At 40.8% G+C, this 72,089-nt stretch overlaps 1 protein-coding gene and 1 pseudogene across 1 annotated transcript; one reads left to right on the top strand and one right to left on the bottom strand.

Moving 5' to 3' along the window:
- Positions 1 to 32,645: 32,645 nt before the first annotated feature.
- Positions 32,646 to 64,933, bottom strand: ERCC4 (ERCC excision repair 4, endonuclease catalytic subunit). The gene is made up of 11 exons (XM_007986199.3): positions 64,705 to 64,933; positions 62,875 to 63,055; positions 58,331 to 58,526; positions 56,847 to 57,054; positions 54,201 to 54,381; positions 53,085 to 53,213; positions 51,087 to 51,197; positions 49,637 to 50,234; positions 47,511 to 47,603; positions 40,098 to 40,210; positions 32,646 to 37,347 (listed from the first exon to the last, which is right to left on the bottom strand). The coding sequence occupies exons 1-11, from the start codon at positions 64,909 to 64,911 to the stop codon at positions 36,614 to 36,616; spliced, it is 2,751 nt and encodes a 916-aa protein (XP_007984390.3). The 5' UTR covers positions 64,912 to 64,933; the 3' UTR covers positions 32,646 to 36,613.
- On the top strand, positions 62,369 to 62,866 carry LOC119621206 (small ribosomal subunit protein eS26 pseudogene; annotated as a pseudogene).
- Positions 64,934 to 72,089: the final 7,156 nt, after the last annotated feature.

Below are 72,089 nucleotides of genomic sequence, written 5' to 3'. Positions count from 1 at the left end.
TTAAATTCCTGCTAATAAAATATGGACCAAAGTAAGACAATAAAATCTGCTGCACAGGATGTAGAAAAATCCGACTAGACAACAAGTCATGGAAAAAACTGATAAAAGAACTCCCTGCTAGTTTGATGAGACATACTGGCTCAGATGATTTGGGGGGTGAGGGCTGGGTCGGTAAATTCTGCCAAACATTAAGAAGCGATTTCTATAGGATTTAATTGGTTCCAGAGTATCAAAAAATTTTAAAGTGTCTCAGTTAATTTTACAAAATGAAGTCAACTCCAATAACCAAATACTGATGGTTGGGGTCGGGGAGAGGGAGAGAAAGAGAAGAACATGAGCAATAGTCACGTTATTTAGGGATAGTGCACTGTGTTGAGTAGTGTCCCCACAAAACGCATGTCCACCCAGAACCTCAGAACGTGACCTTATTTGGAAATATTGTCTTTGCAGATGTCATTATTAAGATGAGATTATACTGAGTTAGGGTAGGTCCTCAATCCAATGACTGGTATCCTTATAAGAAAAGGAGGTTGGGCGCCGTGGCTCATGCCTGTAATCGCAGCATTTTGGGAGGCTGAGGCAGGCAGATCACGAGGTCAGGAGTTGGAGACCAGCCCGGCCACTATGGTGAAACCCTGTCTCTACTAAAGAATACAAAATTAGCCGGGCGTGGTGGTGCGCACCTGTAGTCCTAGTCCCAGCTACTCAAGAGGCTGAGGTAGGAGAATTGCTTGAACCGGGAGGCAGAGGTTGCAGTGAGCTGAGATCGTGCCACTACACTCCAGCCTGGGCAGCAGAGTGAGACTCTGTCTCAAAAAAAAAAAAAAGAAAGAAAAGAAATGAAAAGAAATGAAAAGAAAAGAAAAGAAAAGAAAAAAGGAAGGAAGGAAGGAAGGAAGGAAGGAAGGAAGGAAGGAAGGAAGGAAGAAAGAGAAAGAAAGAAAAAAAGAAAGAGAAAGAAAGAAAAGGGCCAAGTGCTATGGCTCATGCCAGTAATAAAGCACTTTGGGAGACCCAGGCAGGAGGATCACCTGAGCCCAGGAGTTCAAGACCAACCTGGGCAACATAGTGAGACCCCCACTTCTACAAAAAATAATTAGCCAGTTGTGGTGGTGTGCACCTGTAGTCCTAGTTACTGGGGAGGCTGAGGCAGGAGGATTGCTCGGGCCTCAGAGTTTGAGATTGCACTGAGATATGATTGCACCACAGCATTCCAGCCTGGGTGACAGAATGAGACTCTGTCTCTAAAAAGAACATTTTTATAAAGAAATAATAGGAGAGGACACACAGAGATTCACACAAAGAAGGACATGTGAAGACGGAAGCAAAGACCGGAATGATGCAGCCACAAGTCAAAGGACGCCAAGGATTGCAAGGACCCACCACGAACTAGGAAGAGGCAGGGAAGTATGCTGGCCTACAGCCTAGACCTTGATTTCACAGTCTGGCCTCCAGAACTGTGACAGAATACATTTCTGTTGTTTTAAGCCAACCAGCTCGTGGTACGTTGTTATGGCAGGCCTAGGAAACTAAGGGAGATAGAGATGCAAGTATTTTTCTATCACTTTGGTGATTTCAATCACTTTGTAAAGGAAGAGAATACATGGGCTGTATCTACCATCTGGGAAACGAATATAAAAGTTTCAATATTGCTTCCTATTGTGGGTCTCGCACAGATGGTCTCATGCCCACCTAGAGGATTTACGTGGTAATAGGTTTTCCCCAAGCCTTTTGTAGGCTTCGGGGAAGAGTATAAATGGGGGCCCATATACAGTATGGCCAAAGTCTTTCAAAGCTATAAGTAAGCTGACAACTGTTCTTCTTCTTGTTTTTTTTTTTTTTTTTTTTTTTTTTGAGACAGAATCTCACTCTGTTGCCCAGGCTGGAGTGCAATGGTGCAATCTCGGCTCACAGCAACCTCCGCCTCCCAGGTTCAAACGATTCTCCTGCCTCAGCCTCCCGAGTAGCTGGGATTACAGGCACCCGCCACCATGCCCAGCTAATTTTTGTATTTTTAGTAGATTTAGGGTTTCACCATGTTGGCCAGGCTGGTCACGAACTCCTGACCTCATGATCCATCCACCTTGGCCTCCCAAAGTGCTGGGATTACAGGCATGAGCCACTGTGCCTGGCCAACTGTTCTTATCTCTACCTGGCAAACATACCTTCATAACCATGTGGCAAGCCACATTTGAATTTAGAATTCTCCCAGGCTCCTCAGAGTTCTAAGCTATTATCTGGTAACACAAAGAGAGTTGAATGCCTTTTCCCTATAGCTCCCATTTCCATCCTGCATCAGGACAGGCTTTGTGAGAATAGGTATGGGCACTCCAGCCCAATGTCCACGCTTTGTCCACACCCCATGCAATCAGTCATCTTTTGTCACTCCTCAGGCTTAGGAGTACACTGACCAGCAGTGTGGTCTACTTTTGGGAGGATGGACCCAGAAAACAGGCCCTGAAAGCAGGATAAGACCATTTAGGTAGAGGATTCTAGGGTCTTGGGTATCTAGAATATGGTCTAGAAGGCAGGGGCACAGGGTCACGGCACCCAGGACTCCATAATTTCCACCTAAATGGGCCTGAACCTACTTGCAAGTTCTGTCTCCTTGGCCCTGCAGATTCCTCACCTGCTGGGGACGATCATGGCCAAAGGAGGAAACGAGGAGACGATTAAAGCAAAGGCAGAAGCTGCCCTGGCCTGGTCTACAGGGCTGCTGCTTAGCAGGTTGTCACATTACAAAAGAGATCCACCTTATGGCTGGGTGCGGTAGCTCATGCCTGTAATCCCAGCACTTTGGGAGGCTGAGGCAGGTAGATCACCTGAGGTCAGGAGTTCAAGACCAGTCTGGCCAACATGGTGAAACCCTGTCTCTATTAAAAATATAAAAATTAGCCTAGTGTGGTGGTGCGTGCCTGTAATCCCAGCTACTCGGGAGGCTGAGGCAGGAAAATCACTTGAATCCAGGAGGTGGAGGTTGCAGTGAGCTGAGATTGAGCCACTGCACTCCAGCCTGGGTGACAAAGCAAGATCCATCTCAAAAGAGATCCACCTCTACAGCACACTGAACACTGAAGATGATGGATTAATAACTTTGTGGGGACATCAGAGAATGGAACCACATTACAAACCTGAGCAGAAACTAGTAGACATCCCTGTCCCTTCCTCCAAGTTCCTTCCGCATCTTTCCTCAGTCTCTTCAAAAAACCCAATATTTATTTATTTATTGAGAATTATCCAGTTTTAACCATTGCCCCTAGCAAAAGAGAAGCCAAATAAGCATCCATTGATCTACAAGTATGTCTGGGTAAATCTGGTGAAATTTTATGACCTCTCTCTTCCGTCTAAGCAGCATGTCACATATTTTGCCACAAAAAGTAGAGGTCAAGGGTGGTCACGAGATAAAGAGGCGATAGATCAGTTTTGACTTAAAAAATATTTTTCTCCTATTTTGTAACCCTTAAATAAAACATTAAGAAAATTGATATGTTGTCAAACTCTTCAACAGCAAAAAAAAAAAAAAAAAAAAAAAAAAGAGAAGAAAATAGAATACAACTCTACATTTAAAAGAATAATATAATTTGACTAAGTATAGTTTAACTCCCCAAATCATACATGCAAGGATGGTTCAATATTAGAAAATTTATGAATTTATAACATTCAGAAGTCAAAGAAGAAAATCATATCAGCTAATAGAATTTAAAGTTCTCCCTTCATACAATGCTTCTGTTAAATTGGAGAGAGACAGAAGCTTACTATTGAAAAATATATTTATCTCAAATCAAGAGCCTACAAAATAGCTAATTGGGCAAAGAATGGAGGCATTTTGACTAAAACAGGATAAGGCAAGATGCCTAGTATTGCAACCCAATACATACTTAAATTCTGGAACCTCTAGCCAACGTGGAGGATACTGTGAGCCTAAGTTGAATATGACCATCAGGTATCCCATATTTGACTTGCCTGATATTTAAAAAACTCAAATTTATTTCCAACATTTAAAATACCTGTATATTTGACATTTTAAAATACCTGATCTTTGGTATATCTTTTTTTTTTAAAAAATCTGACCATCTGTTAATACTAGGCCTGTTTCCTAAAGGGCAGAAATTGGCTGGGACTGAGCAGAAGCACCGACCCCTAAGACAATGCCTAGGATCTCAGTAAAGGCCTTGCTTGGTTCAAGTTACTCATTTATATTGCTTGACTGGGCCTCTTGAACCCATGCTATAAGACAAGAAATAGAAAAAGAGGTATAAATATTGACCACAGGACAATATTATCATTATTATTTTTGCACGAAGTAGATCGTCTCCCTACACTACTGAAAAGAATCAGCTGAAAAACTATTACCAAGAATAAAAGTTCTATAAGATGGGAAGTTATAAAATCCATAAAAGTTCATATAGTTAGAATGGCCAGGGCTGGGGGAGGGAAGAAAGTTCAGTCACAATTTGCAGCAATAATAAATACCTTTGAATTAACTTGGCAGGACGTGTGGGACCTATATGAATCAAACTACAATATGTTACTGAAGGAAATGAAAGAAGACTTCCACAAATGGTAATACACATTTTCTTAATATTGTAAGGATTCCCCTTATTGTCAAAGTAAAATGAATGTAATGTAATTCCAATAAAAATCTAAACATCATTTTCTTTGGAAGCTTGACCAAAAGAATCTTATATGTTCAACTGGAAGAATAAATAATTGAGGATAGTCAATTAGCCAGTAAAAATGTCAGAGGACACAGTAATAGAGAGACATCTGTCCAACAAATTATTGAAATTCATTACGACATGATAGGGGCCAGGCACAGTGGCTCATGCCTGTAACCCCAGCACATTGGGAGGCCGAGGTGGGTGGATCACTTGAGGTCAGGAGTTTGAGACCAGCCTGGCCAACAGGGTGAGACCCTGTCTCTACTAAAAATACAAAAATTAGCCAGGCGTGGTGGCTTGTGCCTGTAACCCCAGCTACTCACTCGGGAGGCTGAGGCAGGAAAATCACTTGAACCCAGGAGGTGGAGGTTGCAGTGAGCTGAGATCGTGCCACTGCACTCTAGCCTCCAGACAGAGCGAGACTCTGCCTCAAAAACAAACAAACAAACAAACAAAAAAGACAGGAACAGAATGAAAAGCACAGAAACATATCTAAATGTAACATAAAATACAGTACAAGACAGAGGTGCGAATTAAAATCAGAAGGTAAATAAAATACTTTTCAACAAATGGTGCTGGATAACTAGCTCACCATTTTGAAAAAGGTTAGATACATACCACACATCACATATTGATATGAGTTTTCAGTGGAATAGAGATTTAAATGCAAAAAACAAAACAAGAATAAGAATACCAGAAGAAAATGTGGGTGTATTTTATATATTCTCAAATACACTCCATCTGATTTTTTAAATACCAAAAGATTTAACAACATATACATTTTTTAAAATCTGAAAGGCAAAAGCATAGAAAAAAAGACAATTAGAAAAAGGTTTACAACATTTATGTTGCAACTTACTACTCTCAGTGGATATAATTCTCAAAAATAAATGAGTGGCCGGGCACGGTGGCTCATGCCTGTAATCCCAGCACTTTGAGAGGCCGAGATGGGTGACTCCAAGAGGTCAGGAGTATGAGACCAGCCTGGCCAACATGGTGAAACCCCGTCCTACTAAAAATACAAAGATTAGCTGGGCACGGTGGCGCACGCCTGTAGTCCCAGCTACTCAGGAGGCGGAGGCATGATAATCTCTTCCCGGGAGGCGGAGATTGCAGTGAGCCAAGACTGGGACACTGCACTCCAGCCTGGGCAACAGAGCAAGATTAAGTCTCAAAAAACAAAAAATAAAAATAAAAATAAAAATGAGAGGAAGAACATTTGATAGATAAAAGGGGCAATTTGCACACACTTACCCTTCCCCTCCAACACACAAACGAATGGCCAAGCAACATATGAAAAATATAATCTCAATAGTAATTGAAGAAATACAGGCAAGAGTGGAGGCTCATGCCTGTAATCCCAGCACTTGGAGAGGCCAAGGTGGAAGGATGGCTTGAGGCCAGGAGCTTGAGACCATTCTGGGCAACACAGTGGGACCCCATCTGTACAAAAAATGTAAAAAATAGCTGGGCGTGGTGGCACGCACTTGTAGCCCAGCTACTCAGGGGGCTGAGATGGGAGGATCGCTTGAGCTCAGGAGGTTGAGGCTGCAGTGAGCTATGATCACGTCACTTCACTCCAGCCTGGGTGACAGAACAAGACCTTGCCTCCAAAATAATTAATAACAATTTAAAAAAGAATGACAAATCAAAATAGTGAAATGGCACTTGAATTTAGCATATTGATGATAAAAGGCACAGTGACACTTTCCAAGTGAAGGTGTAGAAAAGTGGGGTCTCATATCCTGCTAATGTGAACCCAAGTTGATAAAACCTTTCCAAAGAGCAATTTGGCTGTATATACCAAAAACTTAAAACATGGTCTCATCTTTAGGAACTCCCACTTGTTAAAATTTACCCTGAGAAAATGATCATGGATGTGCACAAAGGTTTAGTGGGAAAGATGACCATTTCATCATTGCTTCTTTTGAGGAACAATCAGAAACACCATAAGGGTCAGAAATGTAGCGATGGTTTCATAAAATCCACGGCCGATATGAGTGTATGGGAGCACTGGCCAGCATCCACTCTGATTGGTGGCTGTGATGCACATTTGACACAGACTTTAGACGTCACTCACACAGTGAAATACTCTGTACCACTCAAAAATGATGACGCAGAACATTTATGACATTGACAAATTGTGTACAATGTTAGGCAAAAAACCTATACGTGGCATATATATAAGAAGATTTCATTTTAAATAAAATATAATATCCATGCAAGTAAAGACAGAAAAATATCTAGGAGGCCAGGTGTGGTGGTTCATGCCTGGAATCCCATCACTTTGGGAGGCCTAGGCAAGACAGATTGCTTGAGGCCAGGAGTTTGAGACCAGCCTGGGCAATATGGTGAAACTCCCGTCTCTACTAAAAATACAAAAATTAGCCGGGTGTGGTGGCACAGGCCTGTAATCCCAGCTACTTGGGAGGCTGAGGCACAAGGATCGTTTGAACCTGAAAGGTGGAGGTTGCAGTGAGCTGAGATTGCTCCTCTGCACTCCAGTCTGGGTAACAGAGTGAGATTCTGTCTCAAAAAAAAAAAAAAAAAAAAAGAAAAGAAAAGGAAAGGGAAGGAAAAAAGTCTGGGATACACATTGAAGTGCTAGAAATAGCTCTAGCTGATAAAATTATCTCTATATATTTTTTGCCTACCCAGATTTTTAAATAATTGCACAAAATTCAAACTATACAAACTATAATTTCTTTTTTATTTTTTTTGAGATGGAGTCTCACTCTGTTGCCCAGGCTGGAGTGCAGTGGTGCGATCTTAGTTCACTGCAAGCTTTGTCCCTGGGTTCAAGCCATTCTCCTGCCTCAGCCTCCCGAGTAGCTGGGAATACAGGTGCCCACCACCACACCCAGCTAATTTTTTGTATTTTTAGTAGAGACGGGGTTTCACCATGTTAGCCAGGATGGTCTCGATATCCTGACCTCATGATCTGCCCACCTTGGCCTCCCAAAGTGCTGGGATTACAGGTGTGAGCCACCGCACCCGGCCCAAACTATAATTTCTTTAACAGAAGTTCTTTTTTTTTTTTTTTTTTTTAGGGTAATGGTAAATAGTATTCCTGGATCAAGAAAGGTAGTGTCTGAATCATCTCCATGTCTAGGGTCAGGGACATTGGACAGTCGCATGCTACTGGTGGTCATATAGTTGATTGCAGGCTTTCTGGAGAATCAGTAATGTCTGAAGATTCTGGCATATTAATATGTACAGAAAAAAGTCTGAATGATGGGATTATGGTTTTTCTTTTCTTTTCTATGTTCTTCTCCATAGTCCAAATTTGATGAGTTCATGTTATGTTTATACTTAGGAAAAAACTCACAATACAACTAATCAGTGTGCGTGTGCGTGTGTGTGTGTGAGACGTGTGTGTGTATGTGAATATATTTACTTATTTATTTATTTATTTATTTTGAGATGGAATCTCGCTCTGTCACCCAGGCTGGAGTGCAGTAGTGCAATCTCGGCTCACTGCAACCTCCATCTCCTGGGTTCAAGCGATTCTCCTGCCTCAGCCTCCTGAGTAGCTGGGATTAGAGGTGTCCACCACCACACCTGGCTAACTTCTGCATTTTTAGTAGAGATGTGGCTTCACTGCGTTGCCCAGGCTGATCTCAAACTACTAGGCTCAAGCGATCCACCCACCTCGGCCTCCGAAAGTGCTGGGATTACAGGTGTGAGCCACTGCACTTGGCCCTAATCAGTATTATAAAAGCCTGCTATGGCTATAATTCCCACCAGGACCTGGGTCCTGCTGAACCTCTGTATTCTCTTTCCTCTCTGGGTTGTTTGGCCCCATTCCTGGGATTCTGTTGTTTCCTCCTTCCCACGTCTACTTTCACAGTTCCTTCTGCCAGGAGAGGATTCTTTTCTTTGAGCTCTGGATTAATCTGACAGAAACTAATTTGTTGAAAGCCAATTTATCGAATTAGTTTTCCAGAATGAATCATTGGCCAAAATGTATCCAGTTTGCCTATTCTCTAAAGCCAAATGTTTTAATAGCTTTCACTAGAAAGTTTAACAACTTTACAGGAAAGGTTGAGTTTTGGTTATTGGTCAAAAGAATATATTTTTAGCCTTTCTCATAGAAAATTTTTGATTTACATTAACTTTTTTTCCTCCAACATATTTACAATTTTTAGACATACTGAAAAATTATACAGCAAATGCCCGCATACTCATTACCTACATTGTAAAATGGTTCACACTGATTTTTAAAAATAATTGCTAATTTTTGTTTTTGTTTTTTTCTTTGAGACAGAGTCTTACTCTGTCACCCACACTGGAGTGCAGTGGCACGATCTCGGCTTGCTGCAACCTCCACCCCCCAGGTTCAAGCGATTTTCTCTTGCCTCAGCCTCCCGAGTAACTGGGATTTCAGGCACGTGCCACCACGCCCAGCTAATTTTCTTGTGTTTTTAGTAGAGACAGGATTTTGCCATGTTGACCAGGCTGGTCTCGATCTCCTGGTCTCAAGGAATCCACCTGCCTCGGCCTCCAAAGTGCTGGGATTACAGGCGTGAGCCACCACTCCCAGATAGTAATTGCTAATTTAATGTTCTGATCATGATCTTCGTTCATTCTTTTGGTGTTTATGCAATTTAAGAGGCTTTTAAGTTGGTTTTATTGATTGCTTCTTTTAAAATTCCTATTTATGGTTAATGCATGTCAGATATAAAGTACTAATAATATGATTCATTATAATAATTCATTCTGGTGAAATTAATTTTCTCTCACTCATGTATTCCAAATTATCCTTGTTAGAAACCAGAATTTCAGCATTTTTCAGGAAAGGATTATTTCAGTTAGTCCTGATATTTTTAGTATGGTTTTAAATTTACAATTTTGGATTTCTTTGGGACATTTTGCATTAAAATTTAACATGTTTAACACTGAATTCCAACTAAATTCAATTTTAAATTTGATGCATTTAAATTTAAGCCTGATATGTCATTAAAGGAATTGGCAAAAGATTATTATAAATGTTTATAGTTTGAAGGATAGAAAAAGACATTCAAAAGTATCAAAAAAGAATTTAGAAGAAACTGAAGAAAATCTGACACGAAAGGCTAAAATTTTGCTTGGTAAATACAGCACTTCATATGAAAAAAACCCCTTCATTTTAGGTTTATTCCTACTTTGTCACATTTTTAAAAGGATCATTTTATAAGATCTTTTTGCCAGGTGGCATTATCAATCGTATTTAGTTAGTAGCTAGGGAAGTATATCACAATCAGAAACCAACTTGAATATCCCACTGAAAGCTACTCAGTAACTTTGGCAAATTCAGTCTATGGGTCATTTGGCAAACTAGATTTCTGCACATTGATTTTCTGTGAGTTGATCAGGCAATGAATCCACCAAGAACTAAGTGCTCTACATAGATTATTTTATTTTGTTTTCCTAATAAACGTAGGTTCTCTGTACTACTATCCCCATTTTACAAATGAGAACATACATGCTTTGGTTGGGTGGGGAATTTAAGATACAAACTGGGCTGGGTGTGGGGGCTCATGCCTGTAATCCCAGCACTTCCGGAGGCCGAGGCACACAGATCACGAGGTCAGGAGTTCGAGACCAGCCTGGCCAACATAGTGAAACCCTGACCCTACTAAAACTACAAACATTTGCCGCGGTGGTGCGTGTTTGTAATCCCAGCTACTCGGGAGGCTGAGGCAGGATAATTGCTTAAAACTGGAGGTTGCAGTGAGCCCCAAGATCGCACCACTGTACTCCAGCCTGGATGAAAGAGCAAAACTCCGTCTCAAAAAACAAAAAGATACTAACTTAGGCTGTGTGAGCCCAGAGCTTGTACTCTTAACCTCAGAGCTAACTCGCTAGCTCCCCACCAGCTCTATGGCTCTCTGCTGTTGATGACAGTATAAACTGTTACATCAGGCATCGCTTCCTCCAGGGAGCCTCCCCTGACTTCCAAGACTAGGTTAGATAGTCCCCTCTCTGTTCTCAGTGAACTCTGATCATGATATGTCCATGTTGCTTTGAAAGCATCAGTATGTTCCCCATAGTAATGAGGGCAGGACCATTAAATGTGTCATCTTGGGTAGCCCTGGCACCTAGCATAAGATTCTGGTGCAGAGGAGTTCTGATCAGTGAGGTTGTGCCAGACGCCACGGGATCACAGAGCTTATGCACTCTTGCATACTCAGACAGAGAACATCAGCCCTTTTCTCTCATGTTCCCGTAGCTTCGGTGTGGGGTCTGGACTGCTGGCTTTGGCAGACATACCCAGACAGTGATTTAACCAGTTGTGTGAGGCGTCTGTTCCCTGTGCCCCCGCCACCCCCAACTTGGTTTCTGAAAATGGAAGGGTGGACTGGTTGTAGGCTGCTGTATTATTCAGTATCACTTTCAGGAAGGCAAACAAGAATAGAAGAGGACTGAGGAAAATGGCTTTCTCGGTTTTTCTTTCTCTTTTTCATCATCATATTTCTTCACCGTCCTTAAAACAATCTGTAATCCTATTTGTCTCCTTGTTCTCTCCCCTGATGAGAAGGTAACTCTAGGAAAGCAGAGATCTTGTCTGACTTATTCTGTACCATATTGTTAGGGTCTAACACAATACCTGGCACAAAGCTGGTTCTTGGTTAATATTTGTTGAATGAATAGGCTTTGGGTTCCTCAATGTTACCTCTAAAGCTTCTTCTAGCTCTAATATTGTGTAACCCTGGGAACTAACCCAAACATTCTGGTAACCTAACCCAAAGCATCTTATCAAGCTGCCCTACATATTAGGGAGAAAGTTATGAGGAGCAAATAAAAGTTGATTTAGTATCATTTGTTTGACATTACTACTATGATTGTAACTGCTTACATTTTTAATTTATGTATACTTTATATTTTCAGGATATTTTCTAATTTATTTAAATTTAAATAAATAAGCTCCAATCAAAAGTTATCTTTAAACAAGCAAAATATAGAAAGAAACAAAGGAAACATGAGGTTATAAGTTATGAAGAATATAGAAAGCTAGGATTGGAATCACAGATCCAAAAAGATTGGAAGTATTCTTGTACAAATCAGAAAACAGACAAGGGTGTTTACTATCATCTCATCTATCCAACATTGTATTGGAGGTTCTACAGTGTAATAAGACAAGAAAAATAAATTAGAGGCATAGGAATTGGAAGGGAAGAAATAAAATGGTCATAACTTTCAGTTAACAGGATAATCATACAGAAAAGCCAAAAGAAGTCACAGTTAAGGCATTAGAAATGAGATTTAACTAGGTTCCTGGGTGTGACATTAAAGTGAAAAATTCCATTGCTTTTACTACACCAACAGCAGAGTAGAAGATATAATTAAAGAGAATAATTTTTAATGGTACTAGAGAATATAAAATATCCTAGAATAAATCTAATAAAAGATATCTGTAATCCCTACATGGAAAATTAGAAAATTTTATTAAGAGATAGTAAAGAAGGTGAAATAAATGGAGAGAAATATGTTCATGGATAAATATTGGGAATAGGTCAGTTCTCCCTAGATTGAGCTTTAAAGATAATTGCAGTTAAAAATCCCAACAGAGATTTTATGGAGCTTGATTAGATAATTCTAAAATTTATTTTGAACAGTAAAGGGCCAAGAATTAGCAGGACACTTCTGAAGGGAAAGAGTAGAGACAGGTCCGGCCCTACCATGCATCAGAATTATTAATTAAGCTGTAGTAAGACAGTGTATTGGTGCAGAGAGAAATACATTCATCAAGAGAAGAGAATTAAGAGCATGAACAGACTGTATATAAAGTGGAAATTTTGTATATGATAGACATGGAAAAAGATAAAATTTTTAGATCTTCCATGACATCATAAATACATAAAATCAACTTTAAAAACACTTAGTATAAGATACAGTTAAATATTTGAGATATTATAGTAGAAAGGACTTATTAAACAATTTCTCAAAAGATATCTCAAACAAAAAAGATTAACTATAAAAGAGTGATACATTTGGCTATATTAAGAACTTTTGTTTATCAAAAGATACCTTAAAGAAAGTGAAAAGAAATAAACAAAGGATCAGTATTGAGAACATATTTAGTACTCCTTTTAATAAGAAAAGCACATCAGTTCTAGGAGCTGAGAAATAAAGGAAAAAAAAAAAGAAAAGCACAAACAACTGTAGAAAAATAGGCAAAAACCATAAACAGATACATCTCAGAAAAAGAAAGGAGACATGTGGTCAATCCAATAAAAGAGATGCTTGGCACTGAAGGTGAAAATGCAAATCAGGACTATAATGAGGTACTACATTATGCACAATTAATCAGCAAAAATTAAAAAGTCTGATAATATCAAGCGTTGGAGAGAATATGGTTCCATCAGTTCTCATAGACATTACTGACCTGAGTGTAAGGACAAGCACTTCAGAAAACAGTTTGGCCCTCTACCCTGAAGTTGAACATACATAAACCATCCAACCCAGCAATTTTCTTTCTAGGTACATACTTAAGAGAAATGTTTGCACACACTTGTATAAGTCATAAGACTAGATACAAGAATGTTGATAAAAGCACTGTTTTTAGAGTAATACCGAAAACTTGTGGTGGAGAGGAGGCAGAGGAAGATGGCCAAACAGAAACCTCCACCAATTCTCCTGCCCACAGGAACACCAAATTGAACAACTATCCACACAAAACAGCATCTTCATAAGAACCAAAAATCAGGTGAGCAATCACAGTACCTGGGTTTAACATTACATTAAGGAAAGAAGCACTGAAGAAGGTAGGAAAGACAGTCTTGAATTGCCAATGCCACCCTTCCTCCTTCCCCCAGCAGTGGCTGTGTGGCACAGAGAATCAGTGCACTTGGGGGTGGGACAGCACAGTGATTGTAGGACCTCGCATTGGAACCCAGTGCTGCCCTGTCACAGTGGAAAGCAACATGGGGGAGAAATCAGCCAGAGCCAATGGAGAGAGCATTTAGACCAGCGCTAGCCAGAGGGGAGTCATCCATCCCAGCAGTCAGAACCTAAATTCCAGCCAGCCTTGTCACCAGGGGCTACAGTGCTCTGGGGTCCTAAATAAACTTAAAAGGCAGTCTAGGCCACAAGGATTGCAATTTCTGCATAAGTCCTGGTGCTGTGCCAGGCTTGGAACCAGTGGACTTGAAGGGCACACGACTTAGTGAGACACCAGGTAGGGCAGCTAAGGGAGTGCTTGCACCAACCCTCCCCCAACCCCAGGCAGTGCAGCTGGCAGCTCTGGGAGAGACTCCTCCCTTTCACTTGAGGAGAGGAGAGACAAGAATAAAAAACAGGCTTTGTCTTGCAACTTGGATACTGGCTCAACTACAGTAGGCCTGCATTCCAGGTCCTAGTTCCTGAATGACATTTCTAAACACACCGTGGGCCAGAAAGGGGACCCAGTTCTATGAAGGGAGGGACCCAGACCTGGCAGGATTTATCACTTCTAGACCAAGGAGCCCTTGGGTTCTGAATAACCAGCAGTGGTAGCCAGGCAGTACTCACTGTGGGCCTTGGGTAAGACTCAGAGACATGATGGCCTCAGGTGTGACCCAGCACATTCCCAGCTGTTGTGGCTATGAGGAGAGACTCCTCCTGCTACAGAAAAGGAAAGGGAAGCATAAAGGGGACTTTGTCTTGCAGCTTAGGTACCAGCCTGGCCACAGTGGGGTGGAGAACCAGGTGGCCTTTTGGGGTCCCTGATTCCCGGTCTTGGCTCTTGGATGGCACTTCTGGACCTGCCCTGGGCCAGAGGGAAGCCCACTGTCCTGAAGGGTGAGTCCCAGGGTTGGCAACATTCACCACAAGCTGACTGGAGAACCCCTGGGCCTTGAGTGAATGCTGGTGGTAGCCAGGCAGGACCCATCATTGGCCTGGGGTGGTGGTGGCCATGGGGAGACACTCCTCTGCTTGAGGAAAGTAAAGAAAGAGTGGGAGAGACTTTGTTTCATGGCTTGGGTGCCAGCTCAGCTAAAGTAGAATAGAACACCAGGTAGATTCCTAAGGTTTCTGACTCCAGTCCTTGGTTCCTGGCATCTCTGGAGCTGCGTGGGGCTGCAGGGGAGCTCATTGCCCTGAAGGGAAGAACACCAGCCTGGCTGGCTTTGTCACCTGCTGACTGTAGAACCCTAGGGCCTTGAGTGAACATAGGTGGCAGCCAGGCAGTGGTTACCATGGGCCTTGGGTGAAACTGAGCAGTGAGCTGACTTCAGGCCTGACTCAGCACAGTCCCAGTGGCAGTGGACACAGAGGTGCTTGTGTCACTCCTCTCCTAGTTTCAGATAGCTCGACAGAGAGAGAGAGAGAGAGAGAGATTCCATTTGTTTGGAGAAAGTAAGAGAAAAGAATAAGAATCTATGCATGGTAATCCAGAGAATTCTGGATCTTATCCACGACCACCAAGGTGAAACCTCTATGAGTCTGCTAGCCACAATGTTACTGGGCTTGGAGTGCCCCCTAATGAAAATATGTCTACAGCAAACGAAAACTTAGATTACAACACCCAAGTCCCTTTGAATACCTGGAAAGCCTTCCCAAGAAGGACAGGTACAGACAAGCCCAGACTATAAAGGCAATAATAAATACCTAACTCTTTAATGTCCAGACACCAACAGACATCTACAAGCCTGAAGACCATCCAGGAAAACATAATCTCACCAAACAAACTAAATAAGGCACCAGGGACCAATCCTGAAGACATGGAGATATGTGACCTTTCAGAAAGAGAATTCAAAATAGCTATTTTGAGGAAACTCAGCGAAATTCAAGACAACACAGACAAGCAATTCAGAATTCTATCAGATAAATTTAACAGAGATTTAAATACTTTAAAAGAATCAAGCAGAAATTCTGGAACTGAAGAATACAATTGACATATTGAAGAATGCATTGGGTGTCTTAACATCAGAATTGATTGAGCAGAAGAAAGAATTAGTGAGCTTGAAGATAGGCTATTTGAAAATACACAGTCAGAGGAGACAATAGAAATAAGAATAAAAAACAATGAAGTACACCCACAGGATCTAGAAAACAGTTTCAAAAGGGCAAATCTGTTATTGGCCTTAAAGAAGAAGTAGAGAAAGATAATGGTAGAAAGTTTATCCAAAGGGATAATAACGTAGAGCTTCCCAAACCTGAAAGACATCAATATTCAATTACAAGAAGATAATAGGACAACAAGGAGATTTAACCCTAATAAAACTACCTCAAGACATTTAATAATCAAACCTCCAAAGGTCAAGGATAAAGAAAGGATCCTGGAAGCAGCAAGAGAAAAATGTCTGGCAGCAGACTTTTCCATGGAAACCTTACAGGCCAGGAGAGAATGGCATAACATATTTAAAGTGCTGAAGGGAAATAACTTTTATCCCAGGATAGGAAAATATCCTTCAAACATGAAAAAGAAATGCAGAGTTTCCCAGTCAAACAAAAGCTGAGGGATTTCATCAACACCAGACCTGTCCTACAAGAAATGCTAAAGGGAGTTCTTCAATCTGAAAGACAAGGACATTAATGAGCAATAAGAAATCATATGAAGGTACAAAACTCACTGGTAAGTACAAAGAAAACACAGGATATTATAACACTGTAATCATGGTGTGTAAACTATTCATGTCTTGAGTAGAAAGGCTAAAAGATGAGCCAATAAAAATAATAAAAACTTTTCCAGACATAGACAGTATAATAAGATATAAATAGAAACAACAAAAAGTTTTAAAATGGGAGAATGAAGTTGAAGTGTAGATTTTTAATTAGTTTTCTCTTTGCTTCTTAGTTTGTTTATTCAATCAGTGTTGTCATCAATTTAAAATAGTGAATTATAAGACATTATTTGCAAGCCTCATGGTAACCTCAAAACAAAGAACATACAACTGATACACAAAAAATAAAAACAAAGAAATTTAAACATACCACCAGAGAAAAACACTTTCACTAACAGGAAGACAGGAAGGAAGGAAAGAAGGAAGGAAGAGACGACCTCCAGACAATCAGAAAAACGAAGAACAAAATGGCAGGATAAATCCTTAATAATAGTATTTAATATAAATGAACTAAACTCTCCAATCAAAAGACATAGAATGGCTGAATGAATTTTGTAAAAAGACTCAAAGATCTGTTGCCTTCAAGAAACCCACTTCATCTATAAAGACACACATAGACTGAAAATAAAAAGATAGGAAAAGATGTTCCTTGAAAATGGAAACCCGAAAAGAGCGGGAGTAACTATACCTATATCAGACAAAATTATTTTCAAGAGAAAAACTATAAAAGGAGACAAAGATGGTCACTATATAATGATAAAAGGGTCAATTCAGCAAGAGGATATAACAATTTTAAATATATATGCACCCAGCAGTGGAGCACCCAGATATATAAAGCAAATATTATTAGAGATAAAGAGAGAGCTAAGCCCCAGTACAATAATAACTGGAGACTTCAACATCCCACTTTCAGCATTGGACAGATCATCCCAGCAGAAAATTGACAAAGAAACATCAGACTTATCTGTACAATTGGCCAGATGGACCTAATAGATATTTACAGAACATTTCATCCAAGAACTACAGAATACACGTTCTCCTCAGCACATGGATCACTCTCAAGGACAGGCCATATGTTAGGCCATAAAACAAGTCCTAAAAGTTTTTTAAAAGTTGAAATTGTAGCAGGTATCTTCTATGACCACAATGAAATAAATCTAGAAATCAATAACAAGAATTTTGGAAACTATACAAATTCATGGAAATTAAAACAATATGCTCCTGAATGACCAGTGGGTCAGTGAAGCAATTAAAAAGGAAATTAAAAATGTTCTTGAGAAAAATGATAATGGAAACGACATACCAAAACTTATGGGCTACTGTGAAAGCAGCACTAAGGGGAAAGTTTATAGCTCTAAGCATCTACATCAAAAAAGGAGAAAAACTTCAAATAACCTAACAATTCATCTTAAAGAACTAGAAAAGTAAGAGCAAACCAAACCGAAAATTAGTGGATGAGAAGAAATAATAAAGATCAGAGCAGAAATAAATAAAATTGAAATGAAGAAAACACTGCAGAAGCTCAAGGAAATGAAAAGTTGGTTCTTTGAGAAGATAAAAAAAATCAACACTCTCTTAGCCAGACTAAGAAAAAAAAAAGAGAGAAGAAAAAAAGAGAGAAAAAAAGAAAGAAGACCCAAATAAATAAAATTAGAAATGAAAAAGGAGATATTACAACCAATACTGCAGAAATTCAAAGAATCATTAGAGGTTACTATGAGCAACTATATGCCAATAAATTGGAAAACCTAGAAGAAATGGATAAATTTCTAGACACATACAACCCACCAAGATTGAACCACAAATAAATCCAAAACCCGAACAGACTAATAACAAGTAATGCAATCAAAGCAATAATAAAAAGCCTTCCAGCTAAGAAAAGCCCAGGACACAGTGGCTTCCCTGCTGAATTTTACCAAACATTTGAAGAACTATACCAATTCAACTAATCCTACTCAAACTCTTCTGAAAAATAGAGGAGGAGGGAATACTTCCAAACTCATTCTATGAGGCCAGTATTACCCTGATACCAAAACCAGACAAAGAAACACCAAACAATGAAAACCATATGCCAAAACCCCTGACGAACATTGATGCAAAAATCCTCAAAAAAATACTAACAAAATGAATTCAACAATACATTAAAAAGATCATTCATCGTGACCAAGCAGGATTTATACCAGCATGCAAGAATGGTTCAACATACAGAGATCAATCAGTGTGATACATCATAGTAACAGAATGAAGGACAAAAATCACACGACCATTTCAATTAATGCTGCAAAAGAATTCAATAAAATTCAGCATCCCTTCATGATAAAAACCCTCAGAAAACTGGGTGTAGGAGGAACATATTTCAACACAACAAAAGTCATATATGACAGACCCACACCTAGTATCATACCGAATGGGGAAAAACTGAAAGCTTTTCCTCTAAGATCTGGAACATGACAGGGATGCCTACTTTCACCACTGTTATTCAACATAGTACCTGGAAGTCCTAGCTAGAGCAATCAGACAAGAGAAAGAAAGAAAGAGTATCCAAACTGGAAAGGAAGAAGTCAAATTATCCTCGTTTGCAGACGATATGATCTTATAGGTTTTTCCAACTAAAGACCCTGCCAAAAAACTATTAGAACTGATGAACAAATTGAGTATAAAGTTGCAGGATACAAAATCAACATAGAGAAATCAGTAGCATTTCTATATGTCAACAGTGAACAATCTGAAAAAGAAATCCAACAAAGTAATCCTATTTATAATAGCTACAAATAAAATAAAATATCTAGGAACTAACCAGAGAAGTGAAAGAGCTCTACAGTAAACACTGTAACATGCTTATGAAAGAAATGGAATGGCATGCCAAAAATGGAAAGATATTCCATGTTCATGAATTGGAAGAAACAATATTGTTAAAATGTCTATACTACCTAGAGCAATCTACAGATTTAATGTAACCTCTGTTGAAATACCAATGACATTCTTCACAAAAACAGAAAAAAAAATCCTGAAATTTATACAGAACCACAAAAGGCCCAGAATAGACAATGCTATCCTGAGCAAAGGAAAGAAACTGGAGGAATCACATTACTTAACTTCAAATTATACTACAGAGCTTTGGTAACCAAAACAGCATGTACTGGCACAAAAATATAGACACATAAACTAATGGAACAGAATAGAGAGCCCAGAAACGAACTCATATATCTCCAGTCAACTCATTTCAACATCGGTGCCAAGGACATACATTGGGAAAGGACAATCTCTTCAATAAATAGTGCCGGGAAAACTGGATATCCATATGCAGAAGAATGAAACTAGACCCCTATCTCTCATTACATACAAAAATCAAATCAAGGCCGGGCGCGGTGGCTCAAGCCTGTAATCCCAGCACCTTGGGAGGCCGAGACGGGCTGATCACGAGGTCAGGAGATCGAGACCATCCTGGCTAACACGGTGAAACCCTGTCTCTACTAAAAAATACAAAAAAAAAAACCTAGCCGGGCGAGGTGGCGGGCGCCTGTAGTCCCAGCTACTCGGGAGGCTGAGGCAGGAGAATGGCGTAAACCCGGGAGGCGGAGCTTGCAGTGAGCTGAGATCCAGCCACTGCACTCCAGCCTGGGTGACAGAGCAAGACTCCGTCTCCAAAAAAAAAAAAAAACAAATCAAAATGGATTAAAGACTTAAATCTAAGACCTCAAACTATAAGAAAACACTGGGGAAACTCTCCAGGACATCAGACTGGGCAAAGATTTCTTGAGTAATATCCCACAAGCACAGGGAACCAAAGCAAAAATGGACAAATGGAATCACATCAAGTTAGAAAGCTTCTGCACAGCAAAGGATACAATCAACAAAATGCATAAACAACCCATAGAATGGGAAAAAATATTTGCAAACTACCCATCTGATAAGGGATTAATAACCAGAATATTTAAGGAGTTCAAACAACTTCATAGGAAAAAAAATCTAATAATCCAATAAAAAAATAGGCAAAACACCTGAATAGACATTTCTCAAAAGAAGACATACAAGTGGCAAACAGGCATATGAAAAAGTGCTCAACAGCACTGATTATCAGAGAAATACAAATCAAAACCATGATGGAATATCACCTCACACCACTTAAAATGACTTTTTTTTTTTTTTTTTTTGAGATGGAATTTCACTCTTGTTGCCCAGGCTGGAGTGCAATGGCATGATCTTGGCTCACTGCAACCTGCACCTCCCAGGCTCAAGTGATTCTCCTGCCTCAGCCTCCCAAGTAGCTGGAATTACAGGTGCCCACCACCACTATTGGCTAATTTTTTGTAGTTTTAGTAGAGATGGGGTTTCACTATGTTGGCCAGGCTGGTCTCGAACTCCTGACCTTGTGATCCACCAGCCTTGGCCTCCCAAAGTGCTGGGATTACAGGCATGAGTCACTGTACTTGGCCTAAAATGGCTTTTATCCAAAAGATAGGCAACAAATGCTGGCAAAGATGTGGAGGAAAGGTAACCCTTGTACACTGATGGTGGGAATGTAGATTAGTACAATCACTGTTGAGAATACTTTCGAAGTTCCTCAAAAAACTAAAAATATAGCTACCTTATAATCCAGCAATTGCCCTGCTAAGTATATACCCAAAAGAAAGGAAATCAGTTTACCAAAGTGACATCTGCATTCCCATGTTTACTGCAGCACTATTCACAATAGCCAACATTTGGAAGCAACTTAAGTGTCTAGCAACAGGCAAATGGATAAAGAAAATGTGGTACTTATACACAATGGAGTACTATTCAGCCATAAAAAAGAATGAGATCCCATCATTTGCAACAACATGGATGAAACTGGAGGTCATTATGTGAAGTGAAATAAGCCAGGCACAGAAATACAAACTTCCTGTGTTCTCACTTATTTGTGGGAGCTAAACATCAAAACGATTGAACTCATGGAAATAGAGAGTAGAACGATGGTTATGAGAATCTGAAGAGGGTAGTGGGGGATGGGCGTGGGGCTGGGGAATGGGTACAAAAATATTATTATATAGAATCAATGAGAACTAGTATTTGATAGCACAACAGGGTGACTACAGTCAACAGTAACGTATTACACATTTAAAAATAACTAAACATGGCAGAGCATGGTGGCTCATGCCTGTAATCTCAGCACTTTGAGAGGCCAAGGCAGGGGCATCACCTGAGGTCAGGAGTTTGAGACCAGCCTGGCCAATGTAGTGAAACTCCGTCTCTACTAAAAACACAAACTTAGCTGAAGGTGGTGGTGCACGCCTGTAATCCTGGCTACTCAGGAGGCTGAGGCAGGAGAATCACTTGAACCCGGGAGGCGGAGGTTGCAGTGAGCTGAGATTGTGCCATCGCACTCCAGCCTGGGCAACAAGAGTGAAACTCTGTCTCAAAAAAAAACAAAAAACAAAAAAATACCCCAACCTAAACGAGTATAATTGGAATGTTTGTAACTCAAAGGATAAATGCTTGAGGTAATGGATACCCCATTGACTTTGATGTGATTATTACACATTGTATGCCTGTATTAAAATATCTCAGGTGCTCCATAAATATATATACCTACTATGTACCCACAACAATTAAAAATGTTTTAAAAAAGGACCTGTGAGTAACCCAAGTGACCAGTCAGGAGAAGGCTGCTGATCCACTGTGGTACGTTCATCTAATGACATATTACGGAGGCACCAAACAAATGAGGAACAGCGGCGTGTAACAATAGGAGAAATCTTACCAATATAAGTGAGTCCTAAAAAACTACACTTTTTATAAACTTATGAACATACACACACACTTTTTGGACTGAACATAATACATACAAGAATTAATAAGACTGTATGAAAAAGAAAGCCAGGGAATAGCAAACCACATACACCAGAAGGAGGATTCACTGTGGCTCGGGAGAGGTAGGGAAATAGGGTGGAGTGTGGGTCTGGATCATTAGATGAAAGTTACAATCTTATTATCAAGGTCCTGTTTGGGTTGCGGGGAGTGGTCACTTCAGGAGTACTTTCTGCATTATTAAAAATAATAAACTAAATGAATCAGAGCAGGTCATGCATGGATACATGATGTGTTTAATAAACCAATAATTATGATTATTCTCATTCTATGCACTAGTGACCCAAATAAAAACAAAAACACCTATCTTAAACAAACAGTAGTGTATGAGAAAAGAAAGAAGATGGGCTGGGCATGGTGGCTCACGCCTATAATCCCAGCACTTTGGAAGGCCGAGGTGGGCAGATCCCGAGGTCAGGAGCTCGAGACCATCCTGGCCAACATGGTGAAACCCTGTCTCTATTAAAAATGCAAAAATTAGCTGGGCGTGGTGGCAGCTGCCTGTAATCCCAGCTACTCAGGAGGCTAAGGCATGAAAATGGCTTGAACCCGGGAGGCGGAGATTGCAGTGAGCTGAGATCGCGCCACTGCACTCCAGCCTGGGTGACAGAGCGAGACTCTGTCTCGAATAAATAAATAAATAAATAAAATAAAATATACAAAATAAATAAAAATAACAAACTAAATGAATCAGAGCAGGTCATGCATGGGTCCATGATGTGTTTGATAAACCAGTAATTATGATTATTCTGATTCTATGCACTAGTGGCCCGATTAAAAACAAAAACACCTATCTTAAACAGTAGTGTATGAGAAAAGAAACAAGATGATAAACTCAAGGAAATGCAGGAAGCTCCAATCTGGACTACAGATGGAAGACTCAGTTTGAAGGGATACATCAAAGGTTTGGAGCCCCAGTGAAAAACCATGTCACGAAAGCTTCTCCAGCACAGCTCTAAGGAATACAGTATAAAGATCTACCTGGAACACGTCCTTCCTTTTATAAACCTTCTCTCTCATTTCAAAACTGCCCTCTGACACCACTCCTCGAAACCGGCGAACAGCCTGAAGATCCGAACGGCTGAGGACGTGGGTTCTTCGCTTTTCAAGACGACTGAACTTTCTCATCTGTTCAACTTGGGCTATCTTTTTCCTACAAGGCATTAAATGTGAAATAAGCCCTTGCTTGGCAGTCTGCCATGGAGAAGTATACTTTTACAGCTCCTGTAACCTATGCTCTTAGCACCCAGAACTCTGTAATACAGATCACAGTGCTGTGAAGCTTTGCTCATTTCCAGGCAATGAGTGTTAGTTTCAAAAAAATGTATATCTAAGGAGCACTTTACTGTAATTCCATCATTACAAATACAAAAGCTGGCTTTGCTTTTTGCACTCTTTAAGACTTGGAGAAAACTACAACTTTAACTCCAAACTATGGGCTGGGCTTGACTGTTCTGGCACGCAGAAGACGCTTTCTGAATGTTTGTGGAATAAATTGACATTTTTTTCCAAATAATAATTTTTCAGACCCCGAATGTCAAGAGAAAATACTTGTTAAATGAAACATTCTTCTGATAGATCATATTTACATAGCAGAAAATGACCTACAAAGTATGAATGTATATTTATGGAGGTATGTCAAAGAAATTGTGAAAATTTGGGACTGTCTTTAGAAATTAAGGACACGGACAGATATATGTGAGATCAGCCACTATGGCAAGGACACGCCTTCAAAATAGGTACAGAATCCAGAGGGTCAAAAAATACACACACATACACACACACACACACACACACACACTGCACATACAGATTTAGTGACAGTAACTGAGAGGTTAGGAGATTCAGAAAAAGACTGCCAACATTAATGACCCTCTTGTTTGTTTGCTTGTTTGTTCGGAGACTGAGTGTCTCTCTGTCACCCAGGCTGGAGTGCAGTGGCGCGATCTCAGCTCACTGCAACCTCCGCCTCCTGGGTTCAAGCCATTCTCATGCCTTAGCCTCCTGAGTAGCTGGGATTACAGGCAGCTGCCAGCATGCCCAGCTAATTTTTGCATTTTTAGTAGAGACGGGGTTTCAGCATGTCGGCCAGGCTGGTCTCAAACTCCTGACCTCAACTGATCCGCCTGCCTCAGCCTCCCAAAGTGCTGGGATTACAGGCGTGAGCCACCGGGCCCAGCTGACCCTCCTGTTAAGATGGCAAGTTCTCCAAATTACTTGTGTATGTTGAATTTGTTTGCCAAAAGATGGCAGCATGAAAATGCTGGTCTCACCAGAGACTGAAGGGGAAATGAAAGAAATAAGTAATTCCTTTTGGATGAAGTTAGCAGTCGAAATGAAAGACCTTTCCCATAAGGTTAGCAGTCAGAAGTAGGTATCCCCAAGAGAATACCTATAGCAAGAGGAAAGAAAAACCTCCTTTCCCATCATGAAGGGCATTTATCTGAAAGAGAGAGGGATCACGTACTTTTCTGAAGATCATAAGCAAGTCCATGCATGGATACATGTTCACATTTTACCAATTGAAGTTATTTACATTTTTAAAAAAATCCAGGCCACTCCACCCTCATGGTTGCTTGCTCTTTGATTAACCTGGCTTGCACAAACCTTTCTTTTGTGCCATCTAAGAACGCATGTGTTCATTTCTCCCTAAATTAATTTGCTCCCTGGTGTGCTGGTTTCCAAGTGTTAAGTCATTTCACGTGTGCATGTTTTGTGGCCCCAGCCCAATGGCACAGACCTTGCATGCCGTCATGCTGTTGGCTTGACTCAACTCGCATTTGCTGAAATCTGAAGGCGTAAACAGCCTTCTCCTGTCCTGTGGCCGCCTGGGGTGGGGTACCTTAAAGGTGCTTCTTTTTCCTTTGTTACTAGGTTGGTGTAAAAGTAATTCTGGGCCAGGCACGGTGGCTCATGCCTGTAATCCCAGCACTTTGGGAGGCTGAGGTGGGTGGATCACCTGAGGTCAGGAGTTTGAGACCAGACTGACCAACATGGCAAAACCCCGTCTCTACTAGAAATATAAAATTAGTCGGCTGTGGTGGTGCATGCCTGTAATTCCAGCTACTCGAGAAGCTGAGGCAGGGGAATCACTTGAACCTGGAAGGCAGAGGTTGCAGTGAGCCAAGGTCATACCATTGCACTCTGGCCTGGGCAACAAGAGGGAAACTCCATCTCAAAAAAAAAGAAAAAAAAAAGTAATTGCGGTTTTTGCCATTGAAAGTAACAGCAATAACTGCAATTACTTTTTAAAAAATGTTTTATTTTCTTTTTTCTTTTTCTTTTTGAGACAGAGGCTTGCTCTGTCACCCAGGCTGGAGTGCAGTGGTGCAATCTCAGATCACTGCAACCTCCTCCTCCCGGGTTCAAGTGATTTTCCTGCCTCAGCCTTCTGAGTAGCTGGGATTACAGGCACTGGCCACCACGCCCGGCTAATTTTTGTATTTTTAGTAGAGACGGGTTTCACCATGTTGGCCAGGCTGGTCTCAAACTCCTGACCTCAAGTGATCCTCTTGCCTCAGCCTCTGGGCATTACAGTACTGGGATTACAGAGTAAGATTACAAAGTACTGGGATTACAGGCATGAGCCACCGCTCCTGGCAAAATAACCACAATTATTTTTGCACCAACCTAATATCCAACATTTCCCCCTCCCTCCTCCAAATTTGTCACCAACCTGGGTTTCACCTATCCTGACTGCCTTCATTCTCTTTTGCTTACTGAAATAGGGAGTTGAGTAAAAATAAATGTCACCTACTAACACACACTCTGGGAGTTTGAGATCAGCATTAGATGCTGTGACCTCATGATTCCTTCAGGCAGGTACTTTGTGTGTGTTTGCACCCAAATGCAAGTAATAAATCAGTATGGATGGGGAAGGGAGGAGGGAACGCTGAGCTTCATGATAAATCACAGTAATAGTTAAACACCACATGGGATGACCAGCGGTGTCTTCATTGTTGCGTCAAAGGCCACCAGGCCACCAGCGCTCATACTCCTCAACTCCTGATATTTCAAGGTCACTCCCTTGAAATTCCCTCCTGTTTTCATTCTGGTTGCTGGATGACTCAGTTTCTTCTTCTAATATTCTGTCTCTGTCTTCCCATCTCCTAAGTGTAGGCATTTTATTTTATTTTTTTGCGACGGAATTTCCCTCTTGTTGCCCAGGCTGGAGTGCAATGGCACCATCTCGGCTCACCGCAACCTCCGCCTCCCAGGTTCAAGCAGTTCTCCTGCCTCAGCCTCCCGAGTAGCTGGTATTACAGGCATGCGCCACCACACCCGGCTCATTTTGTATTTTTAGCAGAGACAGGGTTTTTCCATGTTGAGGCTGGTCTCAAACTGCTGACCTCAGGTGATCCGCCCGCCTTGGCCTCCCAAAGTGCTGGGATTACAGGCATGAGCCACCGTGCCCGGCCAAGTGTAGGCATTTTTAGCGTTCTGTTAGTCTCTTCAGGTTGCTTTACCTTAACCACTTATTTATTCAACAAATGTCTTCAGTTCTCAATTCAATGCAGGTGCCTACTACATCTTTTTTCCTGCTAAACTATGTTTCTTTTAAAAAATATTTGAAGTATAATTTATATACAATAAACTGCACATATTAAGAGTGTATGCTTTTATGATTTTGACATCTATATATTGCAAAACCATCACCGCTAAAATTACAAACATTTCTATCAATTCCAAATGAGTTTCTTTGTGGGCCCAGCCAGTTTTTATCCTTACACTGGAAGCTCTTTTGGTTTTGAAGGGATGTAACCTCAGGCAGAAGCCAAAGGCTTAACATGGGGTCACCGATAGTATTCAAGAAATCAACAGAACTCTACTGAAAAATCCACCTCTTTCTCAGGGGGAAAATTCCCAACAAGACTTGGGACTTCAAGTCTGACTCACGCTCTGTCCTGGGGCACAGACTCCGGCTCTGATAAGAGGAAGTCAATCTGTCCTCTATTTGTTTATAATGAATCATGCTGGAAGTCAGGCATCTACTTTTTGTCTCTCCTCTGTCATGGTTAGGCAAGAATAGGAGGCAGATACACCCCAATTCGGAGCGCAGTCATCCTTAAAGTGTTAAGGGGCTCCAGTGTAGTTTAGGACGTGTGACTTAATGGGGACCCCTACCGATGGAGGCCGGGAGTGCCAAGTCTTAGAGTTGAGGTCTTCCTCCCTCCCATATCGCAAGGGCAGATCTTAGTGAGTTACGGATTTATTTGCAAGAGGAATGGGAAAAGGCAGCTGAGTTTTCAGGGCGTCCTTGAGTCCTGTCCACCCCACCCCCAACCCCCATCTATTAGTGACAGAGGGCGGCATGAGTCACATCTCTCAGCCCAAGCCCACACTGGAGCCATTAACCACATAATTGCTTCAGTGATGAACCTTTCCCCAGCTGCAAGCCGCCCCCGGGGCAGAGCTCTAGGCTGTGAGCCAACAGCCTTCAGTTGTATGAATTGTGAAGGCCCGGGTTTAAAAAGCCGAAGTCGCAATTCTTTTAGCCAATGCCTTCTTGGCCCCAATTTAAAATTCCTATACACCAGTCCTGATGGGAGCAGGGAGGATGTTTCAACCAGAATTAATGTCACGATCAAGTCAACATGAAGTAGATTTATCTGCTGTTTCAATGCATTGAAGCAAAGTGCTCTGTTTTGAGAACAAATTACCATAGCAACTCAGCCGCCCCAGTTACAGTAAGTAAGCTCAGTACGACCAAAATAAAAATCCTTACCAAGTTGTAGGATTGGCGAGTGAGAGTTGCTGAATACCGACTTTCAGTTTCCAGATGACATTAGCCAGCATATATTTTGGTTTTAAAAAATCGCTGAAAGGGAGGCTTTAAATAATAACAAAACTATAAAGTCAGGTTACAAACAGAGAGGGGTTCTAGGCTGTTCCAACGTGAGCTTAAACACGAGCAAACTTCAATGCCAAACAGCAGCGGTTTGTTAAAACAGAAGGCTGCCGAAAAGGCTCATTACTACTTATTGTGGCGTGCCTGTTCCATTTCACGTGGGGGGAGCAGGATCATGTAAATGCTGGTCTTTAAGAAGAGGCAATTCAATACAAAAACAGGTTTTCTGTAGGTGTGAAAGGAAGAAAAGCAAAACCAAGTTCGTTTTTTTCCCTCCACCCCCATCCCCCCACAATACTAAATTTTGGTTCTACCTAATTCTCCGTTCTCTCTCTAGTGTCTTCCTTCTCCCACTTTGCTCTGCTTCCTCATCCTGATCACCAGCGAGCAAAATCGCCCCTCTGTTCAGCCTGCCCCATCCTCGTTTTCTTCATCCTCACCATCCCCCATGGCTTCCTCAGACCCTCAGGTGGGCACATGCCCCTAGGTCTCCCGGACACACCACACAGGATGACCAGCGCTGTCTTCACTGTTGCTTCCAAGGCCACCAGGCCACCAGCGCTCATACTGCTCAACTCCTGATGTTGTGGGTCACTCCCTTGAAATTCCCTCCTCTTTTCATTCTGGTTGCTGGATGACTCAGTTTTTTCTTCTCATATTCTGTCTCTATCTTGCCACCTCCTAAGTGTAGGCGTTTTTAGCGTTCTGTTAGTCGTTTCAGGTTTCTTTACCTTAACCACTTATTTATTCAACCAATGTTTTCAGTTCTCACTTCAATGCAGATGCCCACTATATCTTTTTTTTCTTTTTTTTTCCCTTTTTTGAGACAATCTCTCTCTGTCACTCAGGCTGGAGTGCGGTGGTGCAATCTTGGCTCACTGCAACCTCAGCCTCCCAGGCTCAAGAGATTCTCACGCCTCATCCTCCCGAGTAGCTGGGACTACAGGTGTGCACCACCACGCCCCGCTAATTTTTGTATTTTTAGTGGAGATGGGTGTTTCACCATGTTGACCAGACTGGTCTCGAACTCCTGGCCTTAAGTGATCCACCCACCTCAGCCTCCCAAAGTGCTGGGATTACAGGCATGAGCCACCACGCCCAACCCCTACTACATCTTGTATTGAGACTGTCCCCTGACTCTCTGCTTTTTCAAAATCAACCTAATTAAAACTGTACTTCTCCTTTCCCAAATCAAGTCCTTCTCCAGACTTTAACTTTTCTCTTCAACAGTCTCATCTCCTGAGCCCAGGCTTAAAAGCTAGGCATTATTTAGACTCTTCCCAGGCATAAATTTCATTTGCCACCTTCCAAAGATTGTCTTTCCTTCAATTTCCAAAGCTGTCATCCTAGTTCTGGCTTTCGTTGTCTGTTGCTTAGATTGTTACAACAGCTTCTGAGGTGGACTTTTCACCTCCAGTCCTCCCTTCTAGCCAGCAACGTCTGGCAGAAAGATGACAGGTTTTGGAGTCTGAATCTGCAATGTCCTTCCACTGTGGCTTTAATTTCTTAATCTCTCAGTATCTGTCTCTTTGTCTGTAAAGGTAGCATCCATAACCCACATGACACAGTGTCAATTAATATTAGTTCCTTTCCATTTCAAAATCTCTACTGCCAGACCAACATTTTAAAAGGCTTCTGTTTCATTTTTTCCTTAATTGAACATTCACTTTTCTACTGAAATAAGAACAAACTCCTCATCCTAGCCCTTAAGAGACTCCTACAATATGGCCCTCCTATTTCTCCTACTTAGCGTTCACAACTCCCTCTTTAAACATCATTATCCTATTTCCCATCTGTTTCTTCATAAAGCGGTAGACCGGGGCTGAAGTGGAGTGCCCTGCATCTGTCTGCTGAAATTCTAGCTATTTTTTAAGACCCATCTCGAATTCTATCTACTCTCTGAGGCTATTCCTGTTCCCTGCAGGGATATGACCTCTTCCTCTGACCTCAGGAACACTTATATCTCTCTTGTGGCATTTTTATTCTTCCACCTGCTCATTTTCTACCTTTGACTTCTCTTCACTGCAAGACTGAATGTCTCTTGATGGCGTGGACTGTTTGTTATAGCATCAAACCCAGAGAGCACCCTCTGCCTTACGCAATAATGCCTGACGCTGAAAATAAACCTGCCCGGTCACGCTTCTCTTGGTCTACTAAACTGTCTTCTCTCCTAAGCTTCTGTTGGGTGTCACCCTTCCCAGAAATAAAGCTGCACAGGGAGGCACATCTTTTACTCAGTGAAGAGCACTCTTTAATTGATGCCAAGTTCTGGAGCTCATAATTATAGGAAAGGGTCCCTAAATATTATCATCTCAAATATGCCATGCTACCATTTCATTAGACCTGGTTTATTTGCTATTGTCATGAAACCAGAAAACCCTTTTATTTAAAATCTTGAGTTGATTTTGTTTACCTTTCAGGCCTCAGAGAGCTGTGTTCTTCTCACGTAGAAATATCTTAGTCACACAAATAGATCCTTGGGAGTATCTAAAATTCCTTTTATTTCTCATTCATGAATCAGCCTCTTTAACACTGATAGTCAACGGCTACACAGAAAAGGAACTCAGACTAAATATTCAGCGGAGCTTTTGTAAACAGAATGAGGATGAGTCCACTGAAAAATGCCAGCATCTTAAAATTTGTAGTTCTTAAAATTAATATCTAATCAGTTTATAGTTTTCAACATATTAATGTATTAGTACCAGTTATTTGCATATTTAAGAAATATATATTTCTTAATTTTATATATATATACATATATAAATTATCTATATACAATTTTATATATATACCCTCTTCTATTTTATAACTTTAGGAGGCATGAAGCGGGAAACAGGGTTTTATCTTTATATGGGAGCTTCAGGAGCTCATGCTGGCAATACCATTACAAAGGACAATTTTCAAAAAGTTAAAACCATAGGCTGGGCACGGTGGTTCATGCCTGTAATCCCAGCACTTTGGTAAGCCAAGGCGAGCGGATCACCTGAGGTCAGGAGTTCGAGAACAGCCTGGCCAACGTGGCAAAATCTGGTCTCTACTAAAAATACAAAAATTAGCCAGGCATGGTGGTGTGTGCATGTAATCCCAGCTACTTGGGAGTCTCAGGTAGGAGAATCACTGGAACCTGGGAGGCGGAGGTTGCAGTGAGCCGAGATTGTGTCATTGCACTCCAGCCTGGGTGGTAGAACAAGACTCCATCTCAAAAAAAAAAAAAAAAAAAAAAAAAAAGAAAAGGTTAAAACCATGACTCTCATACAAAAAGAACAAAACAGAAGTCAAAGATTTTATTTGACTCAATCAATGAGGAAATCAGGAAGATATTAAGACTGGTTCAGAAGAAAGTCAGAGACCTGGAGATTTGGAGTTTGTTGGTCAAAGGAGTACAGAAATACATTTGTGAAAAAATGCAAAACCGGTTAATGCTACACTAGGCAATGGCCTTTGCAATGCAACGGACAAGAATCATTTGCATAGCCCACAGTTTTATTGAAATTAACCTCTATTCTTATGAGGTTGCAAAATAGCTCTCTTAATCAGTGACCAACAGGCATATGGCCCTAGAAAATCAGACAGCCTAGGCCACTGCTAAATATCTAGCTCTACACAGAGGAGACTCAGTATTATCTAAGTTTTACATACTTGCTTTTGACACTTTAAGAGAGATAAAAAAACAAACCAATCTGCAAGCCGGGTACGGTGGCTCAACGCCTGTAATCCCAGCACTTTGGGAGGCCGAGGCAGGCGGATCACAAGGTCAGGAGATGAAGACCATCCTGGCCAACATGGTGAAACGTTATCTCTACTAAAAATACAAAAAATTAGCTGGGCTTGGTGGCGGGCGCCTGTAATCCCAGCTACTTGGGAGGCTGAGGCAGGAGAATAGCTTGAACACGGGAGTCGGAGGTTGCAGTGAGCCAAGATCGCACCACTGCACTCCAGCCTGGTGACAGAGCGAAACTCCATCTCAAAAGACAAAACAAAAAACCAATTTGCCTTTTCTATGACATATTTGTAATCAGATACATAAAAGTGTACAGAAATGTTTCCCACTACTCCCCACAGCCCCCACTGTTTCATTATGGGCTGTACATTAAGGTTTCAAATCATGGTTCCACCATTTACTACTGGGTGACCTTGAGCAAATTATTTAGCGTCTCTGTGTCAGTTTCATCACTGTAAAACAAGATTAAATAATAGTACCTTCATGGTTTTGTTATGAGGATTCAGTGAGATAATGCCTAAGTGATTTTTTAAAAATGTGAGTTGCAGCACTGCTGCTAAGAAGGGGTTAGTCTGCCAAAGTTTTATTCAGACACCAAAACATGTTGAGAAATAACCTGTCTCACACCTTGTTAAAAAGGGATACAGATCTACATTTTGAAGCAGAAGCAAATGTAATTAAATCATTGAGTCAATCAATAACCAATAATTAAACTTGTTTGAAAGATTACAATAAATTCCAGAGGTGTTGAAAGGATAATTCATTTCTTCCAACTCTGACATTAAAGGAACAAAAATGTACGAGGCAGGAGTGGCCAGGAATTCACCCTTGTTGAGCTAAGATATCCCAGGCATTGTGCTCACCGCACACGCATCACAAACTGATAGATGAGTATTTTCCGAAGAATATTTTTTTTGTTTTGTCTTGTTTTCCTCCTTAAGGAGACATGATACGGAATGAAAAGCAGAAAGGAAAAGTAACCAGTATTTTCAAGTTTTAGAAAGTAGGTTACCAAATGAATTAAACAGCAAAAGCAGTGGTTCAAAGAGCATTTCTCCTTTAATCGTTTATTCATAACAAAAACGAAAAACATGAAACATTTTCAGGATTTTAAATTATCAGTGCTGGTAATAGATGCCCTTTCACTATACATTGTTATTTTTACTTTGCCCATAAAATGCTGAGGAAAATACTGAATATATATTTTATTAAACACACACACATATAACCCCGTTAAAATTCATATAAATCAGTTATGTCTCACTCCCATCCAAATTTTGGCTTATGCATCTTTAAATTAAAAAACAACAGCACAGTGGTTTAGGCCACCAAAAACGTGGTTGATAAGGATGATTAAGTGCTGAAGTTCAGAACTGAGCCAGAAATAGCTATAAACCAAAATAGAAAACAAAATAATAAAGAAAAGTGGTAATTCATGTCAAAACCTGGGTTAATTTTAATATACTCCATCTTGAAAAAAGAACTTTCCTAAATGTTGGTTTTTAAGAGGACATTTCCAGGTTAAACTGAACACAAAAGAGAATTTCCCCAAAGAAGTTTTCTGAGCCAAAGGAAAATCAAATTATGCTTGCAAAACAAAAGGAAAGACCGGTAATGCCTGTCTCCCATGACCCACTTTTTCGGATTTGCTTCAGTGTAGGTTTTCCTGCTGAAGGCCATTTATTAATTCTATATTGTGGGATTTCAATGCGACCAACTCTAGACTTAACCCTTCACATCCTAGTGGGTTGATGAATGAGACTATTTTCAGTTCCTCATGAGCTGGGAAACTGTATCCAGGATGTACTCAAACATACATAGACATATTGTCTACTGAGCTTCAGGCTGAAGAAATAATAACTTACTGCCAAAAGGATAATATTTATGACCACTACTAAAAATGTTTTCTTCTTGCATAATTTTAAGAAAGTATCAAAAGAGGCACTATGATTTAAATGAAACAAAATGATTTCTCACAATATCTCATATGTTCACATTTTTATACAAAAAACTTGTAAAATAGAATAATGCTGATTTAGCTTTTAGAAAAGGTTTTAAAAGAGCTAAACATGAGTTCATAAGTACACTGGGTATTTACTATCTTGAGAGAAAAAAAGTGAAGTTAATAAAATTCTGCTGGAAAATAAATACATTAATTTTGCAACTGCATGCATCTCTAGTTCCTTTACCAAAGATTCTTAGATTGTAAAAATATTTGTACAAAAATCTAAGTAAACACTTGATGGATGTATTGAAAATTTTCCAAAACTGGAAATACATTGAAATATATTTATGTAGTTGGAAGAGGAAGTGGCAGCGAGAGGCCTTCACTTACAATGACCATTTTAGAATTCATTAGAAATTAATGTTCATAATTCAAATACATACGAGATAGTGCACCTGTCTTCAAGCATCCAGCAGATACAAGAGCAATGAACAGATTAGGAGAGCCATGGGGCACTGGCATTAAGTGCAATTAAGACTGTTATTTATGTTGCACTAGATAACAAGGACTGTTGAAAATGGTAGCTTTAAGACCTTATTTTTGAAAACTCAACTTGGAATGAAACCCCTTTCATAGAATATGCAATGTGAAGATGTTCCTTTTATATAACGAAACAACAATAAAAGGCAAGTGGAATTATACAAGAAAAAAACAGAAACCACATACTGCAAGAAGAACTGCTAGAACAGGGTGAAGAGACATTATAATAATCATTATCATTTGAAGTGGTAGGTCTATTTTAATACACTCTGAACTATACTCAATAAAATAAATACAAAATTGAATGTTAACAATAATGTTGTAATCATTCAAATTTTTGTTTTCCATTCTAGCGGGTATATTGTGAATCCTGGGAAAAAATTAGCAGCCCAAATCTTTATTCCATCTTAAACTAATTTTTATTTCTTGTCCTTCTCCTTACTCTCCACATCATATTACAGGGTTCTACTATAACCAATCTGGTTCTTGATACCCCTCAATTCATTCTGGTAGTATCCTTGTGTAGAGTTCAAAATCCATATATACTGTTAAGTACCAATAAATCAAGATGCCAATGTGAGAGGTTCAGTTCAGAAAGGACAGTTAAAAATAATTTTGTTGGCTGGGTGCAGTGGCTCATGCCTGTTATCCCAGCACTCTGGGAGGCTGAGGTGGGTGGATCACCTGAGGTCAGTAGTTTGAGACCAGCCTGGACAACATGGCAAAACCCCCGTCTCTACTAAAAACACAAAAATTAGCCGGGCGTGGTGGTGCACGCCTATATTTCCAGCTACTTGGGAGGGAGAACTGCTTGAACCTGGGAGGCGGAGGTTGCAATGAGCTGAGATCGTGCCATTGCACTCCAGCCTGGGCAGCAGAGGGAGACTCTGTCTCAAAAAAATAATAATAAAATAATAATGATAATTTTGTTAAAGTCGAAGACAGTTTTGTGTTACATGATCCACTATTAGTTCAAATACTGTAAAAAACAAAAAAATAGCTGTTGATGAAACATTAAAATGTGTGATATGGCTAGCAGAACTGATGTCTATATCAGCTCCTGAGGTAGAAAATTTCCTACTCATTACTCAACATGTGAGCAATAGGTAAGTTTAAATATAAAAGTTTAAAAACTGTACAAAGATGCTGTGAATATCCTATTTGTACACTTATGTAAAAAGTCAACTTAATCAGGAAGTTTAGAATGAGATTTTTTTGTTTATGGATTTTTAAATGTATTTCTTTTGAATTTTTATATATTCCATACATTGATCTTTCATTTACCTACAATCCTTTTTATCTCAATACAGAAAAACCAAATCTTAAAAGCTTAGCGGGCCACTCATTGGCTGCATTTGAGTCCTCACACAGAGAAGAAAGGAGCCACGCTGGCACAGGATTGTGAGAAATACCAATCACAGGAAGCTGAGCTTAGGTTGTGTTTCTTTTTCTTTCTTTCTTTTTTTTTTTTTTTAATAGAGACGAAGTCTCGCTCTGTTGCCCAGGCAGGGGTGCAGTGGCACGATCTCGGCTCACTGTCAATTAGGTCATATTTCTAGAAGATACGATGCTGGTGTCTTAGGATATAAGAGCTGGGAAACGACGAAGTCTGAAAAAACTCTGTAACTAGCCATTTGGACTTAGAGATCTCGGATATTAGGAGACTGAATATGTGCAAAAATTGAGAATTCTAAGAGCTCCTTCACCATTAACTTTTGCAAACAGGTAATTCATTTTGTTTTAAAAATACTAATTTTGAACAATGAAGTTATAGTATATGCTACATATGTTCAGGTCATTAGAAGACTAGTCAGCCAGTTTTAGAGGAGACTGTCTTGACTTAGACTGTCTTAAAGGCTCCATGAAATTTCCTTAGAGCAGACAGGCAGAAGTAGTATGGAGCTGAAGAAAATGGTAGAGAGAACTGGTCAGGAATGGCAGAGAGATGTTCCTTCTCAGTGTTCCAGAAGGCTCCTTCATAGACAAACGGTCAGAACACGATTCCTACACAAACATCAGTTCAAACGTCCAGTAGACACAACAGCAAAGAACAGATTTGGAGAGCCACGGGGCACTGGTATTAAGTGCAATTAAGACTGTTATTTATGTTGCACTAGACAACAGGGACTGTTAAAAATGGTAGCTTTCTTGTGCCTGCTCTTGTCCCTCCCTGCACCATCCATGCCAGGCTTAGCATGTTCCTTTCTAAATGAGATCTGTCAGGATAAGGTAAAATTTCTACCTTCTGTAAACACTTGCAGGAACTTTACCTGATCTTGCAAAACGGAACATGCTAAGCCTGGCATGGATGGTGCAGGGAGGGACAAGAGCAGGCACAGGCAAGTTAAAGTGATGCCTAACTGCAGAGTTCAGAGAGGAATCCTGGCTTCTGGTCCACCGCACAACCATTGAGAGCATTGGAAAAGAATGAAATACCAACCTAATAATTAATAACGACCTATGATGTCTGGCAAGGAGCAGCTGAAAAGCACAGGCGTGGGATAAGAAAACAGCCACCACTGTTCACTTTTTCCCTTTTCCTTTCGATACGACTTCTGTGTAAGAGGTGTGAATGAAATCATAAAGCTGCTTGGCATTTGCGGCATTCCCCAGAATACTCGTGAGCTTGTCTTGTGACAGCGTTGCTAATTCTGCGATGTTCTTAACGTGGTGCATCAAGGAGCGGCAGTTTTTGGCATTCACCCCTGGCATTTTTAACAAGAAGTCTTGGGGACCAGCATTGTACTTTTCTGACTCGGGAAGGGTTTCGGAATCTGCTGTAATGGCCAGTGCTGTCGCCGCATCAGGCTGTGGCTTATTTTGTTTCAGCTCCTCAAACAACTCCGCTGTTGCATGAGGAGAGGGGCACCAGAGAATCCGTAGTCTGGGGAAGTGGAGTGTAAGAAGAGTGAGTTTGGAACTAATGTCATTGCTGGAGATCTCCTGGAACAAGGCACCGCGGGCAGTGAGAGAGAAAGGCTTGCTGGGGTCAAACTCAATCAGAAGCACAGGACGCTTGTAGTAGCGGGACATGGAGACGCACTGGCTGTAGAGGCGGCCGTTATTTAAAGAGCCGATTAAATCACTGATACTCTTGCGCTCCACACACATTTCTGGAGTGAGGATGTAATCTCCAACCTCTAAAGTCATGGGTTCAATGTCAATGCCCCGACGATGGATCAGAGATGGGAGCTCACTTCGAAATTCACGCATATCCACCACTACGCTTTGCTGTGTACCATTCTGTTCCTGGCCACCTGTAGAGAAAAAGAAAGGAATGTCACTGGGGAAGAACTCTCAAAGAAGGAATATAACAAAATCTAAAAATCGATGTTTCTGTTGTTAATGCTGATGGATGGTTACATAATTCTATACGGTAATATTCCTTATAATTTCTATATTTTCAAACAGATTTGTTTATAAAGTAGAAGCAATTTCCCTTGAACGAAACTGAGCTAATAGGAAAGTTAGACTCTATCAGTAGTTCCTTACTTGCGATGATTTGTAAATCCACACTGAAGGTCTCCCCTGCGTAGTTTCCTCATAGCCCGTTATTATTGCACTGACCACATTTTGTTAGTCAATGTATGCCCAATTCCTAGTACAAAGCCTGAGGGCAGATGCTTAAAATAGCAGACACAGTAGATGCTTCAAAAGGCTCACTGAGTAAATCTAGTGATTTAGGAACTACTGTGTTTACATCAAAGAGTCCAGAGATGGAGAAAGGAAAGGAGCTGGGAAAAACACGAACATCTTAGACCACAGTTTCTCACATTCTAACATCAAAAAGCAGATTCGGGCCGGGCGGGGTGGCTCACACCTGTAATCCCAGCACTTTGGAGGCTGAGGCAGGTGGATCACTTGAGGAAAGGAGTCCGAGACCAGCCTGGCCAACACGGTGAAACCCCGTCTCTACTAAAAATACAAAAAATCATCTGGGCATGGTGGCGGGCACCTGTAATCCCAGCTGCTTGTGAGGCTGAGGCAGGAGAATCGCTTGATCCCAGGAGGCGGAGGTTGCAGTGAGCCGAGACTGCGCCAGTGCACTCCAGCCTGGGCAACAAGAGTGAAACTCCGTCTCAAAAAAAAAAAGCAGATTCTGTATTTAGTAGGTCTGGGATCTAAAGGGTCTAAGAATCTGCATTTATAACAAAATCCCAGGTGATGTTAATGCTGCTTATTTAAGGATTAGATTTTTAAGTATCAAGGGCTGCTGCAGACAGAATAATGGTACCCTGTAAAGATGTCCACATCCAAATCCCTGCAACCTATCAATATGGTCATGTGCCGTACACAATGTTTTGGTCAATGACAAAGTGCCTGTAAGACAGTCATCCCATAAGATCACAATACTGTATTCTTATCATACCTTTCTATGTTTAGATGTGTTTAGATACACAAATACCATTGTGTTACACTTGCCTAGAGTATTCAGTACAGTAACATGCTATGCAGGTTTGTGGCCCAGGAGCCACAGACCATACCACATAGCCTAGCTGTGTAGCAGGGTAGACCGTCTAACTTTGTGTAAGCACGTTCTGTGATGTTCATGTAATGACGAAATCACCTAATGACACAGTTCTCAGAACGTATCTCCGTTAAGTATTTTGAGATTGGGAGATTACCTGGGTTATCTAGGTAGGCCGAAGGGTTCTCGGAAGTGAAAGATGGAGGCAGGATGATCAGAGAAGACAGGATGCTATGCTACTGGCTTTGAAGATGGAGGAAGGGGCTATAAGCTAAGGAATTCAAGTGACCTGTAGAGGCTGGAAAAGGCCAGGAAAGGCATTCTCTCCTAGAGCCTCTAGGAGGAATGCAGCCATGCCAATATCTTGCCTCATAAAACCCATTTGGACTTTGAACCTGCACAACTGTAACATAATAAAACATATGCTGTTTTGAGCCACTAAGTCTGTGGTATTCGTTATAGCAGCCATAGGCAACTAACATGAAGGCATGAGAACTGACCTCTAAGGACAGACCTCTACGAACAGCTCTCTGTGTGGTAGCCATACACTCCAATCTGTCTTCCTTCATACTGCTTTACATTCTGTCATTCTTCATGAAATGTCAACAAACTGGTTGATTTTTCAAAGAATCTTCTTTGAACAAGACACAGAGGCTCTGAGGCAGTGTTTCCCAAAGTATGGTCCAAAAACCACTTCCATGAGAAGCTCCCGAGATGCTGGCTCCATTTCACATCCACTGAGTCAGAATTTCTATGAATTGAGGGCTATGAATCTACAGTTTTAACAAGCATCTGAGGTTATTCTAAAGTCTACTAAATTCTGACACCCACTGCTCTAACTGTATTTGGCCTCACGAAAGTTTAAACCAACTCAATCATATTGCTCTTCTCATGCAGCCTGGCTGAAATCAGCTGCTGGCATGGGAAAGTAGGAATTTGGGGAATGGGAAAATGGTGACTTCTGGATCACAGTGCACTTGGAATTCAGCAGGTCTTGGTGGCATGCCACAGTTCGGACACTGCACAGCAATGTGTACCAGACACCGGAGATCTGGGGAGCTACCAAGAAGACATGAATACAGAAGAGGGGGGGTGTATGTAGCTCACCTATGTGTACAGCTAAGGGGAGAGGCAGAGGAGGGAAGGAGAAACTTCCTTCAACTACTCTGGGTTAAACTGGCTTTTTAGGTTGCGATAAGAACCTAACCACCATTTACCAAAGTTTATTTGAAAAGTACGTTCTGAGTCTCAACCAACCAAATATAAAGGCAACGCTGGAACATAACCCATTCTAAGCTGGGGGGCCTAGAACTCAACCTCACATGATTTGCAGATGACACAGCGCCTTCGCTCTGGGGAGGACACATGGTGAGTAAATGGTAGAGCTGAGATTAGAGTAGGGAAGTACACATCCTCTCCTTGGCCTAAACCCCGCTGTTAAGAGTTTGTTGATACAGACCAAGCCTTGCCAGAGGAACTCTGGAACTTCACGGCCCCCTTTTCAGGCAATGGAGGTGCTTGACAAAGTGCAGGACTCACCGGCTTTCCGAGTGTCAGTGGAAACATCTGTAGACGCTGTGCCTCTTACTAGGTCTAGGTTTGTTTCATCTCTGCCTTCTCTTTCTTCGGGGACAACCATGCTCGCTTTTTCCCTGCGGGAGAAAACATTGTCAACATTTTTGAAATGAATTTCAAAATTCTAGATTTTATCGTTTGTAAATTGTAGTATTGAAAATGTATCTACATGATGATGGCAGTAAGAGAAAAAAAAAACAACAACAAGGAATATATTAGAAGTAAATATGCGAAGACAAGTGATAGGTAAAGGAAGTAGAAAAAATTAAGGTAAAAAGTATCTTGGTCGGGTACTACTTCTTGATTTTCCAGAGTAAAAAAAGCAGTTGCTTATTTTGATTTTATATTCAAATATTTAAGAAACAACATAAGCATGTAAAAAAAAAATGCCATATGTAAAAAATGCCACCAAGAGATTCCTGAGACTGTTTATAAGGTTAAAGTGTTATTGATGTTAAAATGTAAATCATTTATATTCAAACATTTTCAGGGTAATCATAAATAGGGGTTAAAAATCATTAAGAAACTAAAAAACATATATGATACAATTTTGATTTTTAAAAACTCCAGGTGGGAGGCCCCATTGAACACCCTGAGTTTTAAAGAAAAATCAAGATCAAGACTTTGAAATAGATACAAGAAATCAAACTTCTGTCAGAGATTAAAACAAAAAATCAACAGCTCAGGTTCTGCCTTGGGAGCAGCATTCATTACTCACTCATGCATTTATTGAAAAACATTTGTGGAGTGTTCCTGTGTGGTGCTCTAGGTACTTTGGATACAATTGTGATCAAGCAAGAATTCCTGTCTTCAAGGTGGCTCATATCTCATACGGTAGATCTAGAGGACAGTACAATCATAACTAAGATTCGCAATTTGGAACCACATCATGACAAGATCCTTAATAATCACAGAAAGAGTAAGCCAGGTTTGCGGTAGCCTTGTTTTTCAAAACTGGTAAAATATGTTATACTTAATTCTGCCAGGTATGACAGAAAAGATATATAAGCTGAGTCTCTTTCCTCCTTGGGTTCGCAACTGAGTCGAGGGAACAAAGCAAATATGAGAAGAAAAAAAATAAAAACTGGAACTGAGGAACTGCAATAAAAAAGACTAAGGTAAGGGGAATAGAAGAGGAACCATCAATATTAGTTAATTTCAACAAGGGTTAAAACAATCAAGATTTTCCCATTGATATGGTCTGGCTGGGTCTCCACCCAACTCTCATCTTGAATTAATAGTTTCGATAATCCCCATGTGTCCTGGAAGGGACCTGGTGGGAAGTGACTGAATCATGGGGGTGGTTTACCCCATGCTAGTCTCGTGATAGTGAGTTCTCACGAGATCTGATGGTTTTTTTTTTTTGTTTTTTTTTTGTTTTTTTTTTGAGACGGAGTCTCGCTGTATCGCCCAGGCTGGAGTGCAGTGACCGGATCTCAGCTCACTGCAAGCTCCGCCTCCCGGGTTTTTACGCCATTCTCCTGCCTCAGCCTCCCGAGTAGCCGGGACTACAGGCGCCCGCCACCTCGCCCGGCTAGTTTTTTGTATTTTTTAGTAGAGACGGGGTTTCACCGTGTTAGCCAGGATGGTCTCGAACTCCTGACCTCGTGATCCGCCCGTCTCGGCCTCCCAAAGTGCTGGGATTACAGGCTTGAGCCACCGCGCCCGGCCGATCTGGTGGTCTAGTGGCTAGGATCTGATGGTTTTATAAGTGTCTGGCATTTCTCCTGCTGGCAGTCATTCTCTCTCCTGCTGCCATGTGAAGAAGGACAAGTTTACTTCCCCTTCTGCCGTGATTTTAAGTTTCCCAAGGCCTCCCCAGCCATGTGAAACTTATGAATCAACTAAACCTCTTTTCTTTATAAACTACCAAGTCTGGGGTATTTCTTCATAGCAGTATGAAAATGGACTAATACACCCATTAGAGGAAATGAAATCAGAGGGTCCAATTCTTCAACCACTCTGGATAAATATTTTAGAGCAGGGTATCACTAAAAGATACTACTAAAGAACAGAAATTGTAATTTTAAATTTTATACTATTTGAAACAACCTATAAACGCAAATATATTATGAGTACAAATTTCATAACTAGATCACAAGGGGGCAGGCAGTGGTTCCAGTTCCCTGTGTTTTCCCATTATTCTCAATACCAGACTCAAGCGCTACCTGCTGAAAAGCCCTTTGCAATGGCAATGGCTCTGGCTGCCTCTCGTTACCACTCCATTCTGTCTATTGCACTCTGGTTAGGACAAAGGGCAAACCATTCAAAAGAATTATCGCTCTTCTATTTTTCCTTAACATTCATTTGGTATTATTAGGTTCATTGTGCCCCCCACTCTGTTTCTACTTGTTACACTGGCTAAGCTGTGTATCACACATGGGATCATCCCAATTTCCTGGTTAATTTGTAGTCTGTATAATCTTAGGAGGTTAGAGTCCAGATTCCGGTTCCAAAGTGTGTGGATGTGAAACCATTTACTGGCCACGTGACCTCAGGCAAGTCATTTCATGGCTCTGTACTTCAATTTCTTTATCGGTAAAATGAGGATAATAATTTAAAAACCTACCTCAAAAGACTGTTATGAGGATTACATAATATATGCAAGGTGCTCAGAACAATGTCTGGCACCTAGTAAGCACTATAGAAATGTTAGGTGTTATTATTATGTACTTTTCTTATAACATGGTAATCTCTTTGTCTAATTATCCATGATTATACTAAAAAACTGAAGATTTGCTTTCAAATAATTCCACAATTATTTCCACTAACAGCTACAGAAAACAGCTAGCTTACCACTAAATGTTACAACTTAACTACAAGTCGAATCTGAGAAAAAATATATTCCAGAGATGAAACCTGGACTATGAAGAAAACAAGCCTTCCTAACCAGTAATCCAATTTAACAGAAATTTATCACAACTATAAACAGCCAGTCTCTTCCTTTCAACATGTGGCATAATTACCCAAGTTCCCCTATGTGCCAGACACAAAACAATAATTAAAAAATTCAGATTTCTATTTCTGCTTAAAGCACCAAGCTTTCCTATGTTTGCTTTAGTATCTTCCATGGTATTTTTATCAAAATTTATTTATTTTAATTTTTAAACAAATTGAGATGGGTTCTCACATGTTGCCCAGGCTGGTCTTGAGCTCCTGGGCTCAAGTGATCCTCTCGCCTTGGCCTTCCAAGGTGCTGGGATTACAGGTGTGAGCCACTGCGCCCAGTCTTCAATGGTATTTGAATAGCGTGTACAGCATAATCCTATGCCAACATAGGGAAGTGGCACTGAACTAGAAGTCGTCTCTTCCAATGGGCATTTACTTAAGCCCTCATGCTAGCCCACTTTGTGATATTTTCAAACTGTAAAATTTCAAATCATCCTACCCCTTCCTTTGAAGAGCACTGATCTCCTCAAAGCTATGTACACTGAGGATGTTATTACTAAGTTTTCTACCCAGGGACCTAAGTGCTCCCTGGGTAGAAATAAAATTATGATTGATATTTAGCAATGTAATCTTTTCCTCTTTACCTGTTATCTGTAATCTACAGATCTTTAATCCAGCTACACAATCCTTTCACTGTCAGTTCACTTGACTTGTTCCTTTCTGGGTTAAAGAGCCACAATTGCTTTTGTTCTTACAATATCACCCAAGGAGGTCTTGGTAAAAGCATACTGTCTTATCTTCACATTACATTTTTCTCTAAGTACAGCAACAGTGCAAATGTTTTCTGAACAATGCACCTCAAATCTGCTTCTGCTTTGCAAAAGAAGCACTTCTCAAATTTCCCAAGTTTCTTGGGAAAGTAAGTATCTTTAGATTCTCAATAGTGCAACCATCTGATTGACTGCTGGGTCAAATGGGAAGGTATTCTTTATGACAAGTAGATAATCACCATGGAAAGCATTAAAAAATTATGCCAGATGAAAGATAAAATTATGTTAAAACCTGGTGCAGAAATTATTGTATGGACTGAAATGTGGGAGACAGTCCATGTTCCAGGCTCTGCTGAGTGACGTTTTCCAGTATGTATAAGGCTAATCCACAGCTTGTCACTGAGTCCTCTGATGTGTAGAAGCAGGTGCATAAATCAGGAATGGCATGGGATCCGATACCTTACTACTATCTACTAAAAGTGCTCTTTTCTAGATTAGATTCCCTGATGCACTGGAGAAGAGGCAGTTGCATGAAGACAGGCGAAGCATGAAACTCACCTACTCAGGTGATGTCTTCCTCCCATTCTGTCAGGCCCCTTTGGCTGTAACATTGTGCAGGAAAGGATTAACTCGGCAGGCCTGGACTGTCCAAACTCTGCATGTTTCCAAGAAAGGCTTCTCTCCTCAACACTGGCTCTTGGTCAGCTCCTGGGAGATGAGCTCTGAGCCGGTATAGTATTCTCCCTGATAAGAAGGCTCTTATATGCCTGAGGCCCTGGGTCACAATGTGCCAGTTGGATCAGACAGTTTATGCTGACGATGTAATTTACGGTAAGTGTCTGTTGTTGCTTTGGGGGCTGGAGTCTGAGGAGCTGTAGCCAGCCATGGAGGTACTCTGTGTCTATGTGACTCAGCTCAGTACAAATGTGGGGCCTTGAGGCTCAGGTGAGTTTCCGTGTTGACAACGCTTTGCATGTGTGGTCACACACTGTTGCTGGGAGGATTCAGCACATCCATGTGACTCCACTATGAGAGGATACCTGGAAGCTTAGGCTGGGTTTTTCCTGGACTTTGCCCCACGTCCCTTTTCCCTTTGCTGATTTTAATCTGTATTTTTTTTTTTTTTTTTGAGAAGGGGTCTCACTCTGTTGCCCAGGCTGGAATGCAGTTGCATGATCTAAGTTCACTGCAACCTCCACCTCCTGGGGTTTGAGTGATTCTCTCACCTTAGCCTCCCAGGTAGCTGGGATGACAGGCATGTGCCACCACTCCTGTCTAATTTTTGCATTTTTAGTACAGACAGGGTTTCACCATGTTGGCCAGGCTGGTCGTGAACGCCTCCTGACTTCAAGCTATCTGCCTGCCTTGGCTTCCCAAAAGTGCTGGGATTACACGCATGAGCCACTGCATCCAGTCTTAATCCGTATCCTTTTGCTGGAAGAAACTGTACTGCGAGTATAACACCTTTTCTGACTCATTTGAGTTCTTCTAGTGAATCATCGAGCCTGAGGATGATCTTGGGGAACCCTGACATGAACACTGAAAACCCAATCTGAGTATTTTAGCTCTATGCACTCATTTCTATCTAGGTGACAATTATTTTAATGAGCAAAAACTTGGGCAAAGTCTGCTTTAAAAAGAGTGAAGGATGGTCAGGATGTACTGGCTCACATCCAGTATCACCAATTCTTTGATTCTATCTCCCAAATCTCTCTCAAATCTGTCTTCTTTCCTCCATTAACCTAATCTTGGCTACCACCTTCTCATCAGACTGAATAGCATTCTGACTGGTTTCCACACTCACTCATTCCTCAGTTTGATGCCAGAGACAGCCTTTATAAACATACTTCAGTCACTTTCCTACTTAGAACGCTTCAGTGCGGTCTTACTGCCCATGAAGTCCTAAATCCTTCACGGGGCCTCTTGTACCTCGGAGGCTTCATACACGCCTTTGTTCAACATAACCCCCTTTCCACCCCATCTGCCTAGTATCAGCTTGAATATCCCTTCCTCAGGGAAGCGGCTCCTGATCAGCTTATGGTCTGGGTGAGGTCTTCAGTGTACTCTCCTATTACACCCTCTTCTTTTACCTTTGCAGCCAGTGGCGCTCTGTATACTTCTACTTATTACAATATTTATAATCATTGAATGTCTCTTTTCCACTACAGGGTAAGTTCCAGGCGGGCAGAGGCTTTTTCTGCACCACTTTTAACCTCAGTACTTTAATATTAGCACAGGACCTGGCACATACCAGATGCTTAATAAATATCTGTTTACTATTTGAGCCTTGTGGCGTGAAGGTCTAGAAGACAAAGAGTAAGACAAAGAAGAGCAAAGAGCCTGGAACAAGAAGAGGCAGCTGGTATAATGCTTGGTCTGTTATAACATGATTTCTGAACTGTGTTTTTGAAAAATATATACACCCACATATACGACATAAACAATACCATAAAGCACATTGGTAGAAAACATATTTTCACAGGCTGAGAGGACTGAGCAATACTTGTATGACTAGTAGCTGGATGAATCCATGGCCAAGGCATACTACCATTTGAGAGGATGTGAAGGGAAAAGAGGGGACTGCCCGTGCACCATGTTGACCCCCATCGTGGGACTCCATGCCACTGATTCAGCAAATACTCCGATTTCCAAGAATTCTTCTCCTGGGCTATCCGGGTTATATGTATATTTTGCATGTACACTGAGAACCCACAGACACCACTGTAGAATGGTTATCCATTTTGAAATCTGGCCTAGGGTCCTGGCAGGTTGAATACTGCTAAAAATAATTTCTGCCCTCCATTGCCAATGTCTGAGGTTTGGAAGATTGGTCTGGCCCAGCCCACTCTGTCCAGGCCATGGTCTCTGCTGGTCTAACTTTCTCTGGCTCAGCTCCGTGATGCCCCATCCAGCCCTTACCCTGGCTTCTGAGGCCCTTAGAGATCACCTGGCCCATCTTCCCACACCGGGCTGCAATCTCCTTGACAACACCCCTGGTGGGTGGTTATCAGATTTCTCGAATGCCTTCAGGGCAAGAAGTAGCCATCCAGTGTGTGAGTATCTCAACATTTTCCTTTTGTAAAATGGAAAGGCATTTTCTACTTGGATTTGGAATAGTACCAGATACTCATTCGTAAAAACATACACATGTGTATGTCCAGACAAACAACACACTTCCTAAGAAATACTTTCCCAGAGTGATTCTATTGGCGATCCTAACTGGCTGTGTTGTAAAAGCATTTCCCAATAAATGGTAAGGCAGTCACCCACCCACAGACAATGGAAATTTTACAAGGAAAAAAAAAAAAATCATTCAAAGGAGGGGAGAATCTTGTGCATAAGGCAGGGAGGAGGGAGATTTACCAACATATTTCTTAGAAAAGCAGTATTTTCGCTGTATTTCTGGTGTTTTGTCATACTGCTTCATAAACAGAAAAGCAGTTGTCTTTGCTACATTTCTAATATTCTATTAAACAAACCACTGAAAAGCAACTGGAGATGAAGGAAGAGAGGGGGAAGAGAAAAAGGAAGTATGTGCCGAGGTCTACACTGGAGGGCAATTCAGACTACACGTTTATCTCAATGTGATCCTCTCCAACTTCTTCCTTGCCCCATCCTTCCTGAGCAGGGCTATCTGATACTCCCCCATCCAGAGAAGCCTCCAGACCGTGAAAGGTTTCCCTACTTGGGGCTTGCATACTGATTTTCTATGTATTACCTTATGAGTTTTTCAAAAGCTTCCTTTTCTTTCCGCAAAGCAGTGAGATAGCGTTGTTCCTCAGTTGAACCTCCGTATATAAGAAAGTAAACCCTGCATGTTAAGACAGAACTTTTAGATTGGAAAAACAGCATTTTTAATCCCTGAAAGGACAGCAGAACATTTGAAATCAGCAGCCTAGAGTGTTCAAATAATAAATATTTGACTAAGAATCAACGGTTTCATTTATCACACACTAGCTCAAATTAAGCTGCCTAAACCCCACCTGTTAAAGGTCTTGTTACCACACAGGGCTTTTAAAATTTTCTTTTGCCAAAAGGAAGAAAAGAGTTTAGGTAAACACTGAAATATAACTAGAGGGATAGAATAGTTCTTTCCTCGTAACTATAAACAAATTTAAAAAACACAAATTTTAGAGGCTTCTCCAATTCTTCCTTTGCACCTCTGCCAAACAATCATTGAAAAAGTTGGGTAGTATGTTATGAAAGTTATGAAAACCAGCTTATGAACTTTTTTTTTTATTCATGTCTTAACAGAACACAGTGGTCACACATTTTATATAAATACACGGGTATAGAAGACATATGGATTATATCAGGCATCTCAAAGAATAATTTGATCTACTTTCTCTTAGAAAAGGCCTGCTTTTTAGGCTGGGCATGGTGGCTCACACCTGTAATCCCAGCACTTTGGGAGGCTGAGGTGGGAGGATCACTTGAGCCCAGAAGATCAGCCTGGGTAATATAGTGAGACCTCATCTCTACAGAAAAAAAAAAAAAAAAGAGTTGAGCATGGTGGCACATGCCTCTAGTCCCAGCCACCTAGGGCTGATGTGGGAGGATCAGGTGACTCAGGGAAAAGGGGAGGTGTTGAGGCTGCAGTGAGCCGTGATTGCAACACTGCACTCCAGTCTGGGCATCTGGGCAAAACTCTGTCTCAAAAAAAAAAAAAAAAAGGAAAAAAGAAAAGAGAAAAGTCCTGCTTTTCCATCTTGTTTGTTGCTAAGAGAGCTGAATTAAGCACTTCCTCTGTCCCTTTGCTTCACCTTCAGTCAAAGCTATTTTCCTTTTTGAGCCTTGGTTTTTCTTTTAGCTGTTATCTTCCTAGATGATAATTCTTTGAAGTGTAAACAGAGAAAACATCATTGGGTAATGAGTCTAGAGACTCAGTTCTCCCACAGATGTGTCATGTGGCCAAGGCCAAGTCACCATTTCTGGGCCTCAGTTTCCCGCTGACAGAGTAAGTGGTTGAACTCCCAGGTCCCTTCTGATTCTAACATTTTGCTCCCAAATATCACACTGATCTGTTCTCAGGCAAGAAAGAAGCTTGGTGTACATAAGCTATCTACAAAGTTGATCAGCAGCAAAGTACAAAAAATTTACCAGCCTATAATTATTTTACCAGCCTCATCTAATCTCTTCATCCTGCATTATTTCTGATCCAGCTCCTCCATTCATCTCTACTCTGAAAGGCTGTGTTAGTTAAAATGCTAGGGGAAGGTTTCTTTTGGCTCCGTTTTTGGTTCAGACTGAGTTCAGGATATTAATTTTGCTGTTTATTTCCCCTCAGATAATTGGAAAGCCAGAACACTATCTTCTTTGGGAGGCATCATTTTCTCATCTGATATTTCTGTAGATGTTTTATCTGATATTTCTTGAAACTCAAGTAAACCTGGTACAGTAATTCCCCCAACACTTCAGTTTTATGTGGATGTAATTTAGAGTCATTTCTTAAAACTTATAGGAAAGACATTTTAGAAGACTAAAATTACTTAGCCAAGTCACAGTTATATTAATTTTTGGTAGAAATTAGAATATTATGCATTTCTTAGACTTTTTCAGATACAGCACCCCATATGCTGCAAATCAATGCCCAAAGAATAAAGGACAGAACGCACAGCAGCACGTAATGAGAACGTGAGCAGTCCCCTTGGTTTGTTGTCCTGCTGTGACACTTGACATCCTTCCTATCCAACTTCCCAGATTCATCAGGAAGCAAAATAAGGTTTCATAAACATAAGCAGCATCGTAACGGATATTAAAGAAAACTAACATGCAACTGGTATAGTTTCTGGGTTAAATCCTAAAGAACTGTGCAACTGAAAGCTTTGATTCTTTATAACTTGCCTCAGAGGTTTCCCAGGCCTACTTGCCCTGTAAATTTCAAGCTGTCGAACAAAGGTTAGCTCTGCGTCATAAAGAACCACGTATCTTGGTTCCACTTCATGGAGTACCCTTGTCAGAGCATAGGGGTCACTACAGCCCAGAAGCGGATGGATGATAGTGAGGGGTTCTTTCAGGATTCCATAAGCAGCATCCGATGACAAATTTACATCAAATTCTTCATGCTTAATTTCTTCCAGGCAGCTTTCTGGGCTACTGCTTATTTCTCGACAATATCCTTCCTCAACATCTCCTTCCTCTCGCAGTTCCTCAGGTTTCCCTACCATTTGAGTTAAGGTCAACTTCCGCTTTTTTTTTTTGAGGGTCCTTTCTTTGGCAGAAGCCCGTTCTTTGTTTTGGGGGTCTTTGGGTCTTTTGTGAGATTTCCTAATTCTCTTGGAACTGTCTTCCTTCCTAAATTTCATCCAGACTTCTTCAGCTTTGCTATCCTTCTCAAAGGTTTTCCTGTAGAGCCTCAATAAGAAGGCCTCCGCTCCAAGAGTGATATAGTCTCTCAGCTGGGAACATGTTCGGTCATCACTTGCACATATCAGTACTTGACCTGAAAATAGAAAACAACATTATGTTACTATTACCTCACTTGTCCTCCTAGTTTCCCTGTGTCCCCTTATTCCTTCACCTGAAGGGAAGACATCTTACCCGTTGGTATTAAAGATCCACAATTTACAAACTATTTAAAAAAGGTCTTAGGTATTGATCAAATGCTTTCTCCTCTCTGGCAAGATTACTTAAATCTTTTCAGTAAAGTTGAAGCCAGACTACTTAATCTTATGAAAGTACAACTGTGGTATAATGGTGGCTTTAAAGAAGTTCTTTTTAATTAATATTTTTTTTCAGAGGGTCTTACATATGCCTAAATTAATTCCAAATGGATTTTTCCTCTTCTGTGAATTGTCTTAGTCTCCTTTGCCAATTTAGACAATGTCTTCAGTTTGTATCGGCTCATTACATATTAAAGTAATAGAAGAGTTGAGGCTTCTTTGGAAAGATACTTGGCTGAGGATATAAAACAGGAGACCCATTAGTTTATTCCTTTGGGATTCCAGATTTAAAGCTTGGTGAATATGTGTAGAGATTAGCTCAATCTTTAAATAGAAGTTCTAAGAACCCAACTAGTGAAAAAGCCTTCATGAAAAGCTTTCATGAATATACAATGATTCAACCTGGAGAAAATTACATCAAATGAACAGAAATGAGGTTGCCACTAGGATCCCAGTGTTCATTTGCCATTTATTTGTCTACATTTTATAGATAAAATAGCAGGGTTTTAAAATTGAGACAGGGTTTCACCATTTTGGTCAGGCTAGTCTTGAACTACTTTTAAAGAGCTAATTAAATAAGGACTCATTTGATAGATTTTGAAAGCAAATGTTTTCATCTCCTTTTTTCCTACCTGGACCACCAAGAGCTTCACTCTCCTTATTTTCTGCCTCAATTTCTTTTAATACTTCAGTCAGTGCCTCCCACTTTGGGTTGCTTTCTAGGACCAGTTCCTTTTTTGCTTCTGTAGAGAAATAAAAATATCCCATTCTATGTGATAATATTTACCCATGAAGTCTTCCAAAGGCTTTTAAAACAACAGATAACACAAGCATCAGTACATATGCCCATTTATTTAAGCTTTCTTTATAATGATAGATGGACTCTGCTTTCCTGAAAAAGATCTACTAAATGAAAGATACTTCAAACCACTAACATGGCTTTCAAAATGCCTTAGTAGAAAGTTACATGCATGGTCACTAATGAGAGACCATTCTGTGTTAGTTGTTTCTGTTGACACCGTATATAAGCAGCTATACAAAATAAAGGCATTGGTACAGAATGACAGTATTTATTATTTCTAAAATCCCCATAACTTTCATAATCCTGAACATGGATAAAAGGAGACAACAATTAAATTTTTTGTTTCTATAAGCATTCCAACACAAACACATCAATAATATATTTAATTATGTTTTCTTCAAAAAGATTTTTTTTTTTTTAAGACAAAGTTTCACTTTTGCTGCCCAGGCTGGAGGCAATGGCGTGATCTTGGCTCACTGCAACCTCTGCCTCCTGGGTTCAAGCGATTCTCCTGCCTCAGACTCCCAAGTAGCTGGGATTACAGGCACGTGCCACCACTCCTGGCTAATTTTGTATTTTCAGTAGAGACAAGGTTTCATCATGTTGGTCAGGCTAGTCTTGAACTCCTGACCTCAGGTGATCCGCCTGCCTTGGCTTCCCAAAGTTCTGGGATTACAGGCATGAGCCACTGCGCCCGGCCACAATTAAGTTTTGAAACAGATCTTTAAACTAGGCAGAAAGCAGGCATTAACCCTATCCCATGCCTTAAAAACCTAGTGATATTTACGGTATCACTAGATAGATGCTGGAATAAAACCCATATTTGCCTCATTCTAGTATATTTATATTGCTTAAACATTAAAAAGGATATTCAAATATTTTACCCTGACTTTATTTATTAGTTTTGAGACACAGTCATACTCATCACCAAGGCTGGAGTACAGTGGTGTGATGGTATCTTGGTGTAACCCTGAACTCCTGGGCTCACCTTAGCCTCTCAGGTACCTGAGATGTTAAGTGCACATCACCTTCCCAGGCTACTTTCAAACTTTTTTTTTTTTTTTTGAGACGGAGTCTCACTCTGTTGCCCAGGTTGGAGTGCAGTGGTGCGATCTCAGCTCACTGCAACCTCCGCCTCCTGGGTTCAAGTGATTCTCCTGTCTCGGTCTCCTGAGTAGCTGGGATTACAGGGGCCCGCCACCCACGCCTCGCTAATTTTTGGTATTTTTAATAAGAGGCCAGGTTTCACCATGTTGGCCAGGCTGGTCTCAAACTCCTGACCTCAGCTGATCTGCCTGCCTCGGCCTCCCAAAGTCCTGGAATTACAGACATGAGTCACTGTGCCTGGTCTTAACCATTTTTTTTGTAGAGATGGAGTCTTGCTTTGTTGCCCAGGATGGTGTTGAATTCCTGGGCTCAAGCAATCCTCCTGCCTCGGCCTCCCAAAGGGCTGGTATTATAGGTGTGTGCCACCATGCCCCAACCTCACACTAACTCAGAAATAATAATTACTTTGAAGTTTAAAAAAAATCAATAAATAGTTCTTTATGTAGCATACTTTTGATAGATATTTGGCATTTGTTATTTGCAACCCCTGGGAAATAGATTCCAAGACTTGTCATGCTTTATACTTTGACATACATTACACATATACTTCACACATATACTTTTGACATATATTACATATTACATATAACAAACATACACACATTTATCATCAAGGAACACACTTTTCACATGGCCAAAGGAGACTTTAAATTGCGCTTTAAATATCTATACCAAATACTGAAATAAAAAACACATTTAAAGACTTAACCCTACAAGATACCTTGCCCTTCTTTAATTTCCATTTTTTCAGATATTTTGCCTTTTTTACTCATTTTGTCATCTGGAAGATGATAAACCCTTGCTCGAGCATTTAAAAACATCGAGGTGCTGGAGTCAAGAAACAGCCAACCTAATACGAAAAGTTAAAAGAAAAAGTGCCATCAATTTACGGTTAATTTAATATAGCCTCTGATGTTCACATGACCTACATACGTAACCGGCTGCCATCCTGTTTTCCTACCAATCACACCTCCTCCCACTATTGTGATCTCCCACTGTTCAGCTAGACCAGTGGTTTTCTGGGTGTGGTCCATGAACTCCCAGGGGTCCCCAAGATGTTCTCAGGGCTGTGTGATGTCAAAACTTTTCTCATAACAATACTATGACATTATTTGACTTTTTTCACTGTGTTGACATTTCCAGTGATGGTGTAAAAGCAATGCTGGGTAATACTGCTGGTGCCATAGCACGAACCAAGGCAGTGCCATGAAAGTGTACTGGCATTCAGTGCATTCTTTACTGTCATGCTTCCGCAGTTCATCACTTAAGAATGTCCCTAAAGAAGCATCAAAATTATTAACTGTATTAAATCCTGACCCCACGGGTTCACAGACCACACTTTGGAAACCGCTGGTCTGGTCAAACAGTGGCAGAGGCCAAAGCAGTGGTAGCGAAACAAGATGGTGGCCAGCTGTATATGTATATTCCCCTACAAATCTCTTCTGCTCTTCAGTCGTTGGCACTCTGGCTGATGGAAACCCCATACTCCCTTGCTTTTGCTTTGAGGGAAATGAATTTTAAGTTCTTAACAACTAAACTTCCAGAACACAACCTATTTCTAAGTTGAGGACTGCCTGTACTACACACAGTCTTTTCTAGAAATAAAATTGCCTGGAACGGATATGAATATTTATTATTACACAGAACAGACGTTAAGTAGGCGGAAACATTAGCTATCAATAAAACCTACATCTTTGTGCTATGAACATAAAACATAATTTGAAATCTCAGTATAACATATAGTTGAATATAGCACTTTTCACACCTGATTCCCCCTAAAACCTAACACTTTATTCAAATCAGCTCTTAGAATATTATTAGCATTTTAATCTCTCACCTGAATTCTGACCAAAAGCTTTTTCCGTTGCTCTCAGAGATTCCAGAAGATTAAGAAACGTGACACAATCATACTGAGAGAGATACTGCAGCAAAGTTCGTAGTATCTTCAAATCCTGAACTAACGATTTAGTCTTGGCTCCAAGCTGGTGCCACAAAGGATCCAGATAGTGGCGGATTGTCTACAACAAGAATAAAATTGGGTATTGCTAAAATACGTTAACTATAGTTATTCTTAATACAAATCATATTTTCAAAAGGATTGTTTCCTGTATAACTAAAAATGGTTACAATGGTAAATTTTATGTCATATATGTTTTACTACAATAGAAAACCCCAAATATTATTCAAGGAAGTGGCTAGAACATTTCAGCTAATAAAATTCTAATAATAATGTTTAAGTTTTCGAATATAGAAGAATGCCTTACTGCTAGAATCTTTATGATCAGATAGAGTCAATCTATCATTATCCAAACATACATTACTGTCAGGAAAGAAAAGACCTGATAAACATCAGATAATCAATTATTTGTTTTTATGAACAGACTCTAAGCATGTAGCTCAGATATGTTCCATTCCTGCCATGTTTGACTCTGACCATCCTGGATGGATAAAGACATGGGATCCAAATGGACCAAGCAGAGGGCATAAACCAAGCACGATGACTTACTAACAAATTTAATTTGTACATGGGTATCAAGTTTTTTGACCTTTAAAATAAGGTATAACCAAGAAATGAAAAATTTAGTTTGATGCTCATGTACAAATTAAATAACAATTACCAAATCAAATAACAACGTACCTTAATTTGTTGATGTAAAAATTTCTTTAGTGTTTTTTCTAAAATGGATTCATGATAGGAAAATATTTGTTAAATTAACAATGGACTAAGTTTGATTATTATTATTAGTGGTATTATTTTGAGATGAAGTCTCGCTCTGTCACCAGGCTGGAGTGCAGCGGCACAATCTCGGCTCACTGCAACCTCCACCTCCCAGGTTCAAGCGATTCTGCCTCACCCTCCCAAGTAGCTGGGACTACAGGCATTGCCACCACGCCCAGTTAATTTTTTGTATTTTTAGTAGAGACGAGATTTCACCATGTTAGCCAGGATGGTCTCCATCTCCTGACCTCATGATCCGCCCTCCTTGGCATCCCAGAGTGCTGGGATTACAGGCGTGAGCCACCGCGCCTGGCTGATTATTTTTTAAGATTCCAAAATGCTATCTAAAACAAAGAACAGCTTTATGTATATACTATGTACGTACCTACATATCCACAGCTATGTATATGTATGTTTCCTTCACAAACTGATTCTGTAACTTTTCAGGTAAGAATTATCCAATTTTCTTATCAGAGATTTGTAGCCTGATATAAAAGCAGTACCATTGCATGGAATCTTATCTAACAAACTTAATAATGAGCAGGAGTAGTATCTGGATGACCGTATAGTTTATTGTCTAAACCAGGACACTTGTGGAAAAAGAAATGATACACTATTTATAATTACTCCAGGACAACAGGTAGATACTGGGACTGTCCTGAACAAACTGGGATATTTAACTACATGCCTCTTTTGTAAAATTATGTACAAAACTTTAAATATTTTAACAAGACACATGTGATATCTATATTTAGATATGGTTACTAAAAGAATATCTAAAACAATGAAGTGACTGTTACTAACCAGGGGGATAATCAACAGAAATTTAGTGTGAAACATGTTAGGCTGCAATTTTATTTTTCTAGGGCTATATACATTCTATTAAAAGATTGTGTGGGATTTTAAAAAAATCACCATGGACTAAATTACAAAAAACTTTAAGCATAGAGGAAAACAGAATATATAAAATTAGTTTTATGTATCAATATTTCATAGTCAACTGACTTTTTTGAAGAATCAGAGAAGTAAGAAGTTAAATTTTTCCTTTTCTATAATCACCATGCATTATTTCCAGTGACAGAGAGATTGATTCACAGTTTAAAAGACAGGAACTTTTTCTACCAGAATATGACAAAAAAGCTGCCAAGAATTTCTAAAAGGTCAGCATTTTCTAGATCTCCAGTTCAATACTAGACATTTATGTATCTGTAATAATATTAATCTATAATGAAAAAGTACACATTTATATATCTGCAATATTAATCTATAATAGAAAAATTAGTTAGAATAAAAATTCCTGGAACTGATGTCTTACCATTTCCTCAATTCAGAATGTAATTTTAAGACAGAGCAAGTTTCACCCTCCTCAGTAATGAAAACTCATCCAAATTATTTTTTATTCCATAAAAGAGATCATAAATTCATGTACAATTATGGAGCATTCTTATGTAAAACTCTTCTACCCGTAGATATCCAAACGTTGTCACTTCAAAGTAAAAAAGTTATTTATTTTCTTCTTGATTATAGTTATAACAAGAGATAATTACTATATAACTGCAAAAGTCAGAGTGGTGCTTATATGCCACTCCTTTTTTACTATAAATTATTAGTTTCCAGTAAACCAAAGAAGCTATGTTTTAAATGACCTCCAATCTTATTCTTAAATAACAGCAAATTCCCATTAACAACATTGCAAATATTAAAATAACTTGCATTCTTTAAAATTACAACATAATAAACTGTGCTTAAAAGGAAAAACAGTACCTTGTCAAAAGGCTTTCCAATAGCATTTTCTAAAGATAAATCTTCCACTTCAAGCGATGGGTTATGGCATTTTAGTTCCTTCAGACATGCATTTAAAATGTCCAGTATAGCAGTCTGTATAGCAAGCATGGCAGGAGTCATAGAAACATGGATTTCTACAACTTCGGGCTTGTGCTGTTCTAAAAATGAGTTTACTGCTACATGGAACCTAAAGAGACAAATATTGTTCAACGATTTTCTACAGTTTCAGCAGCTATATATTTCTGGTCTTGGTTAACACTCCATTTTTATAAATGCTACAAACAACACGAAAAGCAAAATAACAAACAAATGAAAAGCAAAACAACAACGTTTTCAAAAACACTTTGAACCTCAATGAATAGAAGTATTATATTATTCAGATAAGGCAAGGGTCAGCAAACTACGGTCTGGGCCAAATCCTGTACCTGTTTTTATAGTCTCATTGGAATGCAGTCACACCCATTACTTACGTAAGCAGTCTATACTTGCTTTTGGCAGTAACAGAGTTGAGTAATTGTGACAGTCTATATGGCCTGCAAAGCCCAAAACATTTACTACCTGGCCATTTACAGGAAGAGTTTGTTGACTCCCAAAACAAAGGTATAATCAAGAAAGTAAAAAATACTATAACTACCCTTTTTTGCTTGCTTGTTTGTTTTGTTTTTGAGACAAGAGTTTCGTTCGTTGCCTAGCTTGGAATGCAATGACGCAATCTCGGCTCACTGCAACCTCTGCCTCCTGGGTTCAAGTGATTTTCCTGCCTCAGCCTCCCTAAGTAGCTGGGATTACAGGCATGCGCCAACACGCCCGGCTAATTTTTGTATTTTTAGTAGAGACGGGGTTTCACCATGTTGACCAGGCTGGTCTCGAACTCCTGACCTCAGGTGATCCACCTGCCTTGGCCTCCCAAAGTGCTGGGACTACAGGTGTGAGCCATTGCACCCGGTATACAACTACTCTTAAAATAACATATAACCAAAATATATGGTAGCAGAGGTTACAAAAATGTTTGAAAACTGACACCTTAATGTTATTCCTAGAAATTAACAAAACTACTTCAAAATCTTTGTGCTTTATTTCCCCGTTGAGTAATTTTCAAAGCAGAAGTGGTACTCTTAGCCAATAAATCTGCAGTACACCTAAAGCTGTTGTATATGTGGGTCTCTAGATCCCTGGGAGTTTCATTAAATATATAAGAAAGAATAAAGTGGCTGTCTTGGATGGATTTGATAGACCAGCAGAAAAGTAACCGTCAGATTGCTCCTGACTTAAATAAAATCACAAACTTGGTGCATACATATTTATAGCTGGATATGTTTGTTACAAACCTGACTAGGTTCTATCAAACAAAATTACAATGAATTTTACATTACATTACATCAAAGTGCAACTAAGTTACAGTAGGTCTCACAAAAAAAGATGACAAATAACGTCTTCATTATTTGTCACATAATGTTCTTTACCTTGGCCACAGATACAGTTTCCTCACAAAAAGATTTCTCATCACTCTTTCCACATGACAAAAACCAGTATCAAAGGCAATAGCATTGTCTGTGAAAGCTTTAATAAAACCACGTTTGTTTTTCTGGCGAAAGAGGCGCAAGATGAATGCTTCTTGACAAGACTCGATTATTCTGTGGGCTCTATACACCAAGATGCCTGAGAGGGAGAAACGTAATTTAAATTACAGAACAAGTAGGTAATTTTTATGCTCATTTCCATTCATTCATCCCATTTTTCTTAAGGACCTACATGAGAATGAACAAGCACCATTCTAGACTGGGCATATAGCCACGCACAGAACAGACATAAATCCCTGTCCTCAAGGAATTGACTATAAACAATATAAGTAAGTAAAATATTTAGTATGTTACAAGTGCTGACAAGAAAAAATGAGAGAAGGAGGAGAGGGAGTATGTATGAGGGGTGGTTTCACCAGTGTGATACCCGAATAAAGGCTAGATGGAGCCTTGTGACCATCTGGGCCAAGAGAGTTCCAGACTGCCAGGCTGAGGGGACAATGAGGGCACAGGCCCTGGGGTGGGGTGTTTCTGGCATGTTAGGGGAAGAATTTCTGAAAGCAAAGTAAGTCAGGAATTTTTTTTAAAAAAAATATATGAATCAGATGTGGACTATACAAAATAGCCGCAGTTTAGAAGTCTGGACAACATCTATATCACCTATTAGATGAATTCAATTTTCAGAATCAGAAGATAGTCAATTCAGACGTCAACTGGTCCATTTAAAACAAAAGCCTTCAATCGACATACTTAATGTGTCTCGGGGGTGTGTGTGTGATGATAACACCTCTGAATCTCAAAAATAAGAACAATTATACATGCTTCATTATTTACGAAATGAGACTACTGACCCAGATCTTTCACACACATTGTGTCATCTGATGCAGTGATTCGTGCTAAGTTAGGGAGAAACATGAGATGGCATAAAGGCATACAGACATCCTTTCTAGATCAAAACCTCAGTTACTCCATGATGAGTCTGTCTTTTAGACCTAAATCCAGTTGGTTACCTTACATATATTTGGGATAATGTGCTTGCATGCTTTTGAGCCAGTTCTCCTATTTGGAAGGGTCTGGACAATGATACTAACAGTGATTTACGACCCTTCTAATAGTTCAATAAACTCAGATTTTACTATTTTAATGTTTAAGTTTTGGATAGAGGTAGACGGAGCTAAAATTCACTCTAGCTCAGCTAATTATCTTTCAAATAAGGTAAAAATTAAGAGTGTTATTTAGGAATTTATAGACAAAGGATTTTCAGTAACCCCCCAGTACATGTACATAACTAATTTACTACTCAGAAGAGATTCTGTACCTACTGGGTGGGCTTTCCCACAGACTCTAACAGGCCACATTTTGTTAGCCTGGAGTGAAATATGACATAAAGTCAAGAATAAAAAAAATGAACTTCTAAAGAAAAGGAGCAACTCAATTTAAGACAATGTTGTGCTCCAAAAAGTTGTCTTCATTTTGGTTGGAACCCAGGAGGAAGAAGAGAACTAATACTACATCCCAGGTAACTGGGTTAGGTGTTTCTATAGATTTTTATTTCATTTAATTCTCATGATAATTCCATGCAGTAGGTATCATGACGAGACCAAGGAAGGGAAGCAACTTGACCAAGGTCAACCAGCAAGTAAGAGGGAGGCTGAAGGTTCCAAATCACATGTAAAATCATGGTATTCTATTTAGTCACACCAACTCAAGACACCACTTTTTCGAAAAATAAAAATAAAAATAGAAGCAGGTTGGGTTTTTGGAAGGAGTTTTAGTCCCACAAAAGCCTACTGTAGATTTTTTTGTTCCTATAACATTTTGTACCTCATACTGTACTATAATTACTTCTTTACTTATCTGTCTCCTCCACTAAACTGCCCGAGAACAGGAACATCGTAACACCACCAGGCACAGATCATAGAGATCATAGAAAGCTGACTATGTGCCATGATACCAAGTATTTTACATACAGCACTTCATTTCACCCTGACAATCCTAGGAGGAAGGTACTATCTTTATCATCAATGTACGGGTGAATAAGTTGAGGCATAGAGACATTAAGAAACTTGCCTAAAAATACACAGCTGGTGCGAGATGAAGAGAACTCAAACCCAGAAGCAGTCTAACTCACCAGGTCACCATACCGTCCCATTCATCTGTCTATCTTCAGCACCCTTCCTGCCATGCAAGGGACCCTCAGTGAGTTAAACATTTGTTGAATGAACGTTAAGGTGGGGGCACAGCACTGGGTACACACATCTAAAGTGTAACTGAAAAACACATATATATTCCCCAGAAAGTGTGTTCTTAGTTCCGTCTGGAGATGTCAGGGTCATTCTGGTAATGAAAGCATCCTCCTGTCCTGTTCTTTTCCAAGTACAATCTCAGCAGGTATTTACACAGTTCTCCACGTGTTAGGAGTTCTGGTTAGTAGGGACTCCCAGGCTGGGGTGTGGTGGGACTAATGGGTAGTGACAGGTGAAGAAGCTGTGGCTGGGGGATTCAGCCTTTCCAGAGGGTCACCTGCACTTCATGGACTGCCCTTTGGTCAGTCCTGGGGGATGATTCCAGGGGATGAAAGAACTAGAAAGAAGTCATTTTTGGCATTCATTTACATTCCACTCAGCCAAGCATCAGTAACAGCTTCAGCTTCATTATTGGCTGGGCTTTGATCAGAAAGGAAGAGGGAATTTGGCATTTTTCATTAGGAGCTACATATAAGCCAGACTTCAACATTGCATAGATTCACATCGCTCTCTGCCTGATTAGGTTGCACTGTAACTGAAAGTCACAGAGTATTACTGACACCTAGTGGTAGTTTCAAACACAACACACTATTTTTTTTAATCAATTTAAAAAATAAAGTAAAACCAAGCTTATAAGAAAGCAGAAAACAGTAAAAGACTGGTGTATCAAGATTTCTGGTTATAAAAGGCCAATTTTATTTGGTATCAATTACTAAGAGTTTGTTGTGTACCAGGCACTAGACTAAGCAATTATTTTATTAACTTAATCCTTACAATAACTTTAGGAAACAGTTTTCTTAATGAGAAAACTGGGGTTAATGAAAGTTAAGAAGCTTGCTTTGTAAGCAGGGTGTCAGCATTCAAAATCAGGTGAGCCTATGATACTGTTTATAGCAATTATAAAAGTTATAAAAGAGTAACCAAACTTCTTCCATTGGTTTACCATTGAAGCATTCATTCACACATTTATCAAATTTTTCTTGAAGGTCATCTAGGTTCAGGGTAATATGACAGATATGGTGGGAAGTAACATTATGAATTTCAGAGTCTCTTGCCTCCAGAAGTTCACCAATGATCACAGTACTATATACGTCCATCATTCACCCAACAAATATGTCTTTAGTACCTACCACGTGCCAGTTACTTACTCTGGGATGAACAACTTGTTCCTCGTGCTTAAGCTTATCTTGTGAGTGACAGACAGACAAACACACAAATACAATGTAGTATTGTGAGCACTATGAGTGGGGAGAAATACAGAGTAATATGAGGGCACAGAGGCACAGCCCCTACATTAGCTTTGGGGACATCAGAAAAGGTTTTGGAAAGGATAATGAAAATGAATTTCTTTTCTATTTAATTCTAGCTAAAAAACTTTTTCCTCGAAATAAGCAGGTAACTACTTGATTTAATTTCCAATAATGCCAAAAAAATCTTAAAGAGGAAAACTAAATATTTTAGGAAATATACAAAGATTATTTATAAACATTTCAAATCTGATTACGTTCTAAAAGCAAATGCTAATGAATTGCAAGTATTTACTGAATAAGAGCTTAGAAAACAAGGAAAAGTTAATCTTACATTTAGTTACCTATTCAGGTCACAGACATTTATTGAGCATCTACAATGTGTCAGGTATCAGGCTAAAAGCTGGAAGCACAATGTTGAGCAAAAGGTTCCAGTAGTGCCCACTAGAAGGTTCTAGTAGAGCGTTTAGCAGAGGGGACAGACAAAAATAAAAATGTACAAATTGCTCTCTCCGGTCTGTGCCTCCAAGACGACAAAGAAAAGAAGGAACAACGGTTGTGCCAAAATGGGCTGCGGCCACGTGCAGCCTAATCGCTGCACAAACTGTGCCTGAGGCGTGCCCAAGGACAAGGCCATTAAGAAATTTGTCATTCGAAACATAGTGGAGGCTGCGGCAGTCAGGGATATTTCTGAAGACAGCGTCTTCAGTGCTTATGTGCTTCCCAAGCTGTATGTGAAGCTACATTACTGTGTGAGTTGTGCAATTCACAACAAAGTAGTCAGGAATCGATCTTGTGAAGCCTGCAAGAACCAAACACCCCACCCCGACTTAGACCTGCGGGTGCTGCTCCACGACCCCCACCAAAGCCCATGTAGGGAGCCGAGTCCTTCCAGACTGAAGACAGACTATTCTCTGGAGAAAAATAAAATGGAAATTGTACTTAAAAAAAAGAAAGTACAAATTTACATACAAATAAGATTTCAAATTCTTACCAGTAATTAAATCTGAAGGTATCCTATCAGTCAAGAAGTCAACCACAAGTATCCTACTTGTTGCAAATATAACACCACCTTGTGTGTAAACTTCATAGCGACTGTTGCTTGTGATTTCATTGGTTACACGGCGAGGGAGGTGTTCAACTCCTTCTATCTTCAGCTGATTGATAAAATACTCCTAAATCAAATCAAACTTGATTAGTAGGCTACCTAATACAGGGCAGTTTTTATTAGGTTGCAGATATTTAAAATAATGGGCTGTCTTTCTCTGAGATAATGAACTTAATAATGAATATACAAACTAAGTTACTTCTTTATAGTAACTTCAACCAACCAGTCTACATTTAATGAGGTTTTTCTTGTTTTGGGGTTTACACTAAGGAATAATTGAACTTCAGTCATTATCAGCACTCAACTACAATAACATATGCACACACACACAAAACCTCAAACTTTTAAAAGCCTGGAGTAAAAGATTTCTGCTACCTAAAAAATACTTCCCATCAAAGCCAGGTTTGTAGCCAAGCGCATTCTATGAGAAGATAACAAGGGAATCCTTTTCCCAGACAATGTTTTAGACTATCAGTTCCGTGCTGATCCATCCTAGAGGGACTTCATGTCACTGGATCCCTTGGCTTGGTTTATTTACATCCCCAGTTTAAAACCACTTTTACTAGGCACTATGTGTTGCCTTAGGCCCCTATGCCAAGCACTGGGGATACCTAGATGAATCAAACAGGGTCCCTGCCTCAAAGAGACTGTGCTCACTCTTCTCAGCTGATATTTTTCTCCTGGCCACCTGATCTATCTAGGGGATCATCAGACTTGTCAGACCAAGCTGTGTCCCCTCTCAACATCCCCCAGCCCCAAGTGTTGCCCCATTCCATCTTTCTCAGCGTTCTCTATTCTCCTTAACTATCGTTAACCTTTGCTAACATCCTCAGCTTCCAGATCCAATCCCTTTCTGACCCGATGGCCCTCTTAACACAGCCTTAGTGAATCCCCTATTTCCCGGTCCCTCTTTTTCCCTATTGGGGTTTTCCAGCCTCAGCATCTCCTTTCACGTCTCCCCATCACCCTCAGAGACCCTTCCATCTTCATCACTGTTCCTTTTCAGGGACCATCCTTCTACCCCCAGAAACTCCCTTAATGGCCAACTTCAGGACTCTCCCGTTATTCCTATCCAGATCCTGCTTTCGACATCTCCCCTTTTCCTTGCAGGGACCTCCGATCCTCTCCTACCACTCCGAGCCCCTTCACCTTTCAATGCCCTTGCACCCATGTCAGGGACCTGCATCCTTCTGGGGACCCCTCCCATCCCTCTTAGTGTTGTCAGGGAATTGCATCCTTCTCGGGAACCCTTCCATCTGTCTCATTGTGCCTGCACAGTGTCAGGGACCTGCATCCCCTGGGGACCCCTCCCACTTCTCTTAATGTTTTTGAACTCTGGTCAAAGACTTGCATCCTTCTCGGGACCCCTCCCTGTCCTCCCAGAGTCCCCGCACAGTGTCAGGGACTTGCATTCCTCTTACTGTTCTTTAACTCCTGCCAGGGACCTGCAGCCTTCTCGGGGCCCCTCCAATTCTTCTCAGTGTTCCCGCACAGTGTGAGCGACCGGTATCCTCCTCGCGACCCCTCCCATACGTCTGTGTCCGCGCAGTGTGAGGGACCTGCATCCCCCTGGGGACCCTTGACATCCTTCTCTGTGTCACTGCGTAGTGTCAGGGGCCTGAATCCCCCTCAGAGCCCCTCCATCCCTGTCAGAGGCCTCGCATCCGTTCAGGAGTCCCCCAACACTCCCTCACTCCCGTGCCGGCGCGGCCGCACCTCCTCAGCCGGCTGCGTGTTGAGCACCAGCACCAGGCAGGCTGGGTGGCAGTGCAGCCGGAGAAAGTGGTAGAGGAGCCGGTCCGCGCCGAGCCCGCGCGCGCACACTACCAGCCCGTCAGTGTCGAGAAGTTCCAGCACCAGCTGCCGCTCGTACTCCAGCAGTGGCGCCATAGCCGTCCGTCGAGCCGGCAGCTCCGGCTCCATCGAAGCTCTTCCGGGTCGCAGCCGAACGCAGCCGAAGGGAGCCGACTCAGAGACGAGAGTGAAGGGCAGCCGACTCAGAGACGAGAGTAGGCCGAACTCAACCGAAGAGAGCCGAGTCCTTGAGGACGAAAGCCAGCCGAATGTAGCCGAGGAGAGCCGAGACTGAGGCGGTCGTAGGCCGAACGCAGCCGAAGAGGAGCCGAGGCCAGGACGAGAGTGAGCTCAGAAAGCCGAAGAGAGCCGAGCCTGAGAAGGCAAGCGTCGACCGAACTCAGCCGAAGAAGAGCCGAGTGGAGCCGAAGATTCAGAGTCACTTGGAGGGGCTGGCGCTCCGGATCGGTGTAGCTCGCAGGCAAAAGGCTTCATCCACGTCTTTTTTGAGGGTCCACATTCCCTGGTACCATAGACGCAAGCTGCCAGAAAGCAAGGGGAGGGGAAGTAAGCCTAAGGAGCTTAATCCTCAGACATCGACAACTGAAAAAGTTACTGGTCAATATTCCAAATGCTCCTAGAGTTAGTAGCACCTGTTTCCTAGGGTGGTTTTTGGCCCTTCCTTTTGCAATTGGTCTCCATCCCTCTTTTAATTTTTTTTTTTTTTTCGAGACAGGGTGTTGACATGTTGCCCAGGCTGGAGTGCAGTGGTTGTGGAATAAGCAGAATCCTTTACTAACATCAGACCCCTGTTTACCTCCAAAAGACTTCAATACAATAAACTATTTTTAAAAATCCCTCCTTCCACTAGAGGGACACATCTCGCAGTATTTGTTCTATACCTAGAAATGCCTGATAATTGAACTAGTAGAGGAATTGTTTTGTATAGAAACTCCCCACCTTTATTATTAGAAAATAGAAAATACGAGTAAGCAAAAATGAAAACCACTTGTTTCCATTACGTGGAAATAACCACTGTTAACATCATGACATCTATTTTATTTAGACCTTTTTCTTCTATCTATACACACATTCTCTCATCACACAAGAGTTTTTTTTTTACCGATATGAGATAATTAATATCCCTGATTTAAATCCCCAACTTTGTCATTAACATTTGGCAAACCTCTGAACATGATGTTTCATATTCTTTTACAAAGTCCTTTTATATGGCCGATCAGATTTCCATAATGTGGGTGTACTTATCTAATTGGTTATTAGAGGACATTTAGTCTATTTCTGCTTCTTCCCCCTCCAGTAATATAAATAATATTTCACTAAACATCTTTGTATGTAAATTCAACCATGGCCTTCAGATACACATCTGGAAATGAATAATTACTGGGATAAAGAGAAAAAAAATTGTAAGACTTTTCATTACATTCACATTGCCACATTGCCCTTTAGAAAACCTCTACCAATTTGCATTCACACCAGCCGTAACCAAGAGGATCTGTTCCTCTACCTCTTTACTGCTTAATCCGGTATTTTGGTTACATTTTGTCAAGATGAAAATAGCATATAATTCCTGAATGCTGTTTAAGTGGAAAGGGTTGCCTGCAAACACTTTACATACAGCGTTTCCTGTGAGGCAGATATTAATTTAGTCAGTCTGCCAATGAGAAAAATGGAGGTGCAGGGAGGTTATATAACTTGGGCGAGGCCACGGGAGCTAGTTAGTGAATTTCTTAGATCTATTTCAGGACGTGGTATGGGGGTACTCAACACGTATTCAGGAAATGAAGCTTGAAATGACAAGACTGAAGTTCAAACCTGATTCCCAAGCGGTGATAGGCAGAATATTGGCTTCCCAAGATGTTCACATCCTAATCCCTGGTGCCTGCATGTTATCTTACGTGGCAAAGGGGGATTTGCAGATGTGATTATGTTAAGGTTCTTGAGATGGGGGGATTATGTGGATTATCCAGGTGGACTCAAATGTGCTTATAAGAGAAAGAGAGGTAGGAGGATCAGATTCAGAGATGTCACAGGAAGCCGAGTTCAGAGTGATGTGGAAGGAGCACTGCATCAAGCAATGCAGCCCTTCCAAGCTGAAAAAGGCAAGGAGATGGATTCTCCCCTAGGGCTCCCAGGAGGACTGCAGCTCTACCCACCCATTTTGGACTTCTGACGCCCAGAACTGGAAGATAATGAATTTGTGTTGTGTTAAGCCCGTTTGATCAGATGACGTCCCTAGCTGATCAAAACAAAACAACATTGAAAAGCTATAGATAGGGCCAAGCGCAGTGGCTCACACCTGTAATCCCAGCACTTTGGGAGGCGGAGGTGGGCAGATCACCTGAGGTTGGGAGTTCGAGACCAGCCTGACCAACATGGTAGAACCCCGTCTGTACTAAAAATTCAAAAATTAGCCAGGCGTGGTGGCGCATGCCTGTAATCCCAGCTAAGGCTGAGGCAGGAGAATCGCTTGAACCCAGGAGGCAGAGGTTGTGGTGAGCCGAGATGGCACCATTGCACTCCAGCCTGGACAACAAAAGCAAAAGTCCGTCTCAAAATAACCAACCAACCAAACAAAAAAACTATACATAGGAGTATACAGTGAAATAATCTTTTTGGAAGGCGATTGGTCAATCTACATAGAAATTTTAAATACATGTATAGATACATATACACATAGTCATCTGGTAAGAGTTTATGGGACACCCAATGTGTCAGGCACTGCTCTGAGTGCTGGGAGTTTACTAGTGGGCAAAGCAGGCATGGAACTTATATTCTAGTGAGGAGCTTGTATATGAAGATGTGTATTCATTATATCATTGTGTGGACTATTGTTATTTCTTGGATATTTCTCCTAAATGTCCAAGAATAGGAGAGTAGTTAAAGTTTCTTCATGCTTCTCTGATAAGTAGAATATTAGCCATGAAAACCTGTATATGGAAAGATACCCAATATGCATTATTGTATACTGAAAAAAGCAGTTACAAAACAGTAATGTATAGTATGGTCCCATTTGTATAAAAACAAAACGGTAAATGGTACTTGCATGTGACTGCATAGAAAAGTCCTAGAACAAACAGATCTTTTTTTTTTTTTTTTTTCTTTTGAGACGGAGTCTCACTCGGTCGCCCAGGGTGGAGTGCAGTGGCGTGATCTTGGCTCACTGAAAGCTCCGCCTCCCGGGTTCACACCATTCTCCTGCCTCAGTCTCCAGAGTAGCTGGGACTACAGGCGCCCGCCACCACGCCCGGCTAATTTTTTGTATTTTTAGTAGAGACGGGGTTTCACCGTGTTCTCCAGGATGGTCTTGATCTCCTGACCTCGTGATCCGCCTGCCTTGGCCTCTCAAAGTGCTGGGATACAGGCGTGAGCCACCGGGCCCAGCTGAACAAACAGATCTTAACCGCAGCAATTTACTTCTGGGGAGTTGAAATGAGTAGTGGGTTTCAGGATCAGACCTTTGTACTTCAGTATATGCCTTTCTGCTCTGTTTGACTTTCTTATCATGAACTTATATTGCTTTTATAATAAAAATGAAAGAAGAAAACTTCCCAGCTACTGTATAAATACTTCATCAGTACTAAAAAATATCACCTGTGAATTCTAGATTTAAATGTATGTGGTGGGCAGCATTTCATGTCAAATGTTAGTATCTGGGGAAATAGACTTTTATAAGTTGTGACAGGTTGTGTTTACACATTTTACTTTTGTCCCTGGGTAAAAGCTTTCAATTTAAGGTGAAGGTTTTTTTTTTTTTTTTTTTTTTTTTTTTTGAGACAGGGTCCTGCCGTGTTGCCCAGGCTGGAGTACAGTGGCATGATCTCAGCTCACTGCAACCTCAGCCTCCTGGGTTCAAGCAATTCTCGTGCCTCAGCCTCCTGAGTAGCTGGGATTACAGGTGCACACCACTATGCCCAGCTAATTTTGTATTATTAGTAGACATGGGGCTTTGCCATGTTGGCCAGGCTGGTCCTGACTCCTAACCTCAAGTAATTTGCCTGCCTCAGCCTCCCAAAGTGCTGGGATTACAAGCGTGAGCCACTGCGCCGGCCTAAAGTTTGTTCTTTATATCACACATAGTTTTTGATGTCCTTTCTTCTTTTTTTTTTTCTTTTCTTTTTTTTTTTTTTGAGACGGAGTCTGGCTCTGTCGCCCAGGCTGGAGCGCAGTGGCCGGATCTCAGCTCACTGCAAGCTCCGCCTCCCAGGTTTACGCCATTCTCCTGCCTCAGCCTCCCGAGTAGCTGGGACTACAGGCGCCGCCACCACGCCCGGCTAGTTTTTTGTATTTTTTAGTAGAGACGGGGTTTCACCGTGTTAGTCAGGATGGTCTCGTGATCTCCTGACCTCGTGATCCGCCCATCTCGGCCTCCCAAAGTGCTGGGATTACAGGCTTGAGCCACCGCACCCGGCCATTTTTGATGTCCTTTCTGCTTTAAATTATCTCCAGTGTGGATTTTAATTATTCTATTAGAATTTAAATTTTCTTGAATTCTTTTCTTGTTTAATTTGGCTTTTTATTCTGCATTTCTGCCTTTACATCTATAGCTCCCTACTTTTGTTTCATAGAAACTTCTTGATTTTATATTTATTAAACTATCTATATCTACATAGATTTAGATATATGCAGATTATCTATATATCTACCTAGATATATTTAGATGTAAATATACATTATCTATATCTAAACCACAGATATAGATAGATAGAAACTTACGGTTGGCCCTCTGTGGGTTCTGCATCTGTGGATCCAACCAACTGTGGTTTGAAAATATAGAAAACAAAAACCAATAAAAAATAACAATACAACAACAAAATAATTTCAGAGTGAATAAAATGTGAAAAAGATTATCGATAAAAGTACAAATAAAAAATCAATGCAGTATAACAACTATTTACATAACGTTTACATTGTATTGTGTATTATAAGCAATGTAGAGATGCTTTCAAGTGTATGGGAGGATGTGCACAGGTTATCTTCAAATACTACCGCATTTTATGTAAGGCACTTGAGCATCAGGGAATTTGGTATTAATATATAGGGGTTGGGGAAGTCCTGGAACCACCAACAAGTAATTTTAAATAGTTTTGTCTGTAGTTTTTAGAAAGTCAGTGTGTTTAGCGAAGAGCTCTCAAGCAAAGCACTGCTTGGTCACAGTTGTCCTGCCTCTCCCTACTTTTCTCTGGAACAAAGAATTTTAAGGACATCAGCACCAGAACTTTATAGACATACAAATATCTATGCTCCTACATCAGGCTTAGCAAGACTCTTGTAAAAGTGGAATGACTTCACATAAGATGTACGCAGCTTTCCAAATGTTGTTTGTTTCTAAGTGTTCCTATATAGAAATATGAGAAGTGCCTATTTTTACAGTCTTAGAAGGCACACACATTTCAGGCGCCGGGAGTAAGAAGCACCTGCTGGTGTAGGACGAGCCAGAGATACTCTATTTAGATACCAGACCAGCTATCAATATTCCACAAGAGTGCTTGTGCTGAGAATTAGTGAGTTTCTGCCCTCAGCCTCCCTGCTGCATGATTCTCAGCAATGGTCACTCCCTCTTGTTGCTGGCATGCAGGCTGCGCGTGCTGAATTTAATGAATTTAAGTACTAAATATAATATTTGCACATCTGGAGGAATTCTGTCAATATGCATTAGATGACTGTGAACCAGAGGTCCCTCTGAATCCACTGCTTTGGCATGGCTCGGTATCTACAGTGGCTGTGTGCTCTAGGGGACAGAACATGGCCTTTAGTCACGTAGACCTGGACTGAGGTCCAGCATTGCCCAAATAACCACTTGGCCTTGGTAAGTCACAAAGCCCATCATTTATTAAACAATATGTCTTAGGTGGCCGGGTGCTCATGCCCGTAATCCTAGCACTTAGGGAGGCCAAGTTGGGCGAATCACTTGAAGTCAGGACTTTAAGACCAGCCTGGCCAACATAGTGAAACCCTGTCTCTACCCCAAAGTACAAGAATTAGCCCAGTATGGTGGCATGCACCTGTAGTCCCAGCTACTCGGGAGGCTGAGGTGGGTGAATTGCTTGACCCCTGGTGGGGCAGAGGTTGCAGTGAGCTGAGATTGTACCACTGCACTTCAGCTTGGTGACAGAGTGAGATCCTATCTTAAACAAACAAACAAAAAACAAAAAACAAAAACCCAACTGTCTTAGGTCATATTTCCCAGAAGGAGAATCTGAGGATTCCTGTGTGTATCAGCCAGGGTTCAATCAGAGAAACAGATCTACAATGAGTAATATGGAATAAGGGATTGATTATAAGGATTGTGGCCAAACAGTGATGGGAGATGGTTGAATTGGTTACAGTCATTGCTTCTGTGTTTGGTGCTGGGCTTGAAGTCAGCAGGGCAGGCAGACAGGAAGGAAGGATGAGTGTAGAAGAGAGGAGGGGAGGAAGAACTGAATCCTATGGGGATAAGCTGGAACTCATGTTGGTTTGTTAACCACTTGCATGCCTCTGACTTCCATGATGTGGAGTCTCTTGTAGGGGAAGGTGGTGCCTGTCATCATGGGTTTAGACACTTACCTTGGCCAGGAAGCAGAGATGCAGAAGGAGGAGAAACTAAAAGGGGAAAGATGGAATGGGGAGGGCTGTCAGGAAATGGAGTAGCTGTAGACCTGCTCACCACCCCTCACCAACCAGGTAAGCCTGGGAACCAACGACAATATAGATGAGTTGCAACACTACGTGCCCCTCATCTGCTGTCGGATGCTGCTTCACTCTTGCCCTCCCCATTGGATGCTAAATTCTGTGGCCAAACCTAATCCAGAACTGTATAGGGAAGGGAATTCTAGGTTATGTGGTTCCAGCTTAGCTAAACGGACATGGTGAGGTAAGAGGCGAGACTCAACTCAGGAGGTGGGACTCAAGTCTGTAGGTGGGGCTCAGACACAGGACCAAATTGAGAACTCGCTAAAATAGGCATGGGGTGGAAGCAGCTTTCCATAAGATATGCCCACCAGTGTGCCATGTCAGCTTACCATTGCCATGGCAACACCTAGAAGTTACTGCCCTTTTCCATGGCAACAACCCGGTAATCTGGAATTACCACCGTTGTCTAGAAATTTCTGCATAAACTGCCCCTTAATTTTCATATAATGAAAAGTGGGTATAACTATGACTGCAGAACTAGGTATTCTGGGCACATCACCTTTAGGATAGCCCTGCTCAGCAAGGAGCAGTCCCTCTGTGGCTGCTGTGGACTGCCGCTTTAATAAAAGCTGCTGTCTAATACCACCAGCTCGCCCTTGAACTCCTTCCTGGGT

Source organism: Chlorocebus sabaeus, chromosome 5 (assembly GCF_047675955.1).
Source record: "Chlorocebus sabaeus isolate Y175 chromosome 5, mChlSab1.0.hap1, whole genome shotgun sequence".
Taxonomy (NCBI): Eukaryota; Metazoa; Chordata; class Mammalia; order Primates; family Cercopithecidae; genus Chlorocebus; species Chlorocebus sabaeus.
This window is presented reverse-complemented; position numbering and strand designations above follow the sequence as displayed.

Excerpts from the sequence above, each read along its gene's own strand:
- ERCC4 (XM_007986199.3), bottom strand. The coding sequence starts at position 64,911 with ATGGAGCCGGAGCTGCCGGCTCGACGGACGGCTATGGCGCCACTGCTG. Across the intron at positions 47,604-49,636 it reads AGGCCTGGGAAACCTCTGAG|GGTTTACTTTCTTATATACG; the intron begins GCAAGTTATAAA and ends CTTAACATGCAG. Across the intron at positions 37,348-40,097 it reads CACTGACACTCGGAAAGCCG|GTGGCCAGGAACAGAATGGT; the intron begins GTGAGTCCTGCA and ends TTTTCTCTACAG.